The sequence below is a fragment of the Papaver somniferum genome, chromosome 1 (assembly GCF_003573695.1).
Source record: "Papaver somniferum cultivar HN1 chromosome 1, ASM357369v1, whole genome shotgun sequence".
Lineage (NCBI taxonomy): Eukaryota > Viridiplantae > Streptophyta > Magnoliopsida > Ranunculales > Papaveraceae > Papaver > Papaver somniferum.
The window spans coordinates 88,502,485-88,570,987 of record NC_039358.1 but is presented as its reverse complement, the minus strand read 5'-3'; the positions used below and the strand labels follow the sequence as shown (position 1 = coordinate 88,570,987).

General features: G+C 37.0%; 6 protein-coding genes across 7 annotated transcripts in view; 1 reads left to right on the top strand and 5 right to left on the bottom strand.

Moving 5' to 3' along the window:
* The window catches only part of LOC113331043 (integumentary mucin A.1-like), a 3,321-nt gene extending 1,222 nt beyond the window's left edge, over positions 1–2,099 (bottom strand). Inside the window, exons 1-3 of one of the 2 annotated variants that reach the window (XM_026577828.1) lie at positions 1,958–2,099; positions 959–1,117; positions 11–438 (exon numbers count right to left, since the gene is read on the bottom strand). In XM_026577828.1, the coding sequence (XP_026433613.1) occupies positions 11–438; positions 959–1,078 (548 nt within the window). In that variant the 5' untranslated portion in view covers positions 1,079–1,117; positions 1,958–2,099. The remainder of the gene's footprint in view (positions 1–10; positions 439–958; positions 1,118–1,957) is intronic. The other variant, XM_026577836.1, reaches the window with a different exon arrangement.
* A 25,823-nt stretch (positions 2,100–27,922) lies between these two features.
* Positions 27,923–29,494, bottom strand: LOC113331038 (basic 7S globulin-like). Its single transcript, XM_026577817.1, has one exon. The coding sequence runs from the start codon at positions 29,351–29,353 to the stop codon at positions 28,043–28,045; it is 1,311 nt and encodes a 436-aa protein (XP_026433602.1). The 5' UTR covers positions 29,354–29,494; the 3' UTR covers positions 27,923–28,042.
* A 180-nt stretch (positions 29,495–29,674) lies between these two features.
* On the top strand, positions 29,675–34,175 carry LOC113293876 (probable beta-D-xylosidase 5). The gene is made up of 8 exons (XM_026542329.1): positions 29,675–29,824; positions 30,273–30,344; positions 30,443–30,515; positions 31,389–31,994; positions 32,168–32,337; positions 32,417–32,514; positions 32,599–33,360; positions 34,040–34,175. Exons 4-8 carry the CDS (start codon positions 31,689–31,691, stop codon positions 34,048–34,050), a joined length of 1,347 nt encoding a protein of 448 aa, XP_026398114.1. The 5' UTR covers positions 29,675–29,824; positions 30,273–30,344; positions 30,443–30,515; positions 31,389–31,688; the 3' UTR covers positions 34,051–34,175.
* On the bottom strand, positions 33,502–36,875 carry LOC113293862 (glucan endo-1,3-beta-D-glucosidase-like). The gene is made up of 5 exons (XM_026542327.1): positions 36,636–36,875; positions 35,464–36,128; positions 34,884–35,207; positions 34,057–34,381; positions 33,502–33,862 (listed from the first exon to the last, which is right to left on the bottom strand). The coding sequence occupies exons 1-5, from the start codon at positions 36,706–36,708 to the stop codon at positions 33,825–33,827; spliced, it is 1,425 nt and encodes a 474-aa protein (XP_026398112.1). The 5' UTR covers positions 36,709–36,875; the 3' UTR covers positions 33,502–33,824.
* Positions 36,876–38,319: 1,444 nt separating this feature from the next.
* On the bottom strand, positions 38,320–41,152 carry LOC113293848 (glucan endo-1,3-beta-glucosidase 7-like). The gene is made up of 4 exons (XM_026542325.1): positions 40,710–41,152; positions 39,920–40,584; positions 39,395–39,718; positions 38,320–38,921 (listed from the first exon to the last, which is right to left on the bottom strand). The coding sequence occupies exons 1-4, from the start codon at positions 40,780–40,782 to the stop codon at positions 38,637–38,639; spliced, it is 1,347 nt and encodes a 448-aa protein (XP_026398110.1). The 5' UTR covers positions 40,783–41,152; the 3' UTR covers positions 38,320–38,636.
* A 106-nt stretch (positions 41,153–41,258) lies between these two features.
* LOC113293835 (cyclase-associated protein 1-like) lies at positions 41,259–44,313 on the bottom strand. Its single transcript, XM_026542323.1, has 10 exons — positions 43,975–44,313; positions 43,517–43,685; positions 43,350–43,414; positions 42,894–43,209; positions 42,655–42,802; positions 42,425–42,534; positions 42,271–42,326; positions 42,117–42,173; positions 41,782–41,925; positions 41,259–41,649 (listed from the first exon to the last, which is right to left on the bottom strand). The coding sequence occupies exons 1-10, from the start codon at positions 44,254–44,256 to the stop codon at positions 41,563–41,565; spliced, it is 1,434 nt and encodes a 477-aa protein (XP_026398108.1). The 5' UTR covers positions 44,257–44,313; the 3' UTR covers positions 41,259–41,562.
* Between the last annotated feature and the right edge of the window lie 24,190 nt (positions 44,314–68,503).

Genomic DNA, 68,503 nt, shown 5'->3' with positions numbered 1-68,503 from the left:
TGTTGGAGTCCTAGGTGTCCGTCGAGTTTGAGTTGTTGGCGTAGTAGTGGGAGGTGTTGGTGTTGTTGGAGGTGTCGGAGTCGTGGGTGTTGTTGGAGGTGTGGGAATTCTAGGATCTGACGGAGTCCTGGGGGTTCTTGGAGTTTTGGGAGTCGAAGGAGTTGTTGGAGTCCTAGGTGTCCGTCGAGTTTGAGTTGTTGGCGTAGTAGTGGGAGGTGTTGGAGGTGTTGGTGTTGTTGGAGGTGTCGGAGTCGTGGGTGTTGTTGGAGGTGTGGGAATTCTAGGATCTGATGGAGTCCTGGGGGTTCTTGGAGTTTTGGGAGTCGAAGGAGTTGTTGGAGTCCTAGGTGTTCGTCGAGTTTGAGTTGCTGGTGTAGTAATGGGTGTTCTTGGAGTTCCAGGAGTTGCTAGAGTCCTGGGTGTTCTTGGGGTTTGTGTCTAAGAGCAAAAAAATCCATGTTATTCAAATATCATGGTTAAAGAGAACATGAGAAACAATAGAATGGTAAATGACTGAACCTTATGAATAATGACCATTATCTATAATTTCTATTTTAAACATTGACGAACGAGCCATCATCTTTGCAAAGAGGGTTGAGGGTTGAAGCCTGCTACTGCAGACATTAAATCCGCAATAACCATCTACTGATTTCTACTTCTGGTTTTCAGATCCCAAATATGCTTTACCTGATTACATCAGTTGGATGATCCAAATAATCTGATAAAGTTGTGAAATAGTTTAACTCAGAAGTTAGAACAACAAGCCTATTCAATATAGCTGGTGACCCAATGAAGATCATTCTACATTCAAGACTATGCATGCACCTTTTAACGACATAACTTAACAGATAGAGTACAACAGCTAAAACTAAATAAGAACATTGTTAATTTATTATACTAGTATGCTGCAACCTTATACCACCTATTGAAAGTACAAAAAAATAGTACAAGTCTTTACCTGGATATTCTTTGAAAGACCAGCGTCATATGCCACAACTCCATCTAGTTTAAAAAGTTCAATGTGAAAGAGGATAGCGAGGAGCAAGAAGAAGGTTGAAGTCTGCCGAAACATTACCATGGTGGAAGATCTATATCTTTCTCAGTCTAAAACCTGTTTCTGGCACAAAAAGGAGCAGAGGAAGTAGAAGCTTAAATAAGAGAAACTGAAACACGGTAGCGGTGTTGAAACAGATTTCTCCTGGGTAGAAAGTGAAAGCAATAAAAGATTGACAGTCTTTTTTGTTGTTTTGTCATTTTGTATTTTGTTCCGACCTAAGAGATATAAGAACAATTTCTACTGGCACGAAAGTGAGATCAACCAAGTCATTTTGTAGTTTTGTAATTTTGTTCCGACCTCGTTACCCTAGAGATACTATATCAAACATTACAGGCTGCACAAGTTAAGTTTTTGAGCTCGGTTCTTAGATATCAACACCTAACAGCTTAACACTCTACTAGAGGCATCTTTACCACGACACACAACCTAAAATCCAATTTGAGCAAAATACAACGAAAACAACACCCAAAATTGTCAAGAACAGTAATAGGATGACGTGATAAGATTACCTAGCTTTAAAAAGAATTTTCTCAAATGGTTATTCTGCGTGATGATTTTATTAAAATTCAAAATTCCCAAGCTAAAAGAACAGCGCATTAAATTCGAACAGAGCATCAATTAGTTAACATCAAAGAATCTACTATTCTGCCATGATCTTTTCTGTTGTGCAGCTACGATTATTTCACAAAAAAAATGTCTAAACAAGAACAACAGTTTCCACTTAGAATCATCTTCCCTAATCAACTAGATTGATAAAACTTCAAAGTAGTTTTATAATATTAACATATACTACTATGAACAATTTTACCCATTACACAGTTGACAACAATTTTATCTAATGGTTAGAAACCCTAGACGTAATTTGAAAAAAAAAGAAAAGAAAAGGGAAGAATGGAAAACCTCTCTTCCTGAATGATGGTGAGATAAAGAAACAGGAGATGATGATTTTGATCCACCACTACCGTCATCATCACCTTGTAATGCTACTCCTGAAACTGGAATCAGAAGCTCTCGATCTCTCTCTCTTTCTCTTGCTGTTGCCATTTTCCCAACTCTATAGCATTGGACCCTCGTTAACTATTTGGCGCTAAAACATACACAAATCTGGCGAATTGGCCCATGAAACGTTTCAAACCCACCGATCCAATCTTATTCAAATACAGTACTTTGAAACCGATCCAATTAATTTGTATCGATCAAAAAATTCTAAAACCGGTTTAATTAAAAACAGAGATTTTGGATCACAGGGCAGTCAGGCAGTGTTTGGGTTAACACCGGCGAACGGAGTTACAAGGCATATTTGAGGCATTGGGAAATTTTTGTTCTCGCCACAAATTTGGGTCCCGGGACAAAACTATATAGGTTACAAAGCATTTTTCTTTTTTGCCAACAAGGTACAATTTGTTCTCTATTCTAGTGACCGGGTAAATTATGGACCACGGTGCAGATTTCAAATCACAATGGTAAGTTTTGTTTTAGGATGCAAATTCAGAGTTATTATTGTCATGCTAGATATTTTAAGTTAGGGTTGCAGCTCTATGGCTCATGAAACATGTTTTTTGTTATAATAACATTTTTTGAGTATTGAGAAGCTAAAAGTCGCTAGACAATCTTCATTAGGTTTACAGAATTTTGATTTTCTTCATTACAATCTCGGAGAACAATTGAGATATTTAAAGAGCTTTTCAGTTGTTATAGGATTGGCCGGTACATAACGTACGCACAACTGCCACCTGACAGTTGCCTCACACGCTCAAGTCACACAGGCGCTCACACACACATTTCACACACTCAAATCACAAATAGAAACTAATACTCCAACACCCCCCGCAAGATTAGGGTCTGGAGAAACCAAGGACACTGAGCTTGAGCCGCAATACAGAGAAACGAGTAGTCGACATTTCCTTTGTGAAGATATCCGCTATTTGATCCTGTGTAGAGAGAAATCGAACATCCAAGGCCTTGGCAGTAACAAGCTCACGCACATAATGAAATGCAATTTCAATGTGTTTCATTCTATTGTGAAAGATAGGATTTGTAGTTAAGTATGTAGCACCCATGTTGTCACACCACAAGACAGGTACTCTTGGCAGGGAGAAGTGCAACTCAGTAAGAAGTGATTGAATCCACACAATCTCAGATGTAGCATCAGCTAAAGCACGATACTCAACCTCTGTGCTGGATCTAGATACAGTTTTCTGCTTCCTAGAGCACCAAGAAATCAAATTAGGACCAAGAAAAAGCGCCATACCACCAGTAGATCTTCTATCAGACATATCTCCAGCCCAGTCAGCATCAGAGTAACCCTGTAATTGTAATGCTGAAGCTCTTTTAAATTGCAGACCAAATGAAACAGTCCCATCTAAATACCTTAAAATTCTCTTGACAGCTGACCAGTGTTCATTAGTAGGATTCTGCATATGCTGACATGCTTTATTTACTGCAAATGCAATGTCAGGCCTAGTGACTGTGGCATATTGCAATGCACCTACTGTACTTCTATAAAGAACTGGATCCTCAAAAAGTGTAGTATCACCATCAGATTTAGAAGGCAATATTGGAGTTGATGTAGGTTTGGCGGCATTCATTTTGGTCATGATAAGTAAATTTGTAATGTACTGCTCTTGAGAAAGTAAGATACCTGCTGAGTTATGGATGGCCTGAATACCCAAGAAAAAATGAAGTAATCCCAAGTCTTTAATGGCAAATTCTTGACTCAGAGCAGTAATGAGAGTGTCAATATATTTTGAGGATATCCCAGTCACCAAAATATCATCTACATATATGAGAATGTAAAGTGCAAAATGATTGGTTACCCTGTAGAAGAGAGAAGTATCTGTCTTGAAAGGTAGAAATCCATGAGAACATAAGAACTTACTCAATCTCTCAAACCAAGCTCTAGGAGCTTGTTTTAAACCATATAAGGACCTCTGAAGATTACACACATGATTGGGAAGAATTTTATCTTTATAGCCAGGTGGTTGAACCATAAATACCTCCTCAGTTAGATGTCCATGTAAAAATGCATTCTTTACATCCAGTTGCCTCACCTGCCAATTCTTGTAGAGAGAAATAGAGATAATTATTCTGATAGTAGTAGGTTTAACCACATGACTGAATGTTTCTTGATAGTCAATACCTTCCACTTGATTGTATCCTTTAGATACTAGTCTGGATTTATATCTCTCTATAGATCCATCTGCTCTTCTTTTGATTCTAAAAATCCATTTGCAAACTATAACATTTTGTCCATCTGAAGCAAGAACTAACCTCCAAGTACCATTTTGAAGTAATGTTGTAATCTCTTCATCCATTGCAGCTATCCATTTTGGGTCCTTACATCCCTCAGAATAGCAAGTAGACACTGTTATTTCCTCACACACACTTTGAACTTCAGAAGCAAATATTCTTGGTTTAGGTTTAGAAATACCCATTTTTCCTCTTGTCTGCATTGGATGAGCATTCATGACAGATGAAGGTGCAGTAGTAGATGTTGGAGTAGAAGCTGGCTGTAGAGCATAGTCACTGGATATAGGTGCAGTAGTAGAAGATGAAACATCAACTTCATTTGAGATATGTGTTGGTGGAGTGGAAGCATCAGTGACAGGTATGACATATGGTGTGACAGACACTGCTATAGAATTATCAAAAGAAGAAGACAGTGTAGCATATGGAAATGTATTATCATCAAACTTGACATCCCTGGAAATAATAATCTTGTTGGTACTTGGATTGAAGCACCTGTAACCAATAAAAATGCATTGAATAGATCTTGGTTCTAGCTTGTGATGATTGAACTTTCTTAAGAAGGGATAGCAAGCATAACCAAATGTGTGTAAGAATAAATAATCAGGTTTTACATTAAACAAACACTCCAGAGGTGACAATTGATCCAAATTTGGTGTGGGTAATCTGTTAATTAGGTAATTGGAAGTTTTAAAAGCATAAGACCAAAATGATATAGGTAATGAAGCATGATGTAATAGAGCCAAACCAGTTTCTACAATATGTCTGTGTTTTCTTTCTGCTGTACCATTTTAAGCATGAGCATGACGACAAGAAACTCTATGTCCTATCCCACAAGAATTCAAAAAAGTAGACAAATTTTTGTATTCACCACCCCAATCAGATTGAATGAACTTGATCCTTCTATTAAGTTGATTTTCAACAAGATTTTTAAATTTGACAAAAGTTTCAAGAACTTCAGATTTATAAGCTAGAGGATATAACCAGGTGAACCTACTGAATGAATCTATGAAAGAAACAGAGTATTTATAACCATTAATGGAACACAGTGGTGATACCCATACATCTGAATAGACTACATCTAGAGGACCATAGGCATTATTAGAGCTTGTACCAGTAGGATAAGGCAGTGCATGACTTTTAGTTGTCTGACAAGAGGGGCAAAGTGATGAGGTCAAATGAGAGTCAATTACTTCATGCACTGAGGAGAGAATATGCTTGAGTGTTTGATATGCTGGATGACCAAGTTTATTATGGCATTGTGCTGAAGAAGATATCCCAGAGGAGAGAGCTTGCTTGAGTTGGGTAGTAGTGAACTCCATGTGATATAAACCATCTTTAACAGGACCATGAAGCAAGACTTTGTGGGTAACCAGATCCTTAATAAGAAATTTGTCAGAGTAGTATTCAAAATAACAATTATTCTCCTTAGTAAATTGAACAACTGATATCAAATTCTTGGTTATAGATGGGACATGATGAACATTGGAAATGGTAAACTGACAGAATCATTGTGTAAAGTAGAAGAACCAGTATGAGTAATATGCAAACCTGATCCATTTCCAACTCTGACTTGATCAGTGCCTTGGTATTCAGAATGTTTGTTTAGATTTGACAAGTCAGAAGTGATATGATGAGTAGACCCTGAATCAGGTATCCAACCAGAAGAAGAAGATGATGCAAAGTCATCATTGTAGGCAGCAAATGCTTTTGGTTCAGGTTACCAATAGTCATCATAATCATCACCATAATAATCATTGGAAGTATCGTAAGCTTGCATAGAGTGATCACTTGGTGCATATATGTATCTGCATTCTGGAGCTAAGTGACCAGGTTTCTTGCAGAGTTGACATTTGACATAATAGGTGTATCTTGGAGGATAAAAATTGGAGTTGTCATGTCTGCCACCTCTATTTCCATTTCTTCCACCTCTAAAACCTCATCTGAAGTTACCACCATTTTTGTTTCCTCTAAAACCAGAATTAGTACCTCTTCAAAAGTTACCACGAGTTGAAGAATTGGACCAATTTGAATTACCAGCATAAGAAGAATTAGAGTAATGTGGATAATCATTGTGTGGAGATGTATTGTGTGAGTAGAATTGGAGCTAGCATATTATTGATCGGAATAATTAGGTCCTGAGGTAAACTTGTGTTGCTGAGTGACATTGGCAAAAACAGTGTTGAGATCTAGTTTGGATTCTGCATTAAGTTTAGCTTCTTCTGATAATAATAAACTTAAGAGCTCAGATGAAGTGATTAGATTCTCATTCTTCAATTGTTGAGTACAAATTGAAGTTTTAAAGGCATTGAACTCAGAAGGTAAACCATGTAAGATGTGAATTACTAAATCTTCATCAGAAACAGATAGATCGATTTGAGCTAATTGATTAGAGATACAAGCTTTATTGAAGTAAACTAGCATTAAATCCGAGCTTTTATTCAATCCAATTAAATCAGTTTTGAGTTGTAAGAGACGAGATTTAATAGTAAAGTTATAATTTTGTTCTAACCGATTCCAGATCTCATGAGAATAAGTGCAGTCTATAACTTGAGACTGAATTTCTTCGGTACAAGCAGAGAATAACCATGATAAAAGAGCAGAATCTTGATTCACCCAATATTCATATGCAGGATTGAAAACAAATTCATTCTCAGGATCATTATCAACAGAATCAGAAGCACTTACGATAACAACACCAGCTGGTGAAGTTTTGCGAACATACTTTGCAGGACAATGAAGTGAGCCATCCACAAATCGAAGAAGATTGTAACTGCGTAGTAGCGGAGCGATCTGAGATTTCCATAGAGAATAATTTGTAGCAGATAATTTTGATGGAGGTTTGAATGTTAATGGAATGTGTTTATCACATGTTGCCATTGAAGATGAGTTTGTAAGATTTGATTTGAAATTAGGTTGATAATTCGGTATCTGATACCATATTGAGAAGATAAAAGTCGCTAGACAATCTTCATTAGGTTTACAGAATTTTGATTTTCTTCATTACAATCTCGGAAGAACAACTGAGATATTTAAAGAGCTTTTCAGCTATTACAGGATTGGCCGGTACATAACGTACACACAACTGCCACCTGACAGTTGCCTCACATGCTCAAGTCACACAGGTGCTCACACACACATTTCACAAACTCAAATCACAAATAGAAACTCATACTCCAACATTGAGTTATGGTGCATGTTAAGCGTCGCCAATCATATCTTGAATCACAATGTAAATGTAAGGCCACATGGTAGGTTTTTAGCTATTCAGTAATTTTTGGGCCAATAGACAAGTATTGGGTCAAGTAAAATATTTTGTATCACAATGTAGTTTTCGGATCACAAGACATAAATAATACCTCGATATAGATAATAACTTGAACCAACTAAATTGAGAATGGAAAGATTATTACACCAAACGAATAAGACCTCACAGGTATCCATACATGTACCAAAAAAAGTCAAATACATATTAGACCACTAATAAACAAACACAAACACAAAGAAAACTTATTATTAGCAGGGCACCTGTAACAATGGTGTAACTAATCACTACTACCCCCCTCAAGTTGAGTTGTATGAGATGAGAAGATAGATTAAACACATGTAGCTTGTCCCTGAGCAGTAAGAATTCGAAATTATGCAAGCCTTTGGTGAAAATATCAGCAACCCAGTCTAAAGTAGAGATATAAGAGGCCTTCAAACTTTTAAATTGAATCATCTCTCTGACAAAGTAAAAGCCAAGGGCCTTATGTTTCGTCTTGCTATGAAACACGGGATTTAAACTCAAAAAAAGGGAACTAATGTTGTCACAAGACGAATGAGGAGGCATAGGCAGGAAAAATCTTCATATCCTGCAATAACTGACATATCCAAATATCTTTGTTGTAGCATGTGCAATAGCTTTCTACTCTGCTTCATAGCTTCTAGCAACAATAGCATGTCTTCTGAAGATCAGAAAAATGGATTACTTCCCAGAAAAAAATGCAAAAAGTAGAACTGGAGTTTCTATCATCTGGAAAACCAACCCCAACTACATTAATAAATCTTTGTAAGACTTGTAAACCTTTGGACAAAAATAAACCATGATCCAACGTACCCTTCTCTTCACAAATATGAGAATCTTCTTAGATGTCGCCAAATCAGAAATAGTGGGTTTGTGCATGAACTAACAAACTTGATTGACGGAATAACAGAACTCGGGTTTAGTCTAAGTAATATATTGCAAAACCTTTAACAATGATCTGAACTTAGTAGGATTCTCAAGAACATCACTATCGATAAAGCTAAGTTTCTGAAAAGTATGAACTGGTGTAGATCAAGGTTTAGGACTCTCCATGTGAAACTTAGGAAAAAGATCAAAAGCATATTTGGATCAACACATAAACCAGAAGCATCTCTCTTACCTTAAGCCCCAAGAAAAAAAATGCAAGTTCCCCAAATGAGTACTCAAAGTTTGATTAAGAGTGATACAATGGGAAGCAAAATCGCAATGACTAAAACATCATCCACATAAAACAAGCATAATGGTAATAAAATATCTGAACTCTAGACAAATAAGGAAGTGCCAACAACGTTAATTTGAAATCCAGAGATAAAAGAGTTGTGTGAAGATTAACAAACCATAGATGGACTGATGAAGGTTATAAAAAAAATCGGATGAGCATCATCATAAAATCCTTGAGGCTGAGACATAAACACCTACTTTTTGCAACTCACCATGCAAGAAAGCATTACTGACATCAAGTTGAGTAATTTGAAATTGAAGCGCATATTCATAGCAATTATTAGTATACTTATAGTGGAGTTAGCGGTTGGACTGAAATTCCTTAACATCCAATCTAGATTTAAAACCTTCCCAAATTAGTACCATCATCTTTCTACTTGACTCTATACACCCGCTTACAACCCACAACATTTTGAGAATCTAAAAAAGGTATTAGAGACCAAGTGCCAATAGACTAGCCTTTCCCAAATTAAGCCTCGGCTAACCCCTAAAACTACACAATGGTTGAGCCCCGACATATATAAACGAAACTAAACTAAAAATGCAATTGAGTGAATGGAGAGGCCCATTCATTTGTTTTTACTTTACGCTAATAATCCATATAGGATTTTAGGTCTCACTTGATATTCTTCCAATGATTGAATGGAGAAGCTCGTTAGTTGGTTTCTACTTTACACTGATAATTCATGCCTGATTATAAGAATGATTTTTTGAGGACCATCCCAATTTTAAGGGGACCATGATGTGCTTAGACCATCCATCCTATAAAGTTAAGGGGTGTACTTATCTAAAGAAATGACTAAGTTATCCCTTATTTAAATTAACCTAATCTAATTCAAAACTAAACTAATAACAAGCTAAACCTAACACTATAAATCTAATTTATATAAAAAGAAAATAAAAACCTGAATTTCTAACCTAGGTGACTCCTCTTCTTTCCTTTTACACTTCCATAACCTTTACTCGTCATTATCAATCATCGATTCATAAATAATTTTTATCATCGATTTGTGTCGTCTAAAAGTGAGTCGTTTTGAGCATTGTAATAGACATAGGGTACCGAATCCGAGGATTCTAGCAATTATTAATCAACAAAATCAACAGTAAGTTGCACCATAAGTTGAAGCCAAAATCGGACGTTTAGCACGAGAACCAAATCATGATTGTTCCAACATGTATATTATAAGGTATTTTTCGACAACCTGCTTAATTTTTATATGTTTTTGGTTGATAAATCAAGTATTATCATCAAAATAGGGTTTCATATGGAAGTTGTATAGTGATGTTCGGCTAGAAGATTTGTGAAAAAACCCCAGCCGAAGTAGCCGAACCTTGCATCTATGAAGAACACGAAGAACAGTTTGGCTAGGAAGAAATAGTTTCTCCTAGCAGAATCTTGTAGTTATAATTAAGCATTATATTGATTTTATCTAAGTCAATTGTTGATTTTTCCTAGACGAACTTTTAAGTTAAAAAACAATACACTGGATTCAGCTAAGTCTTTGGCAGCCTCATATTTCTTTGTGTCTCGTGTTTAATATCTTTCTTAGCTAAACTATATGTTTCGTAACTGGGTTTTATGATTTCCTAGACGAATTTTAGTTAAGTTATTTTAGTTTTTTTCTTAGGAGAAAATCGAAAGTTAAGGCAACATTAATAGCAATTTTTAGAACCCCCACCCATCTCCACGATAACACTTAAGGGCAGGTAAACGTGGTACTAAAACTACTAAGAAAGAGGGATCGTTACCAGGATTTTTAATCCGTGATGTGACCAAGAAATAGAGGAGGAAGTTGAGGAAGAATACAAACACATGAGTAATAAGAAAAAGAAGAGGAAGAACAAAACATGAACAAGATGAGGAAGAATGAATAATCCTTGTTGTTGGTAGTAGTATTCCCCTTCAAGAGAAGAAGAAGCCTTGTGCTAGATGTGCACATATTCCTCCTCCAAGATTGTGCTTATCTCCACGTGCTAAACCTTATGGTGGGCTGAGATATGGAGCAAAAGTGTTGTTTGGATACAAACACTCATGGGCTAAAAAAAATTATACGACAAAGGTATTGAATATATATGATGTAACACCCGCATTTTTCGCATTAGACATGCTCAAAGATGCGCCATTGAACAATATGAAGCTTAACCTCAAGCTTGTGTTGCGCGTTTGGGGCATGTGGCCCGGAACAAAAATTTTACCATCATGGTGCATCACGCTAGTGGAATGCTGGTCAAGAGCGAAATCGCACCACTATAGTGCAATTCACAAGTTGAGCATTAGATGGGAATTGAAATTGCACCACTATGATGCAATATCCAAAACTCGTTGTCACGAAATCGGGTGAACTTGGTACATGACCATCCTCTCTCCTTTTTCTAATTATTGAAATTTTTGATAAAACATTTATAAAGAAGGGGTATTGGTTGAAAGTGCATTAAGGGAAAATGCACCAATCAAACATAGCAGGTAAAGCATATATGATGTGAAAGCTACAATACTGTTGTGTAGCATGGTCGATGGAGAATATGATGCGTAAGCATCATTGTTGTTGTGCTTCGAACCAAGAATACATCAAATTGACGCATTCCGACGAAAAGGTCTGTGATGCACTATCTTGTGCATCGTTTGCGAAAGACCCTTTGGCCTGCACAGACTAGGATTTGCTTGGATTTGGCCTTGCAATACGAGTGGGATTAAGTTGTTAGTCCCTTCGAAGTAAAATCATTGCTTGAGAAATTCTCAATTGATCCACAAATTAATTCTTGAACAATAATTTTTTTTGATCTAATGATGTTAAGGACCTTTGAACATCCAATGCTTGAATCATATTTCGAGATGTTTAACAAGACAAGATTGACTCAAAGTTTCTTCTTTGAAATAAATATACTAGAACTCATACGACATAGTCTCAAATAAATAGAATGGCGATGCATGTGAGTAAATAGAATGGTTCAGTCTTCACATACCTTATTGATGAAGTTCTCCAAATATTTTCGTCGATCTTCAGTCTTCGAGGGTGATTTCCGATACCCAACTACCAACTTCTAACCTTGTATGAGATTTGACTTAGCGTACTAGAAATCAAGATATAGTTTTGATTAACTAACACTAACAACAATCTTTAAATATCAAACCTTGTGGGTTCAACCGAGAAGTGCTATAACAATCTCCCCCTTTGTCAATTTTAGTGACAAAACTATTCAATACATATGGATTTATAATAAAATTATATTTCAGCTCAAAATCCTGTATGCTTGATTTCCTTGGTCCTTCAACAAGCTCTTGAATTCTTCGTACTTCGAGTTCTTTTATGGTTCTGCATGTGTTCGTTCAACACCTTTGTTTTAGAAAATCCGTAGCGATAACAACTTATGAGAATACTCACAAAGAGCTTTGTTAGAATGAAAAACACTTTACTCAATGGTTGTTATAGTATTGTTACCTTCCTCAAAGTTCAATTCCACCAAAACTTTGAAGCAATACTATCGTGATATGTTCTCCCCTATAATCAATACATACATCTTTTGCAAAATAAGAAAAACTTATAGATCATAATCCACTTCTCCTTACATAGTGCTCTGAAAAGCCATATATTGTAGTAAGATACTAATTAATAATCCTCCCCCAAAATCGGCAAAGGCGAAAATTAGGGATCATAATGAATTAAACAAAAGAGTGCCAGAGACACATACCAGCTTTTAGTTTAGACGATTTCACCAAGAAAAATCGGTGTCTTCATCATGAAGATATATAGGTACAAGCATCTCCTACAATTCCACATCCGCTCTCCCCACAAAGATATGCCAATTAAGCACAGGTTCAAAAGAACTCTCCCCCATTTGATGCCATTCATGAAAGAAAAACATGAGCGACCTTACTTTAATCACAAGAGAAAGACTTTCTTGGACATTAACAAATTTAATTTCAGTTACGGACAAAGTAGATTTGTATCCGATATTTCCCCCTCTTCTCGCCAGTTACGAACAAAGAAGTTGAAAATAACGATCTTAATGTTAGAGGCACTAAGATACAAGATTTTTGTGAGAAAAATAATCGTCAACATAAACTATTCTCTAGGCCGATTACGAACAAAGACATAAGAATTATGACTTCCCAAGCCATGTACAGACGTAGAGATTAAAGTTCACTACTTATTCCCTGGCGATTATGCAATCAAGAAGGAAAGAAGATTCCTAGAGAACGTCTTATGGAATCCTGTAGCGGTATATTCACAAAGTGTAATCGTGGAGAGATCAATATTGAAATTCTCAAAATAGTTTACTCTTATTTTATCAAGAGTTAAGAGCTTAACCTATGAGAAATATGATATATATGTTCTAATCATCAAAAATATGATGGCACGTAACAAATCTCAAAATAAGAAATACACATATATAATCCATGAATATTTGGTATAGCGAGTCATCTTCCAAAACAAAATTTAAGTAAATAAACTTTAAACATGCAAGATGATAGTATTTGGAATAACTAATGTCACACATAAAAACTACCCCAAAAGCTAGTGTACCTCCTTAAACAATAAGAATAAATTTCTACAAGGAGTTAACTAGTAACACATCAATTCATTCCTAAGAGTTTGTGTAGAAAAATCCTTCTCATTGTTGAAGAATTCATTGATGATTGGATCATTCATTTCTCTCACATCTTCAGAGATGTTTGTTAACTCACTAAGTTATGCTTCAAGAATACACAAGGTATTTTTCGACGTATTAAGATTATGTTCGTCGTGAGTTACCTATTGAACATCAGATCATTTATCTTTGTTACGAACTCCTCCTCCTTAGCAATAATATCATTGTCATGATGACATCTTGATAACAGACATGTGGCTGAGCAGGATTCTGCATCTCCTGAAGATTTTTCCTTCTTAGTTCTTGATGATTTGATTCATTCACAAAGAAGAACATTGACTGCTTCTACCATATCCTTCTTTGTAACACCTCTAGTTATTGGAACCGTCATTCTCTACCTTCTTACAGGGAGTTTGAGTAACATACATAGGGTGGAGAATCATCAAAACAATAATTTCATGAAGAAAAAAAACTGGTATTTAAACCTGTTGATGGGTAAAAAGGATTTGCCGATTTTCGAGTAAAATTGGAGAGTTATGCGATAGGCGGATCCTCAATTTAATAAAATTGTCTAAACCTTTAACAGATGTACTGCACGGGAGTACTTAAATTCGAGAAATCAATCAGTAAGACTCCAGACTAAACCAAGAAAATGGTCGTTTCAGAGTCAATTCAGTCACAAAGAGGGATGCAGGTCGATCTGTAGGAGGAAAGCTGAGAATGTGTGAGATATGTAAGAGTTATGCACATGTTCAAATAATGTCGACATCTAGAAGTTTCCTATCTTAGCAAACCCTAATGTCAATATCACACAAAACATAAAGAAATATGTGAATATTGGAAACTCGGTTTTGCTCTTGGGACCGGTTATACCATGACTCAAAATATAGGTTGTGACTGGTTATACCATGCTTCCCAGTATAGGTTGTGACCGGTTACACCTTTCTTTCCAAAGTAGGTTGTGATCGGTTACGCCATGCTTCCCAGTGCAGGTTGTGACCGGTTACACCTTGCTTCCCAATGCTAGTTAGGATCGGTTTCACCTTATCGCACAATATAGGCTATGACCGGTTATACCTTTATACTCAACATAAACTAAGATCGGTTCTACCTTGTCATCTTGCATTGGTCATCCAAATATTATTCAATGAAGAACCGGACCAACACACTTATAATTTTTCTTTCGATTATGAAACAAGTTCATATATCTACTTCCTTAAACCAATATAATAATACATAGTTTCCTAGGATGGAATCACACCTATATCACACACATAATCAAGTAACTAAATACATAGATTATGTTTATGTCGTATTTACGAAGTTCAAAAGATAAGAGTTATACTTCGTAATTCAATACAATTCCTTGCATACTTTGATCATAATGTTATGACCAAGTCTAATCACTAGAATGTTATAAATATAGCTTCTTTTGTTATGTTTTCAATATGAAGCGACTTGAAAGATACGTTAGGAATGGAAACAAGATCAAGTCAATATTACTAACCTCAAGAGGAAAGATAATATCGTCGTTGCAGTCATTACTTCTTCACATTATTCAGGTCTTCAGAGTAATACTTGTAAGTCTCAACATTCCTAGAATTTCTAGTCTAACCTAAACGAAGTTGAATCTAGCAATTAATCAAGCGACTCTAGGTGAGTTTTGATACTAGAATATGACAACCAAACTTGACATATCAACGGTTGGTAGGTTCAACCGAGCTATGCTCTAACAAGGTTTTACAATAATTCCATGTAGACTGAGATCATTCCATTGATGCACAAATCTACGAGTTGTTGTTCAATGAACTTTGGGTCATGACAATACAAGGCTTAGACTATGAACCTTTTCACATAATCATTGGGGTGTTCATTGCTCCTCTTGAACATTCTTCCTAGATCAGAGAGGGTGACTTGTTCCAGAACGAGGAAGTATTTTATGTAAAAGGCATTAACCATTTCATACCAAGTGGTGATGCTTCCTGGTGCGATGTTTTTGTACCATGTATATGTTATGCCTGCAAGAGATTTTGAAAATTCCTTCAGATGGGCGAAGTGGTTGTGTTCATGCTTTCCCAATGACTCTACGAATCGTAAAACATTCTCCCGACCGTTTCCTATTCCATCATAAAGCGTGAATATTGGAGAAGTGTAACCTTTGGGAAGAGGAACTATCTACACATCATAAGGATATGTAGGTTGGTGACGGTGGATTGATATGTCCTATCTTTTGCACGATCCTCCAAAAACCGCTCCAAGTCTTCACGAGTGATGAAACTTGATTGATCCTTCGCTGGTGGATTATCTGTAACATATGGTTGGGGAGAATCTATCCTTGCACCTTCAACTTATAACCTAGTGATAGCACCACCACATTGTATGTGTTTCCCTGGTATCATTCTTACATGGGTATTATTAAATAATAATTAGTATCAACCTTTATAAATAAATATGCAAACAGAGAGTCATATCTTCAAACCTCTTCTTTTACTCATATCATCGTCGTCATCCACCTCTTTGTCCTCTTCATCTCTCAAATTTCAGTATAAGAAAATTGATTAATTTCCTTTTGAAAAAAATATCGATTCATGTTGCATCTACAAGATGGAATAATCTTTAAGATTTCATCGATTCATGTTACATCTATAAGGGTTTTTGCCTTTTTTTTTTTTTTTTTTTTTTTTTTTTTTTTTAGTAAATTAGATTGATTTGGTATTTCTATTCATTTTTTGATATGGGTATTCATAATATCTGAAGACTACAAGGTAACTGACGAATCATAATAATAAGAAGATGATCACGGATTCATAATTTGTTTGATGTAATTAGATTTTTCTTCTTTGTATGGATGTTAAAATATGGTTCTTTTGAATATAAACTATTAATTGTTGGTTGGTAGTGAAGATTATAGTGTATGAGACATGATAATTCCTAGTCATACATGAAAATCAATGGTAAACTCTATCATGAATCCCTAAAATTAACAAAACTTAGAAAATGGATGGATTGGAGGGTAACCTGCGGGTTGGACCCAAACTAGCCCATTTTCTAACGAGTTCTGAAATGCAAACCCTAACCCAGCTTGTTTAGCCAACCCGCTTCAACCCTAATTGCCAGGTCTAATTGTTAGGGTTAGAATTAGGAATTCTAACTGAGCCTGACCTAAGATCAACCATCTTTGATGAACTGAGATTACAACCGAGAGATTATTCTCCCACTATGGTCGCCAATCTGTTGATGGGTAAAAACGATTTGAATCATAGTGGAGAGTTATGCGATAGGCGGATCCTCAATTAAGAAAATTGTCTAAAACTTTAACATATGTACTGCATGGGAGTACTTAAATTCGAGAGATCAATCAGTAAGACTCCAGACTAAACCAAGAAAATTTTCTTTCCAAAGCCAATTCAGTCACAAAGAGGGATGCAGGTCGATCTGTAGGAGAGAAGCTGAGAATGTATGAGATCAATGGTAATTGATGGGTTATGGATGTGTTGAATTCTCCGTGTTTGATAATCATAAACTGTTGCAAATAGGATTACAAAATTTTTTGATCAGTTAAGCTCGATTACTTGAATTCAGTTCAGTTTAGTTAAGTTATCAAATCATAGGTTAAGGAACCTATTTATTGCAGAAGTAGTTAACACATTGATCTCCAGTAAGTGGCGACGATTGAAGAGAAGTGGAAGAATGGAGAAGTGGGAAATCGTGGTTTAACCAGTTCCACATTGCGTGGGAGACTTGGTTGATTGTCCATCCACTATTTCACTTACTCCTTCAACTGCCAACATGACTTACTCACTTTCTCATCGTGGATGTGTTGTTACATCGCACGTGTTGTAGGCTTCCATACCAAAACGCTAGTGAATATGCCTTCATGTGACATGATTGATGTCTCATGTGAAGTCTGCAAGGCAGACATGTATTTTGTTGGTCAATTGTTGACTTGGATAGACTGCGAGTCTTAGCTTTGATGAGTTGATCATAACTATCGATGAACAATATGACATGCTCTGTGACTCGTCATCATGATGGATTAAGCATAAGGTGTCTGCTGAGACAACAATGATACATAGATATCGAGTCTGATGAATTGTGATATATCATCGTGCCAGCTGAGGTAGCAATAATACTCAAATGTTTGGATCGATGAAAGTCGATCGGGTGAGATTTCTGAACAGAGCATGGACCAATATGTATTCTAATATATCAAGTATTTGACAGGAAATCAGATATTGCTGAGTTATTATAATCCTCGATCCACCATGTCATGAGTCGTCGAATGAGAAAGTAAAAATTGGAATAACGGTAAATATTGGATAATCGACTAAGTGGATGGTTATCCAATAAAATATTGGGTGATCGACCAATGACATGTTGCTTCTTGGACAGTCGAGCAACAAAAACGACGATAGCAGGACCGAATATTTAAATATTAATAGCTGGATCAATATGAAAATTACTAATACCCAGAATCGATCAAAATTATTATCAAGTCTCAAATCCTAATTTTAGGAAGCCCTAGATCCAAGAGATGGAGTACTTTACAACATGGATAAAGAGACCAACCAACCAATGGGTATGAGGACGGACCGTTGGTGAAAGACCAGCTGGACGGTGTATAGAGAATTGTCCATCTGGTGGAAACAAGACTCACCAAAAATGAAAGATTAACCAAGTTGATGATTAATCAAAATATGTATTAGGGAATGTCGAACCGGACGACCATGGTATCTAAGTAGACTGACCGGACATTATGGTGCACGGATCACCATGTCGACGTCCGTCATTTCCTGAGAATTTTGATATTTTTTGTGGGATATTTGGGCATTATTTTGTATTTTCAGAAGAAATTGATATTGACTGAAACTCTCAGTTTTTCTTAAAGGAGCAAGTGGGATTTTTCTTAAACGTTCAATACTAGGAAATATTAAAATTTTAGTATTTTTATAATATTTTAATATGTCATATGACATAAAGACCTAATAGTCGTGGGACCACTTGCATATGGTGGATTGAGCAATTTCTGAGAAAGATATGGAAAATCAAGAGTTTGCTTGAACGTGGGAATCAAGATTTAAAAAAAATAATAATATAAAATAAAAAATTGAAAAAGGTAGGGGGACCGGCCACAACACCAGGGGTATGGCCGGCCGGCCGACTGATGAGCCTGGACTCGCGCTTCCCTTTCTTTCTTTTTTATTTATATTTTATTTTTTTCTCCCTCCACTTTTAGTGAACTTTCCACATAATCGTTTATGGATGCTTTTGGGTGCTCGTTTGAGCATTATTACTAAGTACACTCATATCATTTTCTCAGGGCTTACTCGGTGGTGGCCCATATGCCCAAAAGGTGAATATTTATTACTAATCCATGGAATTCAGCTGACAAAAGCCGTGAATTGAAGTAATAAAATATTATGGTGAAAATATAATATTTTCTAGGAATTCAATTGATGAATACTGCACTAAAATTAATTAATTGATAGGTCTATGCTAGTAAGCAATCTGTCTATGAGCACTATATTTATTCGAGAATCAAGGTATAAAATAGTAAAAGCATCGTACTCGTTCGGAACATTTATTTTGTATAGTCAGGGAACATTTGCGACATCCTGAAGATGTTATCGTTCTATACTAGTGGTCATTCCATTTAGGAGTCGTCCAATCGTTTTTGATTCTATACAGAAGTGGATACTGCAATTGGTCAATATACACTACAATTTCACAGTATAAATGATAAAATATGCGGAATATTAAAATCTCATCTCAGAGACTCAAATAATTACATATTTATGTTCTGGAGAGGCTACATGATCAATCAGATATCACCGTAACATGAGCTTTCATGTCTAAACCATAAAAAAATATGAATTTCACATATTCGACTGAAGTTAAGTCAGAAATATACAAAACCATAATTTTATAGTTTTAGCCTTTTGTCAAAAATCCACCATCAACAAAACCAAAACATTCCATAGGAAGTTCGTGACCCAATATACCACAAATTGGAGAACCAAATTGAAAACGCGGGGTACCAAAATACACCACCAAATTTTTCGTAGGAAATTTGTATGGACAAACTTAATGAATCTCAATCAAGGAGTAATATTTAGAGTTGTATCTCTTTCTCTCACATTCAGAAAGTTTACAGAGACTAGTCCGTGAACCTGATTTACGTGTGAGAGTACTCGAGTGATTCCAAAGATCCATTTCCCAAGTAATCAATCAAGTCGTATCCAACAAACAAGGATGGATGTATTTACTTTGATTGATTAACGCACAACCTGTGATTTTTTTTTGAAGAATTACACAACCTGTGATATTTCAATTATAAAGATAAACAATATAATGTGGAAAAATAAATAACACAGACACCATAATTTTGTTAACGAAGAAACCGCAAATGCAGAAAAACCTCGGGACCTAGTCCATATTGAACACCAAACTGTTTTAAGCCGCTACAGACACTATCCTACTACCAGTTAACTTCGTACTGGAATGTAGTTGAGACCGAACTAAACCCTCACAACAATTCAGTTACAGTCGCGTTCCTTACGCCTCATGAATCCCAACAGGACTCCGCGCAATTGATTCCCTTAGCTGACTTCCATTACAGCCTAAGAGTTGCTTCAACTCAATTGAAGACTTTAAACCAATCTGTCTCCCACAGATAAGCTTATATGTGTGATTTCCTTTTTGATCGTAGATCAAGGTGGTTGGAAATCAATAGCAATAGACAAAGTCTAGCTAACCTCAAAACCCGAATTTATGCAACTCGAAGTGCATCCTAGATTATTATTCACCTCACAAGTATTAAACTTGTGGAATCAACAAAGTATGAGACGAAGATAACTTTGAAGATTTCTATCTATCTTGTTCAAAGTAGAAGCTCAACAATCGAGCAAGATCAGGATACTCGATCTATCTGATAAACAATAGCTGGACCTGGCTTCATGAATTCCTATGAAGTCTTTGTAGTCTCTAAACCCTAGAAGGGTTTTAGGAAGAGGACGACTCTAGTTTTACAACTAGGACATACCAAGAAAAGTACTTTCGGGATTCAAAGCTCCCAGTTGCTTGAGGTTCCCCTTTTATAGACATTCAAAGCATAGGTTGATTTAGGTTTAAGCTAGGATATCTTTGGAACCAAGCAAACTATATCTACCGTTAGATGAATCTTTGAATATGATGTACATAACAAGATATACACTCTGGTTAGGATGAGCCGTAACCGAACCCTGTACAAAAGACCATGCTCATGAATGGTTAGTCGAAACTAGCCAACTGAACTATAAGCTTGAGCATTTTCATAAAACACTTAAAACTTAACTCGAGTCACAATTATGTGATCAAATATGAGTATGGTGTTTTTAGAGATTATTAGAATGTTAATTATCTCGGAGAAATAATTTAAGTGTATATGAAGTTAATCGACATGGTAATTATTTGTACAAGGTACAAATAATTAACATGTTCGTGAACAGTTAAGCCAAAGTACATGTACCGGTATGTATACCTTATGACATGACCGAGTTCCGGAGTTCACAGAACTTTTCAGGTACGTATACCAGTATGGATACCAAACCAGTTCGGGGACCAGCAGTTCTTTTCTAGTACGCGTACTAGTTTGCGTACCGATCCAGGTTCACAAGTTCACATACTTTTTAAGGTGTGCATATGGGTATGCGTACCAAAAATATGTTGTCGACATATAGCTACTCCGATACGTGTATGAGTACATATATTACGGCTTCAGACCTTAACAGTTTACCCAGTATGTAAGACTGGTATTTACACTGTCTTGTATCCGAATTTACAGTAGTTCTACATTTCTCTCTAAATCGATTCGAAACATTCCCGAATAACATCAGTGACACGTATAACTGTTCCAGGCTATTTTCAAATGATAATTCTTGAATCATGATTTTGATTGCGAACAATAAATTGTTCTTAACCGAAATTCATCAAGTATGAAATGTTCATTAAGCTTAGTCATATTTCGAGGACTAATTACAAGATAAACTTGACTCGAAATTCTTGATATGCTTATGATAGTCTAACTAGTTATGCGACAACGTCTCATAGATAGAAAGGTGAATATAACTTGAGAAATAGGTGGTTCATTCTTCACTTACCTTTTGTCGAAGAAGTTCTCCAAAAGCTTCGGTTGATCTTCGTCTTCAAACAGTAGAACGCAATGATGAATGCCGTTATGTCCTTTTCTTAACTACATCTTCTATCCTAATCTGAGACTTAATTAATTGTAGACTAGAAATCAAGATATAATTTTGACAACTAAATTTGACAACAAGCTTGAGATAATAACACTTGTGAGTTCGACCGAGCAATGCTCTAACACAAATCGTTAGTATGCCCTTTGTTAGAGCAACGCTCGGTTGAACCCACAAGTTTTGCTATCTTAAGCTTGTTATCAATGTTAGATGATCAAAACGATATCTTGATGTCTACTAAGTCAAGTCTCGGAATATGTTAGAATTTGGTAGTTGAGTATCAGACATCACCATCGAAGATTTAAAATTGACAAATACATTTGAAGAACTTATGTACTAGGAATGTGAAGACTTAACCATTCTATTTTATTCACTATCTCATCATTTTATCTGTTGAGACTATGTCGTATGACTTCTAGTAGATTAACAAAGAAGAAATTTCGAGCCAAGCTTGTCTTGTTAAAAATCTCGAAATATGATTTTAGCATAGATGTTCAAAGGTCCTTAACAATATTAGTTCGAAATAATTTATTGTTTGAGAATTAATTTGTTGATCAATTGAAAATTGCCCATACAATTGATTTTATCATTTGGGAATGTTTCAACCATCATAAGAGAGGAATTCATGAACTTCTGATATTTATTCTCAGGGTAGGTTGGCAAACCAGTTTTCAAACTATAAATATTTGATTTCAGAAATATAGGGAAGGTTGGAGAACCAGTTCGCAAACCGCAAGTTCAGTTGGGAACAGTTCACGAACAGTTGTGATCTGAATTTTTGGTGCTGGTATAAAAGGATTAAGGTTGGCTAATCCAGTTCACGAACCGTGTCCATCTGAGTTCACAAATCAAGTACGGTTGGCGAACCCAATTTGCAAAAAGTGTACATTTGAGTTCTCGAGCCGAGTAGGGTTGGCGAACTCGGTTCACGAACCATAGTACCCTGACTCGTGAACTAGCCTTACGTTTCACGAACCGTTTCACCAACTGTCCCAGTAAAATATAGCACATGCTAAAAGAATTTTTTTTTTAATATATTTAGCATTGTTATGAATCTCTTAAACACATCTAAGACTTTATTGATCACTTAAACACTCATGTGTGTGCATCATGATCAAACTCTTAGGTGTTTTAATGAATATCAATTTGCTTATTGTTCACATGGCATATTTGCCAAACCGAACAAGTCATTACACAAGGTTCCAGAACCGGACCACTATGTATATTCTTCTATTGTGTTTTTAAGACATAAAAGTGTTTGCTTGATTCTCAAGTTATCTTAGCTTGGATTCTAAGCAACCCTAGTATTTCAACTGGGTAAATTAATCCCTGACACTTTATGTCCTAGTTGATCTAGAGTCGTCCTTTATGAACCTAGGTTCCACTGAAAAATGTAATTAGGTTTACGACTAAAAGACTTCGCCTTAGGGATTGTGAATCCAAATTTGAATATCTTTACCTTGATAATTCGTGTATCCTGATCTTGCTAATCTGTTATTGAGGTTTTCGTAATCTCTTTCAGGCAAGATAGGTAGAAATCGCAAAGTTCTCATCGTCTCAGACTTTGCAATTCCTCAAGATAGATATTTGAAAATTGATCTTAAGTGATCTATTGAAGATTTTTCTTGAAAGGTGGTAAAAGTCCAGGCTTCTCATCTAAGTGAGCGTAAGTGTGCCAGATTGTGAGGTTTGCTAGATTTATCTGTTGCAAACATATTTCCAAGCCTTAATCTTTGATCTAAAGATAAGTCAAATAGGCTTATCTGTTAGAGGCATATTGGTATCAAAAGTATTCATTGCGGCTGAAGAAACTCTCAGGTTGTAAAGGACGTCAATTAAGGAAATCAAGTGCGTAGAACCTTACGAGGTTCAAGATACGTAAGAAGCGCGGTTGTAACTGAATTTCTTGGAGGGTTTCTCATCCATGTTCCAGTCCGAAGTATGTTAATAGGCTAATGTCTGTAGTTGGTTAATACAGCTTCGTGTTCAAATCTGGACGAGGTCTGGGGTTTTTTCAGCAGTTGCGGTTTTCTCGGTAACAATTCTTCTGGTGTCTTGTGTTTTTCCTTTTCTGCAATATGTTGTTTATCTTTACAATTGGATTTACGCAAGTTGTACGTATTCAATCTTAGTAGATACGTCCATCTAATTTTGATCGATTACGAGACTTGTTCTTGTAGAATTTGTATCTTGAAAGATGGATAACAAGTTTAATTACTTGGCATAATTCCGATTGGATTAATTGGATACGACTAGATTGATCTTGGATATTGATTTTTGAGATCATCCAAGTACTCTTCTTAATAATCAGGTTCACAGACTCATTGTCTTATACATACTGATTGAGAAGGTAGAATAAACTCTATATACTTATTGTCAAGGATCATTAAGTTGGCCTACTTTCAATTCTATTAAGTTTTGTTCATACAAGTCGCCGAACGAAATATTTTGTGGTGTACTTGGTACCCCGACGTTTTCAATTGGCATCTGAACAGAAAAACACCTTTATACCTAATAATTTGGGCTATTTTGAGTTTCCTCCCCTCCCAAGATTGCTAATTAGTATTTCCTCCCCAAATAGATCAAAATTAGTGTTTCCTCCCGTCATCACTTTTTCCATCCATTGCTCGGTTAGCTGAGTCAGCAGAAATTTACACGTGACAATACCAAACACGTGTTACTCAAAATACCCAAAATATCCTCTCTTTTTCTTTTAATAATTTCTATCATATTTCTTCTCACTCGTTCATCTTATTCCCATTCGTTTAGAGTACACAGAAATTCCTAGCAAGATATTCTCTCGAATCCTGATCAAATCCAGCATCAGTAGTTCATAACACAATGTTTTACACGTTACACCATATTAGTAGTTCCAATCTCATCACCAGTTTCACTTTCGATTTCCCAATTTGAATAAAACTGAATTTGAACTGCTGTTGTTGATGTTGGTAGTAGATTTCAAAAATTGTTGCATGTTTTTGGAGCTTTGAGAGTCCTACAGTGATTAGGGATGTTGGGTTTGCGTTGGAATGAAAGATGGACAAAGTTAGAGTACAGTGAAGAAGATAGAGTGTTCTGCCATTGAAACAGAGTTGTAGCTGTTGAAAAAGTGGATGTTACAGCCGTTGAAAGAGTGGATGAATGGTGATGATTAATGAATTTTCATTGTTCCAAAATTGTGATCCATCAGTAAAGCACCAAATTGTCATCAACACAACACTACCCAACTCTCTACTTGTTGGAATTTCGTCGAACACATTGCAGGTGTCAAACATGTACTCTAAGAAATGGGTTTATTGGTGTTGTTTTGTCCCCTTTATGGCTCCTTCCCTGCATATCTTCTATGTAAACTCTAATTCAACAAAATCCTCGTTTCCTAACCCATTATAAATTCCCATCGTAGCCATGGCTACATAAGCAGCAAGATTTGCTATAATCATGTCAAAAACAGCTCCTTCTACTGATATTTACGGTATGAAGTTTCAGTCATAACTCACCACAATTTTGCACCACAGGCTCAATTGAAACTAAAACAGATCCTAACCTATGTATACATCAACGATTAATTTTTCTCTTTAAGCTTTCACCAATCGATTAATACTTGAGCCACAGATCCCATCTTTAATTCTGCTGTGTTCTTCAACTTCTTAATCATGTCCTGATACTTTGAAAACAATGCAGCAAACAACCCATGTCTTCCATTCTCACCAATTAATGACATTCGTTTCCAACTTCAAATCCATCGCAGACCCAAATTTCATTTAGAAAAAAAAACTTGCAAACCCATTCTTATGCCGTCTGTTTTCTAATGTGGCTCATGATAATTAAATTGAAGATTGGTTCAATTAGATTCATTTGTGAATAGATCAGTTTAGATTCGTTGGGAGGTGATAATCGATCGATGTAACCCTTTCTTCTCAAAAAAAAAAAAGATAATCGATCGATTACAGTGGGTTTACATAATTTTTTCGAAATTTTAAAAAGGGAAGAAGATGAGATTAGGCATTTAACTATGTGAGCACGAGAGGGCAATTTAGGTAGTTCATGAAACACGTGTATGATCTAAGCCACATGTGCACAAGTGTTGACTCAGCTAACCGAGTAATGGATGGAAAAACTAACGACGGAAGGAAACACTAATTTTGATCTATTTGGGGAGGAAACACTAATTAGCGATCTTGGGAGGGGAGGAAACTCAAAATAGCCCTAATAATTTTATGTTTGAAGCGATCGGTATTATGGACAAGAGTGCAATCTCAATTAATGTACTACCATACCCAAGGGATTCAGAATCTTGTTCGATTGATTTTTTAAAACCTGTAGAAGAAATTCTGAAAAAACTGCATCCTGGTCAAAAATCCCTTGAATTCACTGATCTTGGGAAACAATTAGAAAATCTTATTCTTGATGTGGACTTATATCTGCAGAAGGAACAAGATTTTTTTGACAGACAGAATAGTATCATGATGGATAACATTTTTTTCGGGGTGGATATTTACAAGTTAATAAGCGAGTGTTATACTCCCTTTCTTTGTGATATGATTAAAGGAACTTAACAATTCCTTTTTCATTCCAAAGGTATAGACTAGTCCTTATACCTCATAATATTCTCTGAGTCATGATGCGATACATCATAATGGCTACAAAAATGGTGCAAAACAGAATTATCAAGATAAAGTTAAAATTGTTTTCCATGACGAAAACTTCAAGAAAATTCTATGTAACAAAAGAAGTGGCTTACATAGTTACACAGTACCAAATGCTATCTCCAAGCGCTTTTACTAAAGAAGTGTAAGACAAGGCATATAGGTTATTCAGTCCTTCGTATTATTCTTAGCGTATATAGGTAATTAATTATATACTCAATCTTGTTATTGTTGGAAGCAGTCGGAAGGAAGTCCTCTCATGGAGTCATTCTGTGTTATTTGATATTAAGTTTTTCGGAAACCAAATCTTTTGGTTTCTTTCGATTTCTTGATTGGTGCATGTGTGGTTCACGCACTATGAAGCGTATGTGTAAATCTAGTTCCAGAACTAGTATATCCAGTTCATGAACTATCCAGACCTTCACGTAAAAAGAGATTCTTGTTTTTATCTTTTTCTCTTCAATCCTTTCTTTCTTCTAAACAGTTCGAGAAATAGAGAGAAAACCCAAAAAGGGTTCTGTAACCTTCACCATTAAAAAATCATTTCTTTATGAATTTTTGATCTTTTGATTTTGTTCGATTCCTTGTGAAATTTCGTTCAACGTGTGACCAATTATTTTCACTTTCATCACGGTTCAAGAGCTTTACCATTCTCAACAGTTAGGATACTCGGTGAGTTTTTCTGCTTGTTCTTGGTCTTTTCTTTGATTCAAAACATGTTTGGAAGGAAAAAAAAATCACCATGGAGAAAGTTCTAGTACAAGAAATCCCGGAAGGGATGATGAAAAATATTTTTCTACTAATGACAGATTTTTTATTAAGATTATCCAATTTTTTTCTTGACATCAACCAAAAATCGTGAGTCTAAGAAGAAATTCTACACTGATTGACGATGATAGTTCGTCGATGAGTTGCTTTGTGTCCTATATCCTTGCAATACGAGTTGTCTTTAGTTGTTAGTCCCGACACGGATGAACAACGGTTATGCTTGATCCTTTCAAGGTATAGAGTAAGGTAAGTAGGCAGCCACAATGAGTTGCAACATTTGTGGTCCAACACTTTATCGCTTATATCATTTAATCGCGGTGTAACTCATATCATTTGGCTCGTCAATGCAAGGAAGAAATGATTGTTTCTATACTTGATGAGGTAGTTGGAGTCCATTCCTTGGATTCTCATACTTCATATCAAGCCACGCATCAATTGCGAATTGGGCATTGCTAGGAAAGAAAGGCGGTACGCGAGTTAGGGGAGCTTGCATAAGCCAATTGCATCACAAGGATGATGCAAGGAAAGAATGACATGAGCTTGGAAGATGCACCTTTGTCACGAGCAAGACCAGTGCATGCTTTCATCTAAATGCCGAAACTAAGTAAGAAAATTGGGAATAGGCGTGCGACATGCTCCTCAGATTTACGGATTCGCAGGGGGCCTCAGACCTATGTGAAAATCTAAGGCATGCCCTGAATCATGCATGCAAAATACATCAACATTAGCCTTTATGTCCTTGCACCATTCGTAGAACAAGCGTAAGTTGGAATAGCGAGGAGCTACATATATATGAAAACTACACTTAAGGCATCATCTTGCAAAGCATGTTTGGAAACAAATCAATGTGCATTTTCTTGGTGAGAAACAAAGCTTTAAGGCCGTTAAAAAAAAGTGATGAGTATCAATAGCAACTAGCAACTACTACTCAAGCATGACACCTTAATTATCAATTGGAACTAGCAAGTAACAACTACTACTCTAGTGTTACACCTTATATTTTGAAATTGAAGTTAGAACAAGTTGTTTGTCTACCGAGTGTTGTAGTAAACCCTAACCTCATTTTAGCAAGATTAAACTCCAATAGATTGTCTTCCAACTGATTCCCACCAATAACAAGGCATGCCTCATTACCTCCATCAACAAATCCCAAACACGATACTTTGTCACTAACCTGCACCATAGAATTTGATCCGAATATCCTCCAAACTACTCTGTCGGTATGCAAGACAAGATTGATCTCCGGCACAAGAGCTCCCAGCCGTGTACTTATCATGTTCTTTGAATCAAAACAAACACCGAAAGGTGCAACCGAAGCCATCCTCGTAATATTCAAAGATTTAGCTTTCTCGATAAAGATGCTGGAGAACGCATTATAAATTGATGTGCGCAAAACAGTGTAGGGAATCATGGTGTTAATATTTGCTGATTTAATGAACCCATTGTCCAAAGAATCACCATCAACCGGAACTTTCTTGCCGCAGACAGTGATTGATTTTACCCGAATGTGATACTCAGATGAATAATAAGCAGTAGCATTGGTATAGAATGGAGTGTAGGTAAATGAAGTTGATAGATCAATTCCTGGTTGCATTTTGTAAGGTCCCCCGCCAATAAATATGACGCCTTTGGATGATGTTGACGATGGTAAGCACATTGCAAATACTCTTGGGATACGAAAGGCCGATGAAAGCTGAGAAGGTACTGAAACTCCAAAAGGTCCAAAACCAGCCATTCCTTTAACACCATTGGCGAGTCCCTTTAGCAGAGAAGTTGATCCACAGCCAAATGAAAACTTACGAGCCGTTACATATGGACCTGTGGTAGAACCATTTATACATGACTGTGTGGATACAACATCTGAAGTAAGATAACCGGAGGTGAAATTCCCACCTGGCAACTTATTGCTAGGGAAAACAAGGCATCCCATAAAGGATTTATACCTCGGCTGTGCTGGTTTGTGCAGACATGCTCTAGAGCTCAACTGAAGCTTGGAGCACTCTCTTCCGAAGCAATTGAGAGTGCGGTTTGATGAGGAAACATAGCCATTCTCACAGTCAACCCATAGGTATTCACCTGCTAGATCAACAACTAGGCTTTCAGAGACTAGAGGTGTACTTTGCATAATGGAAGTCAGATATTGAAGAGCTGAACCATCTTTAGTTACTGGAAGGACGAGCCCTTGGGGCCGAGATGAAGACGTAGGTTGAGCATTTGAAAAACAAACATTGCAAAATACAAGAAGTATAGTAGTAGCAAAGAACAATGGAAAAAAAGATGACTGAATTGGTAAAAAAGAAGCCATATATGGATTACTGAATGATTTAGATAGACAAGGGAAAAAGTTTATCTGTGAATGAACACTCAGTGATAGGATTTATAATCACATTTTAGCTCTCGCAATTCAGTCTGTTAATAAACAAATGGAATCTTCTTCTGCACTGCAAGTGCTTTGTCCGATAAAATCTTCAAAAATGATGCGTACAGAGATTTAAATATTGGCAAAAGTGGGATTTTCAAAATATGTTTTTTTTTAGTCTCGGCACCCACCGTACCACTTGTCTACGACTCTATGGCATTAGTTTATTGAGCAGTATTGGAACCTGGGTCAGTCTTTTTAGCAAGAACACCGATGGTTTCTAAGGTAAAAAGATAAACTTTTCTATATTTCAGAGTATATCTTATTGGGTTTCTCTGGGCAGGAAGTTAGATTTTTCAGTAGCTATGGCAAGATGAATTAGTTTTTGAATCTGGGTTTTAGTCATTGAAGAAAAAGGTGAGATCTTTGAGCTTCTTTGTTTGTTGTATTTGAGTTAATGGCTTAATGTGATGAGTTACACTTATTAAAAGAGTGATGTTTTAAAGGTGGGCTTTGACTTTACCTAGAATTTGATTGGGATTAAGTGAGATTTATAAGATGTTCTTAAGTTAATTTGAATTGAGGATGCGATTTTTGTAAGTATGTCTAGTTATTATATTTCAAAATTTTAGCAAGCTTTCTCAATAGATTTCCCCTTTGAAAATATTCGCAAACCTTAGCTTACACCGTTACAAAGGCTCATGGGGTGCAGATCAGCTTTGAGGAATGGCATTTCTACTTGCTCAAACAACATACTTGCAGTTAACTTGAAAATACGGTCTTTGTGAATTTTAATGTATGAGTTGTTTTTATCATGAGTTGGAGCTCTTTCGATTTTCTTGATTATGGATTCTTGTATGTACAGTGACTTGCGAGGGAAGCATCTTTGAGGACAAATTCCGGATGAGATTGATGAATGTTCATTTCTGCTTGCCCTGTAAGTACTGGTTGGTTGTGGGGTGGCTAGACATCTACTGCTCGATCTCGCATTTTCTTCCTTGTATTGACTAATTGATTATCAATTTCTCATGACAGGGATTTGTCTTTCAATGAGATTTATGTGGACATATCATTTTCCGTAACAAAGGTGAAACAATTGGAAAACAGTGTAAGCTTCTCTTGGCATTACGTGGCTCAAATTTGGTCTGTTTTGCAGTTTCATAATCGTTTGCTTCCTTAACGTATTGTGTTCGTTTCTGATTTTTGGTGATAGTGCTGAGCATAGAAAAACTGAAGTACTGCATACAAGTATAGATCTTAATTATGGAGAAAGTCCTGCACTTATTGTTTCATGTATCTTTTTGAAGCATGTTCAATGTACTCAAATATTCTTTAGAAACACACTTCCTGAGTGGGTTTGTTATCTATCTCTGTCATTAGAAGAGGAAAACTTAATTTGTCACAGATCCAAGCCAATTTAAGCAAAAAGACAGCATTTTCCTCCATAATAAATTTGCTCAACAAGAAAAAATGTTATTATTAGTACTTACTGAAGCCCTCTAGCTAGTACTTATCTCTCCATAATAAATTCCTCCAAATATCTCTAATACTTATCAATCAAAAATTATAGGACTCCACTAGCTAGATTAGGTTCAGTTATTATGAGTTGGAAGTCATGCGTCAAGTATGGACACTGAGATAAAACAACATTAGCCCACAAAGCTACTATGTTAGGACTTAAACTTACGCTTGAAGGAACAGTCGAGCCAAAAAGTAATTAACCACCACAAGCCATGGTCCTTCATTTTTCCACTGATCATTAATGTCCTTGCTCATCTTTGTTTATCCGTAACAAGTATAATGTTGATTTCTCAAGTATAAAATGCATACTCGTTTCACATTTTCTCTACAAACTGAACCAATTTCAACGAAACCTTGTCTATGATCAAAATATCCCATGAAGTTAGCCATGAACATAAACTTAAGATATTTTTCATTCTTTTTGGTTCTCTTACTAAGTTTTTCCAATGTCTCTCACCAGTATGCTTGCACCAACGAAGCTGTAAGAAACTTACCATTTTGTAATACATCTTTGGCTCACAAAGACAGAGCCAATGACCTAGTTGCACGCCTTACCCTTCAAGAGAAGGTTCAACAACTCGTAAATAAGGCTTCCGGTGTATCAAGGCTTGGTGTTCCTGCATACCAGTGATGGAATGAAGCACTTCACGGTGTTGCCAGTAGTTGGGGAGTGTCCTTCAATTCAACTGTTCCAGGTGCAACAAGTTTCCCGGCGGTCATTTTATCTGCAGCAAGTTTCAATTCCACACTATGGTATGAAATGGGGAGTGTGGTTTCCACTAAAGCTAGGGCTATGTATAATGTGGGTCTTGCAGGGTTAACATATTGGAGTCCTAATGTTAACGTTTTTAGGGATCCTAGATGGGGTAGAGGGCAAGAGACTCCAGGTGAGGACCCCTTTATTGTGTCCAAGTATGGCGTGAATTATGTTCGTGGACTTCAAGAGATAGGTCCAGACGGGAATGTCACAAGTAATGCACTTAAAGTCTCGAGTTGTTGCAAGCACTATACTGCCTATGATGTGGATCATTGGAAAGAAGTTGATCGCTTTTACTTTGATGCAAAGGTAATTAACTTGGTTCTGGTATAGAGACCATTTGTTGGAAGACCAATCTAATCTATTTCTTAAACCAGTTAATTAGTTATATGCGAAACTCTACTTACCGCGGAACTCAACATACTCATCTGAATGGGGTTGGTATCTTTTCTTGTTTGTTGATAAGAGTGGGACTTTTGCAGGTCACATTGCAAGATATGGAGGATACGTATCAGCCACCATTTAAGAGCTGTGTTATTGAAGGACATGTTAGCAGTGTGATGTGTTCATACAATAAGGTGAATGGTGTTCCTAGTTGTGCTGATCCCGATCTTCTTAAAGGAATAGTAAGAGATCAATGGGGCCTTGATGGGTAAGTTGCCTAGAAAAAATAGATTTCTCAAAAGAATTTAATTGGAATGTATAAAAAAGCAATCGATCTCATTTTGCAGATATATTGTTTCTGACTGTGACTCACTTGAGGTCTACCACAACCGAACCCATTACACTGCAACTCCTGAAGATGCTGTTGCGTTGGCTCTAACAGCAGGTTAGGCCCTACTCGGCCGAATTTAAAATGAATTTGAGTCGACTTGATGAATAACATTTTGGTTTTTCTTACTATTTCCTGCAGGTTTAGATATGAATTGTGGTAAATACTTAGGTGACTATACAGAAAATTCAGTTAAACAAGGCAAAGTTTCAGAATCAATTGTGGACCAAGCGCTGGTTAACAATTACGTGGTGTTGATGAGATTAGGTTTCTTTAATGGAGATCCTGCTAAACAACCTTTTGGTAAACTAGGACCATCTGATGTATTTACCCAGGATCATCAAAATTTAGCCCTTGAAGCAGCTAAACAAGGGATAATCTTGTTGGACAATAATGGAATCCTTCCTTTGAATCCTAAAACCACAAAAACTCTAGCCGTTATAGGTCCAAATGCTAATGCTACAGAAGTTATGATAAGTAATTATGCGGGTATCCCTTGTAAGTACATTAGTCCTCTTCAAGGGCTTGAAAAGTATGCGGCAGTGACTTACGAACCAGGGTGCGCCGGTGTTAGCTGTAGTGATGGAAATTTTATAGAAAATGCTGTGCATGCTGCAGCAAAAACTGATGCAGTCGTGATAGTAGTGGGACTTGATCAGTCTATGGAAAGGGAAGGCTGGGATAGAGTGAACTTGACATTGCCGGGATTACAAGAGAAACTTGTTACGGATGTGGCTGATTCAGCAAGTGGTCCAATGGTTCTTGTTATCATGTCAGGGAGTCCAATTGATGTATCATTTGCGAAAAATTTGAGTAAAGTAGTAGGGATTTTGTGGGTTGGTTATCCTGGTCAATCTGGAGGAGAGGCCATAGCTCAAGTCATATTTGGAGACTACAATCCAGGTAGTTCTCTTTCTTTGTTTCTATCTTTCTTTGATTTTGGTTTCTATCAAACTAGTCCATCTGCTGGTAAGAGTTTAATATGTCAGATTAAATAAGTTGGCAGTACAGGAGTTAGTTATGTCTTGAGTTGATGTATGTCTGTTTTTGATTTGAAGATGTTCTGATTTTCATTCATTTTGAACTTCCTACAACAACATCACAATCTCTTAATACAAATTATTGGACTTTTCTTACCCTACTTGTTTCACTCTAGTACTTGCCTTATAATTCTAACTTATTATCACAATAGTACAGAGATTTCTCCTCCACCCATCTAAAGGAAGATGAAAAGGTGGAGGATATTTCAATCCCATCCATCAAAGCTAAGAATAATTGTAGAACAGTTATTACAACACTTCTTCTTTATTCATCTCTTTTTCCTTGTCTTCTGCCTTAATTAGGCAAAAGCTTTGTCCCCACATTTTTTAAGTACTTCCACCAGGATAATTGCAGTTTTTATAACCTGCAACACAAGAATTAGTGTTAAGAACACAGCACGTGAGTAAATTTGCGCATACATGCAGTTACACACCATAAACACTAAGACTATAAACAGTGGAACCTTCGAAACATTAGATTCTTTTGAAAATGGGTTTGTTTCCAACAATTGAAGGCATTTGATAAAGTTGATGCTGTATAGGTGTGAAGTGAACTTACTGGGATTCGTGGAAGTCAACGTTGCTGTCTGTGAGAAATCACAATTCCATGGATTCCGGCCAAGAGTTTGGTAAAGCAGATTCATTGCATAAGCAGCGTGTGATGCTAAAGTGTTCGGCTCAAAACAAGCACCGTTGGGTTGGATTGGACCACAGTTCATACCTGGTTGGCCACAGGCGTAGTCAATATTTGTCTGCAGCTGAGCGTCAGAAAGACCACCCTTTGGAATGCACCATCCTTTTGTCTTTGCTGCTGGAGTTGCTGGAGTCGTAGGAGTTGTTGTTGGAGTCGTGGGTGTTGTTGGTGTTGGAGTTGGAGTTGAACTCTTACAGCAATAAAATACATGTTATTCAAATATCACTAGGAAACAGAACAACAACACTTGAGCCAGAAATGACTGCACTCTACGGATAATGACCGCGTTCTATCTTAAACACTGACAGAAAGGATCACCATCTTTGAGAAGAGGGAAAAGGGGAGGTGTTTCTGTTCTCCCACTTCCAGATGCACCTTTAAAAAGCCTGCTATTGCAGACTTAAATCCGTGATAACCATGTAGTCAGCTCTATTTCAGGTTTCCAGAAATTTTCGACTGATCCCATTAAGTGGATGATCCAAATATGAACATCTTCCATAGAGACAGTGAACCAACATTTTAAATTTAAGACTCAAGATGGCCATTGAGCTACAGTTTCAAAAGATACAACAACTCAAGCTTAATAAGATAAATGCTAGTGTGCAACCGTCTACCTACTGAAACTAAGGGAGTGCATTATAACCAACAACACGTATATTGAATGGTGAGTGTAACTGAATTCAAGTTGATACCTGGCTACTCTTTGTAAGACCAGCGTCATATGCTATGGTTCGATCAAGTTTGAAAAGTCCAAATGCACGCTCTGAGCCAGCTCCAGGTTTTAGATCCTCATCGTATAAGGCAAAAAGATATGTATCAACAGATTTACCAGGCATCAATGGGGTCCCGACCATTGATCGAAGGTGTGCAACCAAATTACCATTATAAGCTTTTGCATTTTCCACGCTAGTTCCAACCTCTTTGTCACCTCCCTTGTAAGGCCACCCTGTCTCAGCCACCACAATCTCTACACTCTTTGCGTCCATTGCATTTAAGGCAGATCGAATAGCATCAACCTGCACAAGCAAAAAAGTCATCGATGAATTTGAACCCAAACACGCTAGAGGACAATTTCAAATACTGGATCAAAATGGTTTAAGATACTCTCTCCGAGCCATCTGCAATGTTGGTCATACTAACCAGAAGGTTGTTTGCGCATTATAAACCGGTAATGCAAACTTATTGTTTTTAAACAAGCCTTAACACAAAAATGCTTCATTTGAACTATTTTATTCACCACAGAGAACCATTCAAAGTCCAAAGACTAGTTACCTGAGCGTCGAACATATTCATGTATGTGATCTTAGTACCGGCGTCAAATCTCCCCGCATTGGGTTGAAACAAACAGAAAGCCAAAGTTTCAGGTCTAGGATCACTCTGGTAAGCGAAAAATGGGTATGGATTAATCGTAAACGGAGAACCAGTATCTCTCAGGAATCCTAATAATCCTTTCATTGTATCTCCAAATGCAGGATTAAAACTTCCAGCAGAAGGAGGTTCAGAATTTGCCAACACAGACATAGCATGGACAGTTGAAACCTTAATCTTATCACCGAGAGATTCACAATTCAAGGCTTCTTGTACATTATGCATTGCAGGAACAAGTTGTGATGCTAAACCTTGATCACCAGAAGTCATTACTTCATTACCAACTGTAATCAAGATTATATTACTAGCTGGATAATAAGGTTTAACATTTGCATTGACCCACTGTTTCGCGAAGTTTGGATCATTTGCTAAAGCAGGTATATCGCCGTTAGATGTACCAACAACAATCCCAATTCCAGTATTAGCTAAGGCGCTTATAATAGCTGGATCTGCACCGTATAATCTAACTTTACCAATTGCTGTTGATTTTAACAGTTTTGCTGTTTCAGATGGTGGTGGTAAATTGTCTGCAACTTGTCCATAATTTATACCAATAAATGATTCTGATTCTGTAAAAAATTAAAAAACAAAAAAATATCAGCACATTTTCAGTGTTTCAGTCAAGAATAAAACTAGTAGTACTATAAAACTGAGTTAACTCGGATGGGTCATTTTCATTGAAGTTGCTGTTTTGTTTTGTAGAAAATCATACAGTATGACGCGGCTACCAGTTCCAAGACGATTCCTCCTGAGTGTCTTTTTTTAAGAAACAGAAGTGACATCTCCAAGAAGAAATATATACTAACTGGACTACTAATTAAATTAATGCAAACAAAATTTGAAATACTTCAATCGAAAACTCTGGATTTGTGAGTTTAATTTTATTAAGATGCATTGAACTGAACCCAGTGATTGAATCACAGTACTTAGAATTCCGGTTGTATCTTGAGAGCATTGGGTTACATACAAAACGGAAAATTGAAGGAACCCCATGTAAGAAATTTAGCTAAAATTAAAACTTAACATGTAAAACAGCCAAATATAAATGAAATTTGGTGAAGATTTAAGGAACTTACTTGCAGAGAAGAGAGACTGAAAGATGATAGAGAGAAGGAAGAAGAAAGTCGAGGTTTGAAGAAACTTGGCCATGGAGGAAGAAGAAGATCCTTTCACTCTCTAGAAGTTCTCTCTGCCACAGAAACCAGAGTAATAAGAGAAGATTTATAAGAGAAACGGAATGTTAAAAAGCACTTTTTCCAGTAGAAAGTGAAATGAACCAGAACTATAAGTCATTTTGTTGTCTTCCTCGAAATTCAACATCTAACAGTACGACGTATTTATCCCCCTAATTAACCGAGTTTTGACTTCTTGTTGCTGAATTAACCGGGAGGCAGTTAAACTGTAATTCAAATTATAGGGAGGCCACATAGATCTCATTTTTGCTCACCTAGATTTCATTTTGCCTTCGCATTTCCTAGTTTGTTCTCAAAGATGGCTCTCATGGTCACGAAAGACACATGGATATTTTATGTACATTTTTAATTAAGTATATTTTCTTAGAGGCATACATGGCTTATGTACGTGGTGTTGGCCCTGATGGGGAATATGTGGCAGTTTCTGGGTAAAGTATCGTCATCCCAGTGACCCAACAAGCAAAGCACCAACTTCTTTATGGAGAAAAAAGCTTGAATTATTACCCCAACCAGCTGGTTTAGAATTCTTGGATCGTGGAAAAACGCAACATCACCCTTACGACTCTTGTCTCACTTTAGAGTATGCTTTAGATTTATATCTTTTAATTATAAGATAAAAATTTTGTTTTCGTTCTTTACTAAGAAAAAAACCCTCTTCTTTCCCACTGTTTTCTAATTCAAAAGTCGTTTTTCCATAATCATTTAAGTGTTATTCCCACCATTTGGTATGGTCTTAAGTAACTTTAAGTAAAGGGAAAAGAATAACTGTATCCTCAAGTAAAAACTGAGATGCCCCAATGACTTGTTTAGACCAATCTAGCAAGGCTGCTAATGGGGTGCCAAAATTAATGGGGGTGTACCAAACCAACGTAAAACTTATTTTGTCCTATATAGAAACCTGTTTTGTCTTATCTTGATTTTGATACACCCCCGCTTAATCTGGTACCCCTATTAGCAATCTTGCAATCTAGCAGGGTCTCACACGCTCCGCTATGCCATGAGTCTCCACATTTTCAGGCTAAAAGAGCACTGATATATTTCCGTGAAATTCCAATTTTTGTTCTTGCTCACATTCCAAATGTTCCACTCTCTGGAAGTCACAATTTGATATCTACTGATTCGGTATGGTATCCAACACTGCCATTGTGATGAATCCAAAGATAGCATAGTTCCAATGCTGGTTTTTCTCTTCAGAGCTCAACTTTGCAAAGTTTCTAAAACAAACTTCTTGAGTTGTTGCGCGATCACAAACCATTAGATTGCATCTTTATATACTTTATTTTCGTTTAGAGACAAGAAGAATCTATCTGCTTAGCCCACATCATGTTACTATGGTTATGATAGTTCATGAAATTCATAAAGTAAAAATTGACACTTTCTCATAATCAAAACAAAAAATTGTTACCCTCGGATCAGGCCGACAACCTAATTCTCAGGTCTTACTTGCAATCAAGTTTTTACTATAAACTCTGGCCCTCCATCTTCAAAACAAGAAATCCTGTGCATCTACTTCTATTTTTTATTTTATTTTTCTAACCAGTTAAAAGAGAGGCTAGTAATAGCATAATAACATAACAAAATATCCATAAACTTCAAAATTAAGACAAAATGTACAATTACAGAAGCACTCAGTAACATTGGATTCAAAGAAACTATACAGAACATACACCAGTATGACTGGGGAAAAAAAAAAAGCAACCAACTGAAGAGATGAAAGAACATTTATGCTATGACATTAATGGATGAAAACCCAAGCTGGAAACTTCATTGTTCTTCATACTTGAGAGAGAAGAAAATCTTTAGCTTCTCATGTTTTGTTTCTGAAGCTTTTAACTGGATGGCTCATGCATTGCAGGATGAATTGAACACAGAGATGTGAAGAATTTACAAATGCAAGGAAGAGAAATAGAGCAAAAAAGATACGAGGGAGGATATGATACATGGAAAAGTATAATCATTCATATGTTGTCCATGTGATGTTTTTGGTTCAACACAAGCGCTACCTGGTGGACTGCAGTTGTTACCTTTGCAGCCACCATCAGCAAGAGAAATGCTATCCTGGGGTCCGCATCCACCTCTTGGAAATGTTGTTGGATATGGTGTACCCGGAGCCAATACAGGAGTTCGAGTTGGCGGAGTTGGTGGTGGAGTTGGCGGAGTTTTTGGACTCTGTGAGAAAACAGAATCCATGTTACTCAATTGGCATACTCGCAAAAGAACTAGAAACATGACAAGAACTGAATATAATACCAGATTTATGTCAAATATACAATGCAAATAATCTGATAGACCTTTGTCTCAAAATCAAATGTTATATATTGAAAAGACCCAGCAAACACGATTCTGTAGGGATCAAGAACACGGCACTATTGCAGATAGTTCAGCAGTTATAAGTACAATTCCGTATTCCCTATGTATGATTATTCGCAGTTCATATCAATCGAAAGAAAAACATTGTTCTCGCACAGTTCATAAAATGTTCAATGCAGAACTAACACACAACACAACAATGGATTTAACAGCGAAGTAGACTAAACCTGAACTTATGACCTACCAATGCAAACCTTCAGAGTTACTTAAATGAAGCACAATAGAATAAAAAAAAAGGAAAATGCAATAAGCATACTGAATTAAGTTCTCACCTGGCTGCTCATTGTAAGACCAACATCATATGTCATAGTTAAATCAGGATTGAAAAGCCCAAACGCTCTCTCTGAGCCTTTCCCTGGTTTCAAATTCTCATCGAACAACCCAAAAAGATATGTATCTACCGATTTACCAGGCATCAGTGGAGTCCCAACCATTGATCTAAGGTGTGCAATCAAATTAGCATTATAAGCTTTTGCATTTTCTATAGTTGCTCCAACTTCATCAGTATCTCCCTTATATGCCCATCCTGTTTCTGCCACAACAATCTCCACATCCTTGGAGTCCATTGCATTCAACGCTGATCTTACTGCGTCAACCTGCACCAAAATGCTTGTACAATGAGCTTAAAAAAATGAAAGAACTCAAATAACCTATTAGATACGCTATCAAGGAACTCGGTTACACTCTTTTGCAAGGTGTGTCATCACTAATATGTAGTCATGCACCCATCTTCTCGTTCCAGCATATGAAGTCTACAATCCCAACTACACAAATTTAAGACCTAGTTGAACATTTACCTGAGCGTCAAACATATTCATGTAAGCGATTTGAGTACCCGAGTCGGGTCGTCCCGAGTTAGGTTGAAAGAGACAAAACGCCAAAGTTTCAGGTCTTGGATCACTCTGATAAGCGAAGAATGGATAAGGATTAACCATGAAAGGCGAACCAGTATCTTTCAAAAACCCTAATAATCCTTTCATTGTATCTCCAAAAGCAGGATCAAAACTTCCAGCAGAAGGAGGTTCAGAATTTGCCAACACAGACATAGCATGAACAGTTGAAACCTTAATCTTACCACCTAAAGATTCAGAACTCAAGGCTTCTTGTACATTATGCATCGCAGGAACAAGCTGTGATATCAAATTTTGATCACCTGATTTGAAAACTTCATTACCAACTGTAATCAAGATTATATTACTTGCTGGGTAATAAGGTTTCACATTTGTAGTAATCCATTGTTTGGCGAAGTTTGGATCAGTTGCTAAAGCGGGGATATCAGCGTTTGATGTACCAATAACGATTCCTATATCGGAATTAGCTAGGGATGTTATTATTGCCGGATCTGCTCCGTATAATCTGACTTTACCGATTGATGTGGATTTTAACAGCTTCGCTGTTTCAGATGGTGGTGGGAGATTATCTGCAACTAAACCGTAGTTTATACCGATGAACGATTCTGAATCTGTCAAGAATCATAACATTAACAAGATTAGTTCTTCAATCAAGATTAGAGCGGGAAACTGAATTCAAAATCTTGAAATTCTGTAAGAAATTGTACTGAAAGTTAATGGAATATTCAGAACTTACTTGCGTAGAAGAAAGATTGAAATAAGAGAGATAGAATCAAGAAGATCAAGGAGCTATGGCGAAGCTCGTCCATGGCGGGAAACAGAAGTCCTTAACGAAAGCAGAGAAAGATGAAGATAGAGAGAAGTTTAAAAGAATTTGGGCGTAACATTTAAGGCGTAGAAATGAGACTTGACTTAGACTTGAGACTAATAATAGTGTGAAGTCTATTTCACGGCATTAAGTGTTCTTCAATCAGTTAGGTTTCAAATTTGTTTATTCAATTCAAGAATATCCAAAACTTCAACATTGCTGAAGAAAATCTAACCCCAACTTTAACAAGAGTGAGCATCACCACACCATCGTGGTAGCTTGTAAGCTTGAGAAGTTGAGAGGAAAGTATGTGTTGACACTTACTTACAATACCCAAAGGGTGAGACAAAATCACCAAAAAAGAGAATGGAGTGTGAAAAGGGGGAGAATAATTCTTTGCCAAGTAAACTTTGTATGAGAATGACTTGTTACATGGATTGCTAATATTCTTCAACAAGACCAAACTGCAACAAAAGATCTATAAACTGCAAATTTATTAAACCAAAGGAGTGTGTCCGGAAACAGTATAAAGGATTGAAGGAGTTTATAAATAACCAAGCTCTGATGGGAAACTGCTAAATATTACAAAACTTGCGACCGTGTGATTGAATGAACAAAAAAGAGTAACTAAACAGAATAGATGGAGTTAAAAAAGGAAAGGTCATTTTCATTTCTGACCTTAAAACACGAACTAAGGATAGCTGCATCTTTACTTCCCGGGGAAAAGGCTGATGATATAAATTTAAAGAATGAAAACCGAAAATCTTCTGAACCATGTCATTTATGCGCCAGAGTGAGAGACTGGTGTAGTTATAAACTGGCCATCCTTGTAAACATTAACAAACTGTTGCGGCAGTGCGTGCTCCACCTGCGAAAAAAAATTGCAGATTGGAGTTTACTTTTGCCAGCCTTACATGTTGAATACTACTGGAATTACCAAAATTACGTGGATCTTAATGTTTATGTTCCATAGATCAAATCAAGAGACAGGGATCCATACCAAATCACCATCAGGTGAGTCCCCAGGCACTAAAACATTGATTTCGCTCGACTTAGCCGTCGTTATGGAAGTCCCTAAAGAATCTTTGCTCAAATATAGTTGGCACCCTGAAGTATTGTCCACTGAAACTGTTGGTGCAGAACCCTGAAAGTTACCACCAAAAAACAAGTGTCAAAAGAGAATCTTGGCTGGGCACATTATCGTTTGTGTCAATGAATCTAAGATAGTCGATATCCTGTACGGTCACTCAGAGTCTAGACCAGTTTTAGGAAGTTGTGCATTAGCCTAGTTGCATTGAATGGTACGGAGTCCGAGAATTATAAGCAAAGACATACCTGACACTGCACCTCTACGCCTGTGCAATTCACAATCTCAAAAGCTGCTACGACATCCTGTACTCAAGAAATATGTATAATCGAAATGGTAAGTGAGTACATATCTCCATCAAACTGATGTTAATGTAAATCAGTCTTTGTGGTGTCTACTAACCGTAAAGACAGTTCCCATCTTTGAGCATTTATCTAGTGTTATATTGTTCACTTTTCCTGTATTGTTAAAAGGTCAATAAGCTTCTTATCTTTTCCTATATAACTGATACTCAATGATTAGTGTAAGGCTTACTACAGAATTCAATACCAATTACCTTTAATTTGCAAAACAGAATCTTTGCACCCATAAACATATACAGTCTGTTTAGAATCACACTCGTCAATAACCAAGTCCTTTCTTCCAACTTGATTCTCAACAACCCATCTGATCATAAGCAACGAGTCACAGACCAGATCCATCTCATAAGACACATGATACTGATGGACTAAAAAAAGAACAGTGTCAACTTTCAAATTAAAGAGCGAAGATTTGCAGCATACTCACTTGCGACCCATTTGAAGCTCAAATTTTGCAGGTCCTACTTTGGTAACAGAAGGAGAACTAATACGAGACTCCTTCTCATTAGAGTTAACAACACCACTTCTATCTGCACGGTTCTTTGACTTCATATCGTCTGTTACCTTCCTCAACCCTGGGATTATAGGAGGACAAAAATTCTAATCATTCAAACAACTGAAAGAAAAAAAAAAAGTGATTCATTTGCTAACCAATAGTGCCTTTACCTGAAGTCACAGATCCTGAACTGATCTCTTGAAATACAGCCGACATCCCTTTTGGTTGTGATGATGATGCCTTAGAAGGTTCAGCACTCAAGAGAGAAGCAGCAGGAGGTGGTGGAGAGGCAGGGCCTCCCTTTGACTGAGCTTTTGATGGGACTGATGCGGGTGCTGAAACAGTCGCTTTACCAGTAGGATTCCAAGCTGGACCCAAAGGATGGAAACTCTTAACATAGTCCCTCAGGCCAGGTAAGTAAAGATCTTTCAGAGCTTTAGCCCACTCCAAATGATTTGGGTCCTTACTTTTGAACTCAACAAGAATCTGCTCGAAAATATTTATGTAAATATACTAGTGTCTAGAAATACATATGTAACTCTATCAACTTATATCTGTGCAACCCATAATTGGGATGTGGTTGGCATAAAGAGTACTCTTATTACAAAATATGAAAAGATATGCACCTTGTTGCTATAAAATTCTGCCATATTCCAACTTTCTTCCACATGTGCAATAGGAAGACTCATACCTAAGAAGGGCAAGCAAAATGAGGCGCAAAAGATGAGAAATGAATGACTAATACAAATCTCAGATGTTTGCCACACAAGTCTGGATGCTTTATCCTACTCACCACAATCTTTGCCAGAATAAGCAATCCAAGCTAGAGCGGTTAGACTATCAGCTGCAGCCTTCAAGTGGTTAAAGTTATCAGGTCGTTTTCCTTCTGTCAAGGCATTTGCTTTCATAATTACTTCGTTCAACGGCTTCAGAAAACCAGCCAAAGCCTCGAGGTCTGGTTTCTGCAAGAAAAAAAAAATACACTCATATAAATCATTGGCCTAATTTGGTATACATTTACTGCAATTTTGGGCTGATGGTTAGCAAGGAAGATATATAGTGCCTTGGTCCATCAATCTATCAATGAAGGCATGATGTTTGTCTTTTTAACAATGACAAATTACAGACCTTTAACGCTTAAAAATCCTAAGCATAGTTAACCCTAATTCCAAAATGCCGATCCATAAAATACTCAAATTCCAAAACAAAACAAAACAAAATGAAGAAATTTGTATTCAGCATACAACCAACCTGACATTGCTTGACTTTGATGAGAAGTTCTTTCTGAACACAAAACGCTTCTTCTAAAACTTTCGTAGCTTCAAGAACATTCCCACCAATATTCTCAGCAGCAGATAAGATCCTACCAACAAATTGATCAATTAGATCTTGATATGCAGAGATTGATGGATCTAATTGTGCATTATCATCACCATCGCCACTAATTCCTGTTGAACCATAACGAAATCCAGAAGAAAGTGATTCTAAACGTTGCACTGCAGATTCTAATCTCTGTATCAGTTTTTCCTCCATTTTCTATTTCTAGGGCTTCTATCAAAAACGCTCAAGGAAACTTAAGAAACTTGTTTATGAGATGTTTGTCCGAGGAAAAACAGAAAGGGAAAAGTAACGACCGTATAAGAAATGCGCGGGTTGTGGGGAACATGTAACAATCCTAGTGCACCACGTGTTAAATGTCCCGTATACTGTGCGTCACTGTCGCGTTGTACTGGACACAGACTAAAGGTGTGGTTGGCAGTGGCACCATTGCGAGCACACCCCGGCTCATAGCTAGGATTGAAAGATAGGCTTGAGCCCAATGTAGTTAATCTCAGATCTTGGTCCTTTTCGGTCCCCATCGTGACATTGGTAGAATTTCGTCTCGGGAAGATTCCCGTTGAAATCTGAGTGAATTTTCGGTTTCAAATTTTATATGTACATTTGTTAGAGCACTGCTCGGTCGAACTCGTAAGCGTTGCTATCTCAAGCTTGTTGTCAAGTTTAGTTGTCAAAACTATAAGTCTTGATTTCTAGTCTACTTATAGATATGTCTCGGATTAGGATAGAATGTGTATTTGAGCTTTAGACTTCACAACGTTCATCCATTGAAGACGAAGAACTACTAAGGGGAGCTTGTGGAACTTCATCAACAAAAAGTATATGGAGACTTGAACTCATCTATCACTCGGAATTCTATTTCTATTCTATCTCCTATTGAGACAAAAGTCGTATAGCTATATAGACTTTATATTATACACATTTGATATTTCGAACCGAGTTTAACTCGCTTACATATTTCTCGAAATATGTGTTGGTAAGCTTTCGCTTTAACCAAGTTCATCTTTATTCTTGACGAAAGTCAAAAGATGATCATGTGAAAATCGCCTGGTAACATCTTACATGATTTGTGTGAGACAATCATTTGATGTAGACTCAGAATGTTTCGTATTGATATATTGATCACTTGAAAATTGCTTTGAAGCTAATAGTTTGTGTGAGACAGCTATTCCCGTCTTCCAAGAATGTTTCAATGATTAAGATGGAGTTTAGAACGATTAATCATTGACTGGATATAGCACAATATGCGTACTTGTATGCTAACTGTTACAAGTTATTCCAAGTCCGGGAACCATAATTGCATACCCGTTTGCGTACTGGTTTGTTAGTTGAAAGTCCGGGAACTTAGTATGCATACCCATATGTGTACCGGCGTAATAGTTCAAGTTTGGGAATTCAACTGAGTTTGGTGGTGTACGACAGTATGTGTTCCCGTTCGCATACTGGCGAACCCATACCAGGTCCGGAACTCTAAGTATGCGTACCCGTTTGCATACTTGAGTGGGTTAAGTTCTAAAATCGATTTGTTCATGAACAAATACATTTATATATTAAGGAATGCAATCTTTTGCAAACCGTGGCTATAATGTTCATGAATTGATTCAAGTGAATTAAAATCGATTTTGCTTCAATTGTGTCTTGTATACTTCTATGAGAATATAAACAATTGGACAACTCCATAACTAGTTTCATTTGAGTCATTTGAACTAGTTGTGATTAAGATGAACAAGGTTGATATGAAAGTGTCCATATGGCTAACTTCGGTTAACTATTGTGAGCAACTATGTGCACACGTTTGGGTACGGTTACTCATACCTAAGTGAAGTCACATTTCATTTGTGTATAACAAGCTAAGTTCGATCTAATGGTTGAAAGATATTAGCTTGACTCTAATTACGTTTTCATCTGACGGTGAATATTGAATGCTTTGTTACCAAGGTAGCATTGATTGTAAACCCTGATTTGAAGACTATATAAGGGAGAACTCTAGCAACTGGGAAACCTAATCCCCACACCTCCTGTGTGATACTAGTTGCGACTAGAGTCGATTCTCCTTTAACCTAGGTTTTTTCTAAAACCATTATAGGTTAACGACTTAAAGACTTCATTGGAATTCTGAAGCCAGACCCAACTATTTTCTTTGTAGTTGCGTGTTCTGATCTTACTTTGTTCTATCGTGTTGAGTACTATCTTCTCTAAAATTTGCTCGAGATTTAATCTCCGATAGGTGAGATAAAAAGTAATCACAAACATCTTCGTCTCATCGTTTGCGATTCCACAATATCTTGTTTCGCTTCCATACGATTAAGATTATTATGAGGTGATTGATTACTAGGCTGTTCTTCGGGAATATAATCCCGCTGTATCAATTGGTTCCTGTTCACCTTGATTTATCAAAAGACGGAACAAAAACTCGTAGGTATTTCTGTGGGAGACATATTTATCTATCCAATAAACTTTTTTGTGTGAGGCGGATTTGTTTATCAAGTCTTCGACTTTGTGTCGTAGCAACTCTTAGTTGTGGGTGAGATCATCTAAGGGAATCATGTGCGCAGAATCCGGCGTGGTTCAAGAGGCGTAAGGAAGGCGACTATACCTTAATCAGTATGAGATTGGTTAGGGCTCAACTACATTCCAGTCTGAAGTTAACTTGTAGTAGACTAGAGTCTGTAGTGGCTTAATACAGTGTGTGTTCAAATCTGGACTAGGTCCCTGGGTTTTTCTGCATTTGCGGTTTCCTCATTAACAAAATTTCTGGTGTCTGTGTTATTTCTTTTTCGCATTATATTTTCATATAATTGAAATATCACAGGTTGTGCGTAGTTCAATCAATTAGATAATCCAACCTTTGGTTGTTGATATAAATTGATTGACACTTAGATATTGGTCTTTGGAGGCAGATTATTTCTCATTCTTTGCTTTTATTTCTTCATCTCTGTCTGAAAAGTATGTCAGCTTTAGTGATGCATATTCATTTGTCTGAAAAGCATGACAACTTTGGTGATGAAGAGATATTGAAGAGAATAAGTGCATCTGAGAAATAAGAGACGGATGATGTTGGTGGAAGAACTCGAAAGAAGGAAAAATCATTCAATTAGAGCTAAAAGGAGCAAAGTCGTCACTTCGCAGGCGACTGATATTTGGATCCCCCGAGGATAAGGGGTAACCTTCTGCCAAAATTGCAGGCTACAGTTCGTTAAGGGGAACCCACTCCTTTATAACTAAGAGCTAGGTCGAGGGTTTTATTTCACAAGTTCATCTTCCTCTCTTCGAGCAGAAACTTAGCTGCACCAATAACGTTGCCGGCTAGAGATTTGGGTCCATTGGGTATTTCCGATGAGATCTGTGGCCGGAAAAGGAGGATTAATGGGTTTGTGCTCCATGGGTCCGATAGCTGAGTACCAAGGGTTCGTGAGGAGAGGATATTGACGACAAGAAGGAAATGAGCAGATGATCTAGTTTCATATATTTAAGCCGTTGTTCAACCCAAGAAATCAGAGAAGAAACAAGTTTGCAGTCGATTGATTGAAGTATCAATGGAGATTCAGGCTTAGTGTGTTTCAGATGTATTGAGAATATGGGTTTGTGTGTATGACTGCAGGGAAGGAGTTATGAAATGAATTTCGGATCAGCAGCAGGTTCATATCTGTAAGAACAACAAACCGCACACAGGTTGTTTGTAGAAAGGCCTGAACGAGTAGTTCTTCACATTTCAAGCTAGTTGTGACCAGTCTTACTGCCTATTTGCTTTGCTGCAGCTCTGCCTTGATTCTCGAGGGTCTAGTGGATGTTGTGAATCGAAGAGATGAAATTGAATTAAGGTTTGAGTTTGTTTGAGAACGAGAAGACCCTGATTTTGTTGTTTGGAAGGATGAAGAAATGGTGGAGAAATTGGTTGTTCTCAGTGCAGTGATGAGAAATTGCAGGTACAAGTGACGATTCGAGATTTCAGTTTAGGGTTTGTGTTTGATCTGAAATTGAAGATGGAAGGATGGGTTTGTGTTGGATTTGAAGAATACACATAACAAGAGAAGATTGAACTTTTGGTGCTGCAATGAGATTGAGGCAGTGATGTTGTGGGCTAAGCTGCAATAAAGGGGAATGTGATGTTGGCAGTGGTAATGGAACTGATGTTGAGGTTGGTGCTGATAATGATACAACTAAGCTAAATTGCAGGGTTGGTTGTGCAGCTGTTATGGGTTTTGACTGAAGTGATGGCTGGAATAATGTTGAAGGGATGTTGATTGTTGTGAGCTGAGCAGTGAAGATACTGGTGGTGGCATTGAATTGCAGTTACAGGTATTTGTGGTGCAAAGGCTATCTGTGACTGAACTGCAGGTAAGAGAGCGTTGCAGGTTCAGGTGAGACAAGAAACAGAAGCTGATGTTTGTGGTTAGAATTGGTTGAGCTGAGAAGGGGAATCAATTAGTTGAACTGGTGAGCTGGTGCTGCCATTGAGATGCCGTTGCATGGTGAAATTGAGATGTAGAAGGAGGATTACAAACTTTGTTTGAGAAGCTACAGATTGTGTTGGCTTGGAGGGTAAATGGAAAGAGGGAAACCATACTGATGCTGTGAAGTTGTGATGCTATGGGTTGAATATCTTGTCATTCCCATGAGACTGACAGGCAAAATAAATATTTTTAAATGGGCCAAGGCTTGAATTGGGCTGGCCTGAGCGGTGAAATGGAATTGGCCTGGACCCGGGAACTGAGTTGGTCGAGATTTAGAAGTCTTCTTAGATATAAAACCTATTCACACAACAATAAATCGGGAGGCTCTTCTTCTACTTTTGGTTTTTAGGGTTTAGACATGGAAACTCTTCTTTTTCTCCTTGTTATGAACTCCATTAACATGAGTAGTTAATTTTATTATTGATTTATGGATTAAGTTGATTTCACATAACATGATTTTGGGTTTAATGAATTAGTTTTATCTCATATTTATCGTTCATGATTCTCTGAAAATATAGTTGCATGATTGATGTATTGCAACATAATTTGAGTATTTGTTTTGTCAAGTTGCAAATTGGTAGAACTCATATCATATCTATAGCTAGTTTAGGATTAATCATCGAGCGATAATCCTTGAACACAAGTAGCATAAATATGATTGTCGGTTATAGTGATATATCCTTGTAATCATATGAGAATCGTGACCTTTGTTCGAATTGTTTGTGCAATGTATTTCAATTGCATTGATTAGCCTAATTTCACGAATCTTAATGTTCCATGGGAATTGAACTTGATTAGCGCAAGGCGTTAGGTTATTCTTTTGGTAGAATTCATACTTGCATCGTTTTACATGTATGTGTGATGATAAGAGGAAATTGCGGGATATTCTTTCGACTAGGTATCTTAGGGCTTTTGATAATGAGAGATTAAATATCAATTCTAGTTATTAAGACAAGAGTGTGTTAGTGAATGAAAACGAAATCCTTGACCAATACTTTCACATATCCTTGAGTTGATTTGTTTACTTTTATTTATTTTCTTTTATTGTAGTTTACTTTATAAAAATCAGAAAACCCCCCAAGTGTTACCATAAGAAACCGAAACATATTGACAACCTAAGACCTCTCCGTGGGAACGATCCTTTCTTGCCCTTGCTATATTATATATTTTGAGTAGTGAGAAAGTAATATATTTTTGACGCATACGACATCGACCAAATTTTGGCGTCGTTGCCGGGGAGGCAACGGTTGTCATTTGTTTTTGGTTTCTTATTTTTGTTTTTAGTCTTGTTTTTTATTTTGTTTTTGTTTTTATTTTCTGGTTTTTAACCTTGTTTTGAGAACTCTTGTTTCAGGTACCATTTTCTATGGACGGAGCATATTGGAACAATGGGTACGGTTATCAACCTCAACAAAATTATGACAACTATCACCCTTGCGGAGAATACAATCAAAACCAATCCTTTGGTTATGGTCAATATTCTACGTACCCTTTGAGTTATTCTCATACATATCAACCTTCTTATGGTAGGTATGTAAGTGAGCAACCACAGGGAGGGGAGAATAGTTGTGCTCCTATTCATATTTCTTCGAGCTTGGTAGATGAGATGCAACAATTTATGGTCATCATGGAGTCAGTTTGTAGACAACCGAGCATGGAACCAATTTCATCGGCCGAATGTGCTCATAGTATGTTTGGCCCAATTTCTGATCTTAGTTATGATCATTCACCCATTCAAAGGGAAGATAATTGGCCTAACAATACTGAAGTAAGTGATTCTACTTTTTCCTTGTCGAACAAGCTTTTCCAACAAATGGAACACTATTTTCAAAATTTGGATGGATCACTCCAAGAGCTTCAAAAAGGTGTTTCTATTTTAAGACAAGGCATTGAAGAATACAAAGAGGACATGCAAAATTCTGCGAAAGGCCAATCTTTGGGAAGTGGTAGCCAATCTTATGTTAACTATGATAATGACGATGACTATGAAAGTACATCGCTTGAACCAATTTATGGTGACATCCCCGAGGAGTGTACAATGGAGTCTTTTTGCGATCAAGGTGAAGATGAAAAGGAATATGATGACACTAGTGTAGCTTACTCGAGCATTGATATTTATAATTATCAAGAACCTATTCAAAAGATAGAGCTTGAGGATGATGCAATGAGTGTTCGAAAGAAGTTCCTTATGGTGAGACTTGAATCCGCAGTGGAGTATGTACCTTGCAACAAAGAGGAGTATGTTGAGAATGAAATCACTATGACCAATATTTTGAAAGACCCAATTGAGCTTGCGAATGATTGTAATGAAGATGTTGATGCCGAGATTTTGGTTAAGGCAGAAACGGACGAAGAATGGTTGCAAGGTTTGATAGTTGACCATGATATAAAAGAGATGAGTAATTCACTTGAGTTTTTCAAGGATGAATAGGATTCCGTGCTACAAGAGATTGTGCGAGGTTTGTTTAACCTTTTGCATATTGCTTCTTCTCCTTTACCTCTTATTTGTTTGAGTGTATGTGCTTCGAAAACATTGTTAAATGACTTTGTTTCTCGGTATCCACCATTAGAAACACTAGATTCTCATACTATGCAGGTTTTGGAACAAGAAACCGTGGAAGTTCCCAAATTCTACATTCTTTATACACTTCCAAGTGTGGACAAGAATAAGTGTGGGGAAAACTTTTATCGGTTAATAGATTCATTTCTATTTTATTGTGATAATATGTATGCGAAGCTAGTGTTTGCAAAACATGTGTTATGGGTGGATCCCCAACTTTTCAGATTGTTGGTGTATGGGGAATTCGTCTCGCAAGTCGGGATAAAGACGTTAAACTAAGCGCTAAACGGGAGGCAACCCACTGAGTTTGTATTTATATCTTTTGGTTTTCATATCATATTTTCATCCCCATGTTTAACTTCCTTGAGTCCATAATCTATTTTAGAAGAAAATTATGACGAATACCTTTTCGTCAGAAAATTTCAGACTGCACGTAGTTCAGTCCAGAGACCATAACCATCAGGCAGTTTATAGAAACACTGTGCCCTTTAAAAAATGTGTAGAAAAGACGTAGGCGAACAACTTTCGTGAAATAGTGTTTTGCAAAATTCCTTACCAATTTGTACAATTTTCGTGTTTTATCTGCTGGTACGTCAGAATTCATAATTTTCGGTTTTTCACATTGAGGACAATGTGAAGTTTGAGTGTGGGGGAGTCTTTTGCATATAGAGTTTTCATCCTTGTTAAGAAAAATTAAAAAAGAAGAAGAAGAAGATGAGAAAGTCTAGCAACTTGTGCCTTACACTAATGGAAACATCGTGGTTGTAGGAGTTGAGGAACCCATTAGTAGAGTCTATTCATATGTAAATTAACAAAATATAAAAATAAATAACATGTTAGTTGTCACCATATCTCTAAATCGTCACCATATCATGTTCTACTTTTATGTTTCCATATTTATCTATTGTCTCTCTAAGTGAATTGGTGGGGCACGAACATCGAATTGTTATCACTGCTAGGATGAATAGAGTGATTGAGTTACTACAAGAAAAAAACAAAAGACCATACCAATTTGACCAAATGGTGTACATATAAAAAAAATTGACACTTGGATAGCAATATGTGTGTGTTCTCCCTGTCTCCGTCGCCTAAGCAAGCGTGGAATGCAGGATCCATGGGAATTACCATGTATCAAAAAGATCATGCGCTTGGATCAAAAAGATCCAATCATGTTGTCGATTTGAAAAAAAAATGAAAAAAGAAAAAAAAGTTGAATAAAACCGATTACTGGTTCCCTTGTATATGTCAGTGAATTGATCTAGAATTAAGCTTGTCGACCGCTGGCTCCCTTGTATATGCCAGTCGTGTTGATATTAGTATTCAGACCAGTATCTCAATCCAATAGGATTTTTAGGTTTGTTTTGGCAGTGACCTTCAGACAGATATGAGAAACACCATTCACCTTAGTCAACAGTCCGCCACCATCTACTTTCTATATCCATCTTCTTAATCTTTTCATGTGATTGTGGTTGATTAGATTCCGAGTATTGTGGTTGTGTTCAACTTTCCGAATGAAGCTATATCACTAATTTATGAATTGGATTTGAAAGTGGGTACTTCCTCTTGTAACCATTGACTGTATGCCATCAAATAAAAAATGTTTAGTGTCATTAAATTGTCACAGGTAGCCGGAGTTGGAAATATAGGTTTTGTAGGTACACCTCTTGTAAACCTTCACGAGACTAAAACTCGTCCACTAGGGACACCTAGGGGTTCAAAGGCTTGTTATTTATGCTAGGAGTAACTGTAGCCTCGACGACACTGAGTTGTATGTATGTTTTATAATTATTTTGTTTGATTTGCTCGAGGACTAGCAAAGTATAAGTGTGGGGGAATATGATAGGTGTCATAAACACCTAGATTTATTATCTATTGATTATGCTTTGTTTGCTAAGTTTCCTTGTAAATTATGTATCTTATGTTTGTTTTTGAGTATTTAGGTACTTTGGAGTCATTTGGAACAAAAGAAGAGGAAACGTCGCTTAAAAGGTGAAAATACTGTTGGAGGCAGATTATTTCTCATTCTTTGCTTTTATTTCTCCATCTCTATCTGAAAAGTATCTCAGCTTTAGTGATGCATATTCATTTGTCTGAAAAGCATGACAACTTTGGTGATGAAGAGATATTGAAGAGAATAAGTGAATCCGAGAAATAAGAAACGGATGATGTTGGTGGAAGAACTTGAAAGCAGGAAAAATCATTCAATTAGAGCTAAAAGGAGCAAAGTCGTCACTTCGCAGGCGACTGATATTTGGAGCCCCCGAGGATAAGGGGTAACCTGCTGACAGAATTGCAGGCTACAGTTCGTTAAGGGGAACCCACTCCTTTATAACTAAGAGCTAGGTCGAGGGTTTTATTTCACAAGTTCATCTTCCTCTCTTCGAGCAGAAACTTAGCTGCACCAATAACGTTGTCGGCTAGAGATTTGGGTCCATTGGGTATTTCCGATGAGCTCTGTGGCCGGAAAAGGAGGATTAATGGGTTTGTGCTCCATGGGTCCGATAGCTGAGTACCAAGGGTTCGTGAGGAGAGGATATTGACAACAAGAAGGAAATGAGCAGATGATCGAGTTTCATATATTTAAGTCGTTGTTCAAGCCAAGAAATCAGAGAAGAAACAAGTTTGCAATCGATTGATTGAAGTATCAATGGAGATTCAGGCCTATTTGTGTGTTTCAGATGCATTGAGAATATGGGTGTGTGAGTATGACTGCAGGGAAGGAGTTGTGAAATGAATTTCGGATCAGCAGCAGGTTCATATCTGTAAGAACAACAAACTGCACACAGGTTGTTTGTAGAAAGGCCTGAACGAGTAGTTCTTCACATTTCAAGCTAGTTGTGACCAGTCTTACTACATATTTGCTTTGCTGCCTCTCTGCGTTGATTCTCGAGGGTCTAGTGGATGTTGTGAATCGAAGAGCTGAAATTGAATTAAGGGTTTGAGTTTGTTTGAGAAGGAGAAGACCCTGATTTTGTTGTTTGGAAGGATGAAGAAATGGTGGAGAAATTGGTTGTTCTCAGTGTAGTGATGAGAAATTGCAGGTACAGGTGACGATTCGAGATTTCAGTTTAGGGTTTGTGTTTGATCTGAAATTGAAAATGAAAGAATGGGTTTGTGTTGGATTCGAAGAATACATAGAACAAGAGAAGATTAAACTGTTGGTGCTGCAATGAGATCGAGGGAGTGATGCTTCGGTCTAAGCTGCAATAAAGGGGAATGTGATGTTGGCAGTGGCAATGGAACTGATGTTGAGGTTGGTGCTGATAATGATACAGCTAAGCTAAATTGCAGGGTTGGTTGTGCAGCTGTTATGGGTTTTGACTGAAGCGATGGCTGGAAAAATGTTGAAGGGATGTTGATTGTTGTGAGCTGAGCAGTGAAGATACTGGTGGTGGTATTGAATTGCAGTTACAGGGATTTGTGGTGCAAAGGCTATCTGTGACTGAACTGCAGGTAAGAGAGCGTTGCAGGTTCAGGTGAGACAAGAAACAGAAGCTGGTGGTTAGAATTGGTTGAGCTGAGAAGGGGAATCAATTGGTTGAACTGGTGAGCTGCTGCTGCCATTGAGATGCTGTTGCAGGGTGAAATTGAGATGTAGAAAAAGGATTACAAACTTTGTTTGAGAAGCTACAAATTGTGTTGTCTTGGAGGAGAAACGGAAAGAGGGAAAACATACTGATGTTGTGAAGTTGTGATGCTATGGGCTGAATGGCTTGTCAGTCCCATGAGACTGACAGGCAAAGTAAATATTTTTAAATGGGCCAAGGCTTGAATTTGGATGGCCTGAGCGGTGAAATGGAATTGGCCTGGACCTGGGAACTGAGTTGGTCGAGATTTAGAAGTCTTCTTACATATAAACCTATTCACACAACAATAAATCGGGAGGCTCTTCTTCTACTTTTGGTTTTTAGGGTTTAGACATGGAAACTCTTCTTTTTCTCCTTGTTATGAACTCCATTAACATGAGTAGTTAATTTTATTATTGGTTTATGGATTAAGTTGATTTCACATAACATGATTTTGGGTTTAATGAATTAGTTTTGTCTCATATTTATCGTTCATGATTCTCTGAAAATATAGTTGCATGATTGATGTATTGCAACATGATTTGAGTATTTGTTTTGTCAAGTTGAAAATTGGTAGAACTCATATCCATATCTATAGCTAGTTTAGGATTAATCATCGAGCGATAATCCTTGAACACAAGTAGCATAAATATGATTGTAGGTTATAGTGATATATCCTTGTAATCATATGAGAATCGTGACCTTTGTTCGAATTGTTTGCGAAATGTATTTCAATTGCATTGATTAGCCTAATTTCATGAATCTTAATGCTCCATGGGAATTGAACTTGATTAGCGCAAGGCGTTAGGTTATTCTTTTGGTAGAATTCATACTTGCATCATATTACATATATGTGTGATGATAAGAGGAAATTGCGGGATATTCTTTCGACTAGGTATCTTAGGGCTTTTGATAATGAGAGATTAAATATCAATTCTAGTTATTAAGACAAGAACGTGTTAGTGAATGAAAACGAAATCCTTGACCAATACTTTCACATATCGTTGAGTTGATTTGTTTACTTTTATTTATTTGCTTTTATTGTAGTTTAATTTATAAAAATCAGAAAACCCCCGAAGTGTTACCATAAGAAACCGAAACATATTGACAACTAAGACCTCTCAGTGGGAATGATCCTTTCTTGCCCTTGCTATATTATATATTTTGAGTAGTGAGAAAGTAATTTATTTTTGACGCATACGACAGCGATCATCAACCACTATGGAGGATAAAATGGATTTTTCCCTGTCTACTGGAAATTCTATTTCACATGTTTCAGGTACCTCTTTTTGTTTAACAGCATGTTCAGCTATGATGTCTAAACTGTCCTCTACATTGACATGTTCTTATTGTACTTTTACGTGTCATGAACTCTCTATGTGTTACAAGTACAAACATAAAATAAGATATGTCAATAAACTTCAACAGAGAGCAAATCGATTAGCAAACAAGCTCAAACTTGTTCAGAAGTCTAATTCACCTGAGGTAAGTAAAAAACTCAATTCCTCTCCGAAAAAGTTCATTTCTAAAGTACTAATTAGACCTATCCAGAAAAGAATAAGGTCTAAACATTCTGTGAAAAAGGGTGTTAAGAATTCCGTACAAGAAGTGTATGGTGGACAGACTATTGTTCACAGCAACACAACTTAATTGTGTTGAAAGTGCATCTTGTCTCATGTGCCTGACTTCAAAGAAACAAGAGTTTTGCACAGTTCAATCTTTAGGAAAATAAAGTTTTTTTTCCTTTTTGGTTGCTTTTTGTTTTTGAATTCTGTTGATCTTTTCATATCATAAATTGGTACTGAAAAGAATTTCCCTTTTCATTAAAAAGGGGTTAAAATCGACCATTTTACTTTCTTTAGGGTTATGAATTAGTCGTATGTGAATCCTACTTTGTATATAAGTTCCGTAACCCAACATTCCTTTTCCCTTCCCTGAAAAAAAAAACTCTTTTTATCACAAGATTGCTTGTTGAGCTTTATTTGTGTATTTCTTTCACAATTCCATACTTGTATGGAGACTCCAAGCATCATGTCTTCTGATAGAAAAGATGTTAATATGATTGTTAAGTCATCAATCATGAAGGAAAAAGATAAGTTTCCTTCCTCTACAACTTTAAAGAGAAAAAAAAAGAATATGAAGAAACCATGGGCTATCCCCTCTAATCTTCAGAAGTTTTCTGGTGTTCTTGAAGAGTTGAAGGAAATAAGGAATGAGATTCAGCAAATAAAGGCTATTGTTTTAAGGACTCTTGAGATTCAAAAGTCCCTAGTTCGACATCAGTCAAGAAGGTTTGTTGGAATTGAATCCGTTCTTCATGAACCTTATGTTCCAATGGCTGTTGACGACAAGGAGTTCGGGGACGATAAAGAATTTTCCAGAGGTCTTAATGTCTAGGAAACTTCTTATGAGAATTTTTTCTTGTGTTTTAAGAAGGATAACTAGAGTTTGGAATAGCCTATATTGTGATTACACATTGCTATTGCCAACGATTTTCATCTTGCAATGTTTCTAGATTTATTTATTTAAATTCTAAAGTTTATTTGGAAGATAATTTTGCAGTATTAATCTTTATTGGTTTTATATATTGCAAAAAACTGTTAATGGGATATGTGTGTTTGCGTCTGTGAACTATGATTATCCCATATATGTCAAAAGTTAAGCCCATTATGTCATTATGCAAATATTGATGGAAGATATGATGAACTTTTGATTGCAAAGATTAAGTCTATGATATCATTATGAAAATATTGATGTAAAATAAAATGAATCTTTGAATATTCCGCAGTATTGATCTTTCCCTGATCCACTTCTATGTGAAAGTATTGTATGGCTCCATAAGTTCTCTTATGTTGAGCACTTCCGATTAAATTAATCATGGGTTTTCTTGTGGTTAATTTAATTAAGTTTTCTGGGTACAAATTCATGTTTCATGTAATTTGTTAATGTCCAAAGAAATAATTCTTTTCTTGCAAAAGTAAGGTCTATAGCTGGCAAACCAGCCAAAACCCGCGGATAAACCCGACCCGGCCCGTGAAAACCCGCACCCGGCTTGGCTGGTTGTCCAAACAAGTCGGGTTAGGGTTGTAGAAATGTTGGCCCGTAGCAAAACGGGTAAACCCGGACCGGACCGTAAACCCGCGGGTTAAACCCGTATACCCACAGTTCCACCTCTCCATTCGTCGCGTGTCCTCTCAGGCCCTCACATTTAGTCCAAGTGCCAAAAAATAAAATCGAAAAAGAAAGAAAAACCCTAGCCCTCACTCTCTTCTTATTCCTCTTTCTTTTCTTCTTCTCCTCCTTCCATGATCTTCATCTGTTGCGATTCTGTGAACCATGTTATGAAGTGAAATCGTAGATTTCAGATCGAGAGAAACATGAAAACATCAAGGAGTGATTAACAGTGGTGGTGTGATTCAAGGAGGTGATTCAGACACAAAGAAAAAGCTAATTCGGGTGTAGTTTATGGTTCTTTGAATTCATAATTAATTACTGTAAAATTGATAATGAATTGAGGAATTAGAGGATGGGTTTAGCCAATTTATTAGTGGTGTTCATACTAGTTTCAATTTCTTAAACCACTTCATATTTTTTCCTTGTTTTCTGAATTTTGTTGGTGTATTTTTTTTGTCATCATACTGAAATCAATCAAGTGATTGTTAATCGTGTTGTAGCTGGTGCTTTTGGGTGTACAATCAGCGGGGGAATATTTATTGTGTTTTCCATGAAACGATGAATTTGATTCAGCAGTGGTCCTTAATTTTGATAGAGTTTCTGCAAGGTTTGTTAGTATTATCGTTATATGACAAGTCTGAACGATTTTGTAATTGTAATTTGATTTGATTTTCGAAAACTTTTTTTTAGCTAATTGGTATTTCAAAATATTGATCCTAGGGTTTCATTTACATTATTTTTGTAGTTCGGGCTTACTGATTTATGGAATTTTTACCTTTGGTATGTTTCTGCCATAAGAAATGGCCTCTTCAATGGCAATTTACATTTCAACTGGGAGAAGAAGAATTTATGCTGAGATATTAAGGTTTTACTGGTGTTGAATCTGTTGATTGAATTGAATTGAATAAATTAGATGACCTGAATGTGGCCGGAAATAACCCAGAAAACAGAGGAAACCCTGTCAAAATCGATTTCTGGCGAGTTGACTAACCAGAAACCAGCTAACCCGTGAACCCACAAGCTTTAACCGTTACGGGCGCGGGTTGAAAAAATGACCACCCGCGAAGAATATCAACCCACAGGTTTTGACCCGTGTTAACTCGAACCCATGTAACCCGTAACAAGCCATCCCCGGCCCGCCCGTTTTCCATCTCTAATAAGGTCGCTCTTGTTGTTCTTTCGGGAATGACAGTTCTTTTTGAACTTGTGCTTAATTGACAAATCTTTGTGGGGAGTGCGGCCGTGGAATATTGTAGGAGTTTTCTCATATATTTATAAACTCCTTGATGAATACATTAAGTTTCGACTATGTGAAATCATCAAAACAAAGTTGATATGTTCTCTTTTAGTCATGAATTATCTCTATGAGAATTTCATTATGATCCCACTAGTTTTCGTACCTTTGCCAAATTATATTGACAAAAAGGGGGAGAATTAATGTGTAGTTCACACGACAAATACATATGGTTTATGGATTATTATGTAAGGGGGAGTGGTTTTCATTGTGAGATGAAATATTGACTAAGGGGGAGTGATACATATCACCGTAGTATTATTGTCAAAGTTGTGATACAATTGGACTTTGATGTTGTGTAATAATAATATGACATTGTATAACAATAATTGAGAACAATTGTTTTCTTATTGTTATGGCTAAGGATCTTCAACAACTATGATGCTGAGTTGAACACGTTCAGAATCACCAGAGTACTTGGAAGTGACGAAGATTCTGAGTAATATTGAAGAACCAAGGAAATCAAGCATTTGGATGAGAAGGTACAAAGTCTATTTATTTTGTAATCCATATGCATTGATAGTTTTGTCACTAAAATTGACAAAGGGGGAATTTGTAAGAGCACTGCTCGGTCGAACTTGCAAGCGTTTCTATCTCAAGCTTGTTGTCAATTTTAGTTGCCAAAACTATAAGTCTTGATTTCTAGTCTACTTATAGCTATGTCTCGGATTAGGATAGAATGTGTAGTTGAACTTTAGACTTCACAATGTTCATCGATTGAAGACGAAGAACTACTAAGGGGAGCTTGTGTGGAACTTCATCAACGAAAGGTATATGGAGACTTGAACTCATCTATCACTCAAAATTCTATTTCTATTCTATCTCATATTGAGAAAAAAGTCGTATAGCTATATAGACTTTATATTATACACATTTGATATTTCGAGCTGAGTTTAACTCGCTTACATATTTCTCAAAATATGTGTTGGTAAGCTTTTGCTTTAACCAAGTTCATCTTTATTCTCGACGAAAATCAAAAGATGATCATGTGAAAATCGTCTGGTAACATCTTACATGATTTGTGTGAGACAGTCATTTGATGTAGACTCGGAATGCTTCGTATTGATCAATTGATCACTTGAAAATTGCTTTGAAGCTAATAGTTTGTGTGAGACATCTATTCCCGTCTTTCAAGAATGTTTCAATGATTAAGATGGAGTTTAGAATGATTAGCCATTGATTTGATATAGCATAGTATGCATACTTGTATGCTAACTGTTGCAAGTTATTCCAAGTCCAGGAACCATAATATTCATACCCGTATGTGTACCGGCATAATAGTTCAAGTAAGACAATTCAACTGGGTTTGGTGGTGTACGACAGTATGCGTAACCGTTCGTATACTGGTGAACCCATACCAAGTCCGGAACTCTAAGTATGCGTACCTGTTTGCGTACTTGAGTGGGTTAAGTTCTAAAATCGATTTTTTCATGAAAAAATACATTTATATATTAAGGAATGCAATCTTTTGCAAACCGTGGCTATAATGTTCATGAATTGATTCAAGTGAATCAAAATCGATTTTGCTTAAATTGTGTCTTGTATACTTCTATGAGAATATAAACAATTGAACAACTCCATAACTAGTTTCAGTTGAGTCATTTGAACTAGTTGTGATTAAAACGAACAAGGTTGATATGAAAGTGTTCATATGGCTAACTTCGGTTAACTATTGTTGAGCCAACTATGTGCACACGTTTGGGTACGGTTACTCATACCTAAGTGAAGTCACATTTCATTTGTGTATAACAAGCTAAGTTCGATCTAATGGTTGAAAGATATTAGCTTGACTCTAATCCAGTTTTCATCTAACGATGAATATTGAATGCTTTGTTACCAAGGTAGCATTGATTGCAAACCCTGATTTGAAGACTATATAAGGGATAACTCTAGCAACTGGGAAACCTAATCCCCACACCTCCTGTGTGATACTAGTTGCGACTAGAGTCGATTCTCCTTTAACCTAGGTTTTTCCTAAAACCATTATAGGTTAACGACTTAAAGACTTCATTGGGATTCTGAAGCCAGACCCAACTATTTTCTCTGTAGTTGCGTTTTCTGATCTTACTTTGTTCTATCGTGTTGAGTACTATCTTCTCTAAGATTTTCTCGAGATTTAATATCCGATAGGTAAGATAAAAAATAATCACAAACATCTTCGTCCCATCGTTTTTGATTCCACAATATCTTGTTTCTCTTCCATATGATTAATATTATTGTGAGGTGATTGATATTATTAGGCTGTTTTTCGGGAATATAAGACCGGTGTATCAATTGGTTCTTGTTCACCTTGATTTATCAAAAGACGGAACAAAAACTCGTAGGTATTTTTGTGTGAGACAGATTTATCTATTCAATAGACTTTTTTGTGTGTGACGGATTTGTTTATCAAGTCTTCGACTTTGGGTCGTAGCAACACTTAGTTGTGGGTGAGATCATCTAAGGGAATCAAGTGCGCAGAATCCGACGTGGTTCAAGAGGGGTAAGGCACACGACTATACCTTAATCAGTTTGAGATTGGTTAGGGCTCAACTACATTCCAGTCCGAAGTTAACTTGTAGTAGGCTAGAGTCTGTAGCGGCTTAATACAGTGTGTGTTCAAATCTGGACTAGGTCCCATGCAAATGATTATATCACTTGGGAATGTTTCAAACATCATTAAAGAGAAATGTGAACTTACTGAAGTTTCTACTCAAGGTAGGTTGGCGAACCGGTTCGCAAACCATAGATATCTGAGATATAGAAATACAAGAAGGTTAGCGAACCATTTCGCAAACCCCAAGTTCAGCTGGGAACAATTCATGAACCCGATTGGCGAACCATGGTGAACTGATTTTATAAGTTGGATAAATTGGCTAGCAGTTGGCGAACCCGATTCACGAACCGTGGTCAGTTGAGTTTGATAGTCTAACAGGGTTGGCGAACTCGGTTCACGAACCATAACATCATGACTCGTGAACAATACCTACGTTTAACAAACCGTTGTACCAATTGTCCCGATAATATTTAGTATATGCTCAAAGACTTATTATTTTAATATGTTTAGTTTTGCTAGAACTCTCTTAAACACTTCTAAGACTTCATTGATTACATAAACACTTATGTGTTTGAATCATGATTATTTTCTTAGGTTTTAAATGAACATCGAATAGATTTTAGTTCTTTGGCTAACTTGCAAACCTGAACATTCATTATACACAGTTCAGTAATCGAACATATGTGTATAGTCTTCTATTGTAGTTTGAAGATCTAATTTTTTTGCTTGATTCTCAAGTTATCTTATCTTGAATTCTAAGCTAACGCTGGTCTTTAAAAACTATAAGTAGAGCATCTTTGTCAACTAGGAAAATCAATCCCTGATACTTTGTGTCTTAGTTGATTCTAGAGTCGCCTCTATTGACCTTTTAGGTATACGACTAAAAGAACTTCGCGTGGGAATTCATGAAGCCAGGTCCAACTATCTTTACCTTGATAGTTCGTGTATCATGATCTTGATTTTCTATTATTGAGGTTTTGGTAATCTCTTTCAGGAAAGATAGATAGTAATTACAAAGTTCTCTTTGTCTAAGATTTTGTGATTCCTCAAGATAAATATCTAAAGACTGATTTTAGTTGATCTTTCGATAATTGTTCTTTAGAGGTGGTTAAGAATCTAAGCTGCTCTTGGGGAGTGGTAAGTTCCGTATTTGTGAGGTTTGCTAGCTTGTAAAGGACGTCAGCTAAGGGAATCAAGTGCGTAGAACCTTATGAGGTTAAAGGGACGTAATAAGCGCGACTGTAACTGAAACGCTTGGAGGGTGGATTAGGTCTCAACTATTTTCCAGTCCGAAGTCTGATAGTAGGCTAGTGTCTGTAGTGGCTTAATATAGTGTGGTGTTCAATGTGGACGAGGTTTTGGGGTTTTTATGCTATTGCGGTTTCCTCGTTAACAAAATTTCAGGTGTCTTGTGTTTTTCCTTTTCCGCATTATATCGTTTATCTTTATAATTGGATTTACACAGGTTTGTACATATACAATCTAAGTAGACAAGTCCGTTTAATTATAATCGATTACGAGACTATTTTCTTGTAGAATTCGTATCTTGAAAGATAGATAACAAGTTTAATTACTTGACAAAATTCCGATTGAATTATTTTGATACAACTAGATTGATCTTGGATATTGATTTTTGAGATCGTCCAAGTACTCTGCTTAACAGTCAGGTTCACGGACCTTGTGTCTGTATACATATTGATTGAGTAGAGGTTGAGATATTAACTTTATACACATATTATCAAGTATCATTAAGTTGGTTTACTTGAAATTGTATTAAGTTTTGTCTATACAGGTTGCCGAATGAAAAAGGGGTGTATTTGGTATAACCTACGTTTTCAGAGACATAAAGATACATTCATCTCCTATAATTCCACATCCGTACTCCCTAAAAATATATATTAATTAAGCACCGGTTCAAATTGAACTCTCCTTCATTTGATGTCATTCCCAAAAAGAACAACATGGCGACCTTTACAACTAAAGGATTTTTATGAACATAAACAAATTCACAAATAAATTTGTATCCATCATCATCAAAAGTTTACTCCTCATAGTCAATTAATAATGTAAGATTTAAAAGCGTAAATTTTGAGGAATAATCATTATGAGACGGTGTTCTAATCATATAAATATGATAACAAAGAATAATATTAGTAAATTCAAGCAATACACAAGAATAATCATGAAGATCGAGTATTGAGATCATCTTAGCTAAGATACAAACTTATAAAGAATATACAAAATTTGATTTACTCCTAGAAAGAAAGAATGAACCTTTTTCACAAGGAATTATACCAAGAATGGTAACTGGTAAGATTTCGGAAGAACCCTGTATGTAATAACCGCAATCGCACGGTGTCTACAATGTAGACAGAGGCAAGTACGGGTCGTTCCCACGAGGAGCGGTGGAAATACCGTAATCAATATCTCTAATAAATTAACCAGCAATGATATTTTTGGATATTTATAATTGAAAACGAAGTAATAAAATTAAATTAATAAAATGAACGCAGTGAGAGAGCCGGTAACCAGGGTTTAATATATCCACCACTATTTCTATTCAAATACTGAAATGAAACATAATTCATGAATTATTTATTGTCCTTTCTATTGACATCACCTATTATATATATTAGAGACGCAAATATCACTGGGACGCCCTAAGCATAACACATCAAAAGACTAAACCAAAGCATGCACCATCAAATTGCATTAGCGAAGAATTTATACGAAACTAAATACAGGTTCTCAAATAATACCTGGCTATTCTAAGCATACCTCATCAAAGGATTTAACCCAAGCATGAAATATCAAATAAGTAGACAAATATATTTTCGATCCTAACAATTATGCACAAAGGTTATACGAAACCGGTGAAGCAAGAACTCATTATCATTAAATCAATATATAAAATCATGGAATTATTTATTCAAATCAAAATGGTCTATTGCTATATAATCCAATCAATTAAAAATGGCCTAATACCCAAAGTAGTTTCATCCAATAAACCCTAGTTACGATAAACCTAGCAAGACATGGCTTTCTCAAAAGCCATAAATAAATCAAAAAAAAACTCGCTAATCACAAACGAAAATGGGAGGAATAAAACTTCAAACCCCACTAGCTCTGTCGCCGTCGGCCTCCTCCTTTCTCCTTCTCAAGATTCTGTTCTTCGGCTCTCTGTAAGGGCCTCCGTCGCCTCCCAAACCGGCCTCTGTCGGCCTTTTTCTTCTCTTTCTTCTCTCGATGATTATATATCACAGTGGTGTGAAAAAGTCCAATTAAGACCTAGCATTCAACTCCCTATTAGGCCCAGTCCAATAACAGTTGCCAACTCCAAAATCAAGTCACTAGCCGGTCTCGGTTTCGGCACTAACTCCAAATTCTGTCCTTCCTGCACGTCTCACCTCCACTTTCCATTTATCACGTGTCCACTGGACTTTATGAGCATCTTGTTTCCGAATTCTGAGCTTAACCTTTCCGTACACAGTCCCAGACCATACAGTCGATCACCAGCACCCTCATTTCATCACCAAAGTCCAGCTACTGCCTTGTCCCTCCAACTTCAGCTCCTTCTCAGACTCGCCACCAGTTCAGTCATCGTCAACGTCTTAGTTTCTCTGCAATCGCCACTTTGCTTCGCCACTGGAGAATATCCATTGAGCTCATGGCTGCAAGCATCCGTTCTCAGCATAAACACCATCACTTCCAGCTACGACCACAGCAGCAACTCTTTAATTCCGACAGTACATCTCCACTTCATTCCATCTTCTCTCGTGAGCTTCTATTGAATCTTCCCATTCGTCACCTACTCAACTGCAGAACCATCTCAAAACCTCATCACAGTTTCTTACTCGGTTTCACATGACAGCTTCAGTTCACATCCAAAACCCAGTTTTGATTCAATAGCAAACTTCAAGTTTCGGTCCCGTGAAACACCATTTCAGGCCAAAGCAAATTGCAGTTCCACTGCTCGCAAGCCATAGACATATCCGCAGCAGCAGGAGCATCTAGTATCCATTCTCAATCAAATTCTTCATTGTTGTGCATTACCTCATCGAGAACTCCAAGCTTCTACATCTCGCCATCATTTGTTGCAGGGGATCAGCCAATTACTCATACAACTCCATTCAACCATCAGCTGGTTCTTCTTCATCCGCGGCTAAGATCTGTACATAGCCAACACCCAGAAATCTCCATCGTTGCCGATGTTCTTCTAGTTGGAATCCATCCCTCTCGAGCTCAAAACTGTTGTAGTATTTCGATTGCGGTAAATAAGGATTCGTTGCTCGGACTTGAAAAGATTTTTAAAACAAAAATATATACAAAATTTGTCACAGGATCAAGAGATACTAGGACTCAGGATTCCACCAATTCTTATACTCATGCGAATAACTATTAATTCTAGACAATTATAGCTTATAATGATAACAAATATCGACTCTTTTCTTTGCGAAAAATAGATTTTGTAAAGTATTAGATGTAAATCATAAGCATGATGCATCATGAGTCTCATGGACTAAGCATACATCATCAGATAAAATCACAAATAATCAAGAAAAATCATAAATCAAACTCATAATAGTGCAAATAGCATAAAAGAATTAAATAAAATTACTCATGCATAAAGAATGGTTTCCTCCATCATCCCAGTATTGAGGTTTAGCTACTCATAATAATCATGTTCTCAAAATACATACTTGATGCTCAAAATATGATAAAAAGAGTGAAAAATATAATACAGTGAAACTACGATCCTCTTTAAGCGTCCAGAAAAGAATGATACTTTAGTGCTGCTGTTGATTAACGACGCTGGTCTGCTGCTGTTGAATAACGACGCAAGTTTGCTGCTGCTAGCACTGTTGAAGAACGACGGCCCTGGAGGGTCCGTTCTTCGTCTTCTTCTTCCTCCTCGAGCAGCAGCAGGAAGCTTTCCTGCAGCTTCCTGTTCTTCGTCTTCCAGCCTCTCTGCTGCGTCTCTCTAAACTTCCCCAAACTTCTTGATAATCTTTATAAGAATCGAACCAACCTTTTTATATCCAGAAAACCCACAAATCCGAGTTTATCTATGAATATTCTTTTTATTCTCTTCGGTCAACAGTTGAGAGAAAATCTCACTTCAATCCTCTCTGTACGCGTCTTCTGGCCTATTCTAACTCTCCAAACTTCTCCTCTGACTTGAACAAGACTAGGTACATCTTTATCCAGCGTAAAACTCTCCCAAAATTCTTCACAAAATCTTTGAAAATAAACAGAAAGAATACGTATCCCTGTTGAACTTTGATTCACTTCTCCCGGCCATTCTAGCCCAAGTTGATCGGTCCAATTGCTTCTAATGAACTTTTTAAGTCATATCAAGTCCAGCCCAATCAATTTCCGGTGTTGAATCTCTTTAAAACTGCTCAAAGCTTCACGTCCAAAATTTAACTGCTCAAAGCTTCACGTCCAAAATTTGCCAGGCGCTGCACATAGTTTCCCGCCAAAATTTCTAATTTGAAACGTGAAGAAGGTGGGTGTCCCCTATCCTGTGATATTCTCCCTTTAGCAGCTGCCTGGAAATAGGTCACCCCTTAGTAATTAGGTTACCCCTTATCCAAAATCGAGGGTCCGTATAGTGATTTTTCTGGGACATTTTCCACACTTTTTCGGGGTTCCTCCGGGGTATTTCTGGGGCGCTTCCGGTACTCTATCAACGGAGGTCCAAACGCCGCATTCTCAGCCAATTTCGCCGCAAAAGCTTATTTCTCCAAAATACCTATAAAGACATAAAATAACCAAAATAAGTACAAAATCGAGCACTAAAAATATATACAATTGGGATCATATTAGACACAAAAATGCGTCTATCAAATACCCCCAAACTTATTATTTGCTAGTCCCGAGCAAATCAAAACTACAAAATAAAATCCTAACTCACTGTCGCAGGCATCGTCGATTGCATTTAGCATATGCAATAAGCCTTTTAACCCCTAGGTGGCCCTAGTGGCGGAGTGTTGTCTCCGGAGGGCTTACAAGAGATATACACCACAAAACCTTTACTCCAGACCTTAGCTATCTACGCAGAACCTTGGAAGGCACTAAAGAATCTCTGATGAGTGCTAAAAAGTGCATATTTCTATATATTTTTCTTGGCATTTAACTCATCTTTTGTGCATTAATTCTACATTTTATCCCATATTCTGTATTTTCATTGTTTTCAAGAATAAATATTTTTCTTACTTAATTTTGCATTTTTAGGTAATAAATAAAGTTTGGATGAATAGCAGAGCGGAAAAGAGCAGAAAAGTAGTGAAAAGCCGGGAGGAATTACACAAGGAAGCCGCGAAGAATGTTGTGCACAAGACCAAAAGGCTAGAAGTGGGCTTGAAGAAGAAGAATTGTCCTTAAAGAAGATATGGGCTTGGCATACCCAAGACCCAAAACCCTTACTCAAACACATTTCCACTATCCAAGCCCGTCTCGGATTTCAGCCGTCAGATCGAAGCATTTCAGCATCCTACGGTCGCTCCATCATCGCACATCAAACTCCGAAGCCCCCGCTTTACATCGCAACGCCCATCTCCATCTTGGGTCGTCCGTTTTGCTACATCCCTTCATCCGACGGTCGCTCCACGCTTACCTCCGTATCGCCGTTGGATCCACCTACCATCTTCCCATCCATCGCTCCTTGTCGAGATCATCAAACCGCGCTATCCCCGCTTCACACCCTAGTCACCGAACCCTATTACCCAACCAAACGGACCCTTCTTCTCCATCGGGTTCTTCCTCTCTTCTTCCCAAATTCTCTGCAACTCTGCCATCTCCATCACCACCATCTCTTCCATCTCCACCTCGAACACCACCACTACCACCTTCCCC

Coding starts and splice junctions, on each gene's coding strand:
- LOC113331038 (XM_026577817.1), bottom strand. CDS start 29,353: ATGGCTTCTTTTTTACCAATTCAGTCATCTTTTTTTCCATTGTTCTTT.
- LOC113293876 (XM_026542329.1), top strand. CDS start 31,689: ATGGGGAGTGTGGTTTCCACTAAAGCTAGGGCTATGTATAATGTGGGT. Junction 31,995..32,167: donor GCTTTTACTTTGATGCAAAG/GTAATTAACTTG, acceptor GGACTTTTGCAG/GTCACATTGCAAGATATGGA. Junction 32,338..32,416: donor GATCAATGGGGCCTTGATGG/GTAAGTTGCCTA, acceptor CTCATTTTGCAG/ATATATTGTTTCTGACTGTG.
- LOC113293862 (XM_026542327.1), bottom strand. CDS start 36,708: ATGGCCAAGTTTCTTCAAACCTCGACTTTCTTCTTCCTTCTCTCTATC. Junction 36,129..36,635: donor TCAGTCTCTCTTCTCTGCAA/GTAAGTTCCTTA, acceptor AATTTTTTACAG/AATCAGAATCATTTATTGGT. Junction 33,863..34,056: donor GTTGACTTCCACGAATCCCA/GTAAGTTCACTT, acceptor CTTGTGTTGCAG/GTTATAAAAACTGCAATTAT.
- LOC113293848 (XM_026542325.1), bottom strand. CDS start 40,782: ATGGACGAGCTTCGCCATAGCTCCTTGATCTTCTTGATTCTATCTCTC. Junction 40,585..40,709: donor TCAATCTTTCTTCTACGCAA/GTAAGTTCTGAA, acceptor GATTCTTGACAG/ATTCAGAATCGTTCATCGGT. Junction 39,719..39,919: donor TGAATATGTTTGACGCTCAG/GTAAATGTTCAA, acceptor ATTTTGGTGCAG/GTTGACGCAGTAAGATCAGC.
- LOC113293835 (XM_026542323.1), bottom strand. CDS start 44,256: ATGGAGGAAAAACTGATACAGAGATTAGAATCTGCAGTGCAACGTTTA. Junction 42,803..42,893: donor TTCAGGATCTGTGACTTCAG/GTAAAGGCACTA, acceptor CTATAATCCCAG/GGTTGAGGAAGGTAACAGAC. Junction 41,926..42,116: donor GCGTAGAGGTGCAGTGTCAG/GTATGTCTTTGC, acceptor GGTAACTTTCAG/GGTTCTGCACCAACAGTTTC.